This window comes from Erythranthe guttata, chromosome 14 (assembly GCF_056151865.1).
Source record: "Erythranthe guttata isolate IM_541 chromosome 14, IM_541, whole genome shotgun sequence".
NCBI lineage: Eukaryota > Viridiplantae > Streptophyta > Magnoliopsida > Lamiales > Phrymaceae > Erythranthe > Erythranthe guttata.
Genome location: NC_142546.1, coordinates 17395660 through 17467748, shown reverse-complemented (window position 1 = coordinate 17467748; position 72089 = coordinate 17395660). Strand labels below are relative to the sequence as shown.

The 72089-nt window shown below is 33.1% G+C and overlaps 7 protein-coding genes across 7 annotated transcripts; 4 read left to right on the top strand and 3 right to left on the bottom strand.

The window, feature by feature from the left end:
* Window positions 1–6662: 6662 nt before the first annotated feature.
* LOC105960787 (putative F-box protein PP2-B12) lies at window positions 6663–8639 on the bottom strand. The gene is made up of 3 exons (XM_012984996.2): window positions 8232–8639; window positions 7518–7636; window positions 6663–7425 (listed from the first exon to the last, which is right to left on the bottom strand). The coding sequence occupies exons 1-3, from the start codon at window positions 8520–8522 to the stop codon at window positions 6921–6923; spliced, it is 915 nt and encodes a 304-aa protein (XP_012840450.2). The 5' UTR covers window positions 8523–8639; the 3' UTR covers window positions 6663–6920.
* Window positions 8640–23627: 14988 nt separating this feature from the next.
* On the top strand, window positions 23628–26431 carry LOC105960786 (basic endochitinase). Its single transcript, XM_012984995.2, has 2 exons — window positions 23628–24108; window positions 25781–26431. The coding sequence occupies exons 1-2, from the start codon at window positions 23682–23684 to the stop codon at window positions 26236–26238; spliced, it is 885 nt and encodes a 294-aa protein (XP_012840449.2). The 5' UTR covers window positions 23628–23681; the 3' UTR covers window positions 26239–26431.
* A 1078-nt stretch (window positions 26432–27509) lies between these two features.
* MK (mevalonate kinase) lies at window positions 27510–50010 on the bottom strand. Its single transcript, XM_088814602.1, has 6 exons — window positions 49967–50010; window positions 30534–30727; window positions 29164–29407; window positions 28833–29086; window positions 27948–28361; window positions 27510–27819 (listed from the first exon to the last, which is right to left on the bottom strand). Exons 2-6 carry the CDS (start codon window positions 30664–30666, stop codon window positions 27701–27703), a joined length of 1164 nt encoding a protein of 387 aa, XP_088670728.1. The 5' UTR covers window positions 30667–30727; window positions 49967–50010; the 3' UTR covers window positions 27510–27700.
* Window positions 43195–48377, top strand: LOC105960763 (aspartyl protease family protein 1). Its single transcript, XM_088814601.1, has 10 exons — window positions 43195–43558; window positions 45853–45988; window positions 46074–46312; window positions 46424–46648; window positions 46893–47028; window positions 47111–47184; window positions 47297–47396; window positions 47488–47545; window positions 47648–47719; window positions 47976–48377. The coding sequence occupies exons 1-10, from the start codon at window positions 43245–43247 to the stop codon at window positions 48182–48184; spliced, it is 1563 nt and encodes a 520-aa protein (XP_088670727.1). The 5' UTR covers window positions 43195–43244; the 3' UTR covers window positions 48185–48377.
* Window positions 49731–50957, bottom strand: LOC148765330 (uncharacterized). The gene is made up of 3 exons (XM_088812754.1): window positions 50772–50957; window positions 50467–50725; window positions 49731–49789 (listed from the first exon to the last, which is right to left on the bottom strand). Exons 1-3 carry the CDS (start codon window positions 50955–50957, stop codon window positions 49731–49733), a joined length of 504 nt encoding a protein of 167 aa, XP_088668880.1.
* A 1570-nt stretch (window positions 50958–52527) lies between these two features.
* On the top strand, window positions 52528–55602 carry LOC105952335 (uncharacterized). Its single transcript, XM_088814089.1, has 3 exons — window positions 52528–52869; window positions 53227–54325; window positions 54419–55602. The coding sequence occupies exons 2-3, from the start codon at window positions 53227–53229 to the stop codon at window positions 55444–55446; spliced, it is 2127 nt and encodes a 708-aa protein (XP_088670215.1). The 5' UTR covers window positions 52528–52869; the 3' UTR covers window positions 55447–55602.
* A 9824-nt stretch (window positions 55603–65426) lies between these two features.
* On the top strand, window positions 65427–66950 carry LOC148765329 (uncharacterized). The gene is made up of 2 exons (XM_088812753.1): window positions 65427–66014; window positions 66117–66950. The coding sequence occupies exons 1-2, from the start codon at window positions 65427–65429 to the stop codon at window positions 66948–66950; spliced, it is 1422 nt and encodes a 473-aa protein (XP_088668879.1).
* The last annotated feature ends 5139 nt before the right edge of the window (window positions 66951–72089 follow it).

Here is a 72089-nt window from a genome sequence, read left to right as displayed (position 1 = left end):
GGGGCTCACAATTAAACATTATTTAGATCTAGAAGCCAAAATAAATTATAACCAACAAATCTAATCTTATATGGATTTGAACCAAATTAATATCTCGATTTAGACTTAAAACAAAAGTTTTAAGTCAAACACCGAATGAGTCAAATCTTATTTGGTTAATAATAACCATTATCCATATTTTGACTCATTAACGATTAAATGATAATACATCATAAGCTTATTGAATTAAAAATTAATTTGTATCCTTAATTTGACCAATTAATCAAAAACTTTAAGCCTAATAAGGCATGAACTTTAAAAAATCTGAAAATTCCCCAAATAAGCCTTAAAACCCCGAATTTGAAATTCAAAATGAATTCACTTTATTGACCAAACAAAACCTTAAATGAATGTAAAAGAATTCACATATTAGTTTGGCCCCTTAAAATAATTGAAATTTTTAAACGGCCCTAAAACCTTAAATCAACTTTTTATTCCTTAAATGCCCTTGCCGGAACCGGATGGCAAGGGAAGCGAAACTGAAAAGAAAAAAAAAAAAAAAAAAAAAAAAACAAGGATGGCGGTGTTGGGAGAAGTTGAACTTAATGGCGGACATGACATTGATGGAGTGGTGATACCGTAGGGGTGGCTCGGCCGGAATTACCAAATCAGCCGCCACCCATTCACCACATCCTATGGTAAACTTAATCCTTCAACCCAAGGGGAATATAAGATTAATGAATACCTTTATGCTCTGTTTGGTTGCTAAGATAAGCCATAATTAACTAAATAATTGGACTTAATTTGATGTATGGTATCCTCAATAAATTGCTGGGAAAATAATAAGGTTTATTAGATTATTTAATCTTATCTTGCCAACCAAACGGGCCTTACTCTTAGTCAGAATTTCACTTTTATTGAAAACCTAAATTTGATGATTAGATTGCACATGAAACTAATTCAAAAAATGAAATTAATTGCAATTCAACACACTTAATTTCACTAAGCTGAATTTAGATTCACATACTTCAAATCCATATTTTACATAATTTTTAGATTCACCCAAACAGCCAATTTCCAGCTTTGCAATTCATAATTAAAATCGAACTAGTACATTACCCGTGCGTTGCACGGGGTATTCATCGTAAAAATAAATATTTGATTTAAAAAAAGTTCTCGAAATAGTAAGATCAATGATATGCAATACAAATTAGTAGAAAAGTAAAAGAAAATAAAAAATATATTTTGTATTGTGTAAGTAATGAATACCAGTACCAGTACCAATACCAGTACCACCAATATGAATACAAATATCAATACCATTACCGTTACCATTACCATCACCAATATCAATACCATTACCATTGCAGTTACCGTCACCAATACCAATACCTTTACCATTGCCGTTATCATTATCAATACCAATCATTACCATTACCATTACTAATGCTAATACTAATACTAATATGATAATAATATCATTACTATTAGTGTTAGTAATCGTAATGTTATTGCTAATCCTAATCCTGGTATTAACTATAATCTCAATTCTAATACTAATCTCAATCATTGTTTTAATCCAAATTGTAATCCTAACCGTAATGCTAATCTCAATCTTCATACTAATTCTAATTATAATTTTAATCCTAAAAATAATACGAATCATAATTCCATTCCCTATAGAAATGCAAATATGCTAATGTTAACGGTAATCTTAATACCAATCTTTATATGCTAATGCTAATGGTAATGCAAATCCTATTCTAATTATAATTCTAATCATAATGATGATATTAATACTAATTCTAATTATAATGCTAATCTGAATACTAATATTCATACTAATATCGAATCTTAATCATAATACTAATACTAATACTAATACTAATATTAATACTAATACTAATAGTAATACTAATACGAATATTAATACTAATACTTGTATGCTAATGCTAATACTAATCCTAATATACTAATACTATTACTAATATTAATTCGCTAATGTTAATATTAATATACAAATGTTAATACTAATATTAATACTAATACTAAGATATTAATACTAATACTAATGTACTAATACTAATATACTAATACTAATATACTAATATACTAATACTAATACTAATATTAATATACTTAATATCAATACTAATATACCAATACCAATACGTACCAATACCAATACCAATACCAATACCAATACCAATACCCCAATACCAATACCAATACCAATACCAATACCAATACCAATACCAATATCAATACCAATACCAATACCAATATCAAGATAATTATCAATACCAATATATACCAATACCAATATCAATACAATTACCAATTCCATAACATTACCAATACTAATACCAATATCAAAACAAATACTAATATCAATACCAATACCATTATCAATACCATTACCATTACCTTTACCATTACCATTACCATGACAATTATCGTTATCATTATTGTTACCATTGCCATTACCATCACGAGTCCTAATATCATTAGCATTAGCATTACCATTATCATTATCAATACTAACATCAATACCAGGATCAATATTAATAGGGTAAATTACACACACCCCCCTGAGGTAAGCTTAAATAACTGTAAGGTCCCTGTGGTATCGATAATTACACTTAGCCCCCTGAAACGTAGTCAGAAACTCTAATGGGATAATGAATTGGATACGTTATTCCGATAGGGTTCTAACGGACTATTGGTTTCAGAAAGTAGTGAAGACAACAAAGAGCTATGGGGTGACATGGCTCCCCGAACATTCCCGTACATTTCTTAAATCACACATAGCTCTTTGTTGTCCCCACCACTTTCTGAAACCAATAGCCCGTTAGAACCCTATCGGAATAACGTATCCAATTCACTATCCCATTAGAGTTTCTGACTACGTTTCAGGGGGCTGAGTGTAATTATCAATACCACATGGACTTTACAGTTATTTAAGCTTACCTCAGGGGGGTGTGTGTAATTTACCCATATTAATATTATAGGACCAATATCAATATTGATATCAATATCATACCATTACCAATACCTTTACACTTACCATTACCATTACCATTACTAATACTAATAATAATATACTAATATTAAGACTAATCTGATGATAATACTATAACTATTAGTAATTCTAATGATAATCATAGTACTAACATTAATCATAATTCTGACAATAATACTAATACCAACCCTAATTGTAATCCTAATACTAATTTCAATCATAATCATAATCCTAATGGTAATGCAAATCTTAATTCTAATATTAATTCTAATTATAATCCTAATTCTAGTAATAATACGAATCATAATTCTAATCATTAAAAAAATGAAAATACGTTAATGCTAACACTAATTTTAATACTATTCCTAATATGCTAAAGCTAAGGGCAATGCTAATGCTAATGCTAATGCTAATGCTAATGTTAATGCTAATTTTCAATAATAATTCTAATCATAATGTTAATTCTAATATGCACCATAATCATAATGCTAATATTCATACTAATATGCATACTGATATTCATACTAATATTAATTGTTATATGCTAGCGGTAATGCTAATGCTAATCATAATCTTAATCCTAATGTTAATACAAATATGTATATTAATAATAATACTAAGCTAATACTTATTTACTAATACTAATACTAATCCCAATATACTAATGTTAATCCTAATATACTAATTATAATCGTAATATACTAATGCTAGTTATAATTCTAATTCTATTGCTACTGCTAATGGTAATGCTACTACTAATACTGATGCAACTCAAATAATGATACTAATATAATTATGACCGAAAATGAAGGGTAAATAAAAAGTAATTATATGGAAATTATTAAACAAAAAATCATTACAAAAAAAATAATAAACCATCTACCAATTATTACCAATAATAGAATTTTCTACCCCTTTAGATTTTGGAATAATCTAAGAAACTATAATGTTAAAAAACATTATTGGTTTAGTTTGATGGGAGTAATTTGAATGAAGATTATGAGGAGTAATTAAAATTTAGGCATAAAGCTATCCAAAATTTTAGTAATTAATTTCATATATAAAAACGAATTGCATAAAATTAGGGGATATATATCCAACTAATAAAAATTTATAGCGATGAAACATACGTAGTGCCAAAAGTGGAAAAATGCGTACTAAAAAGAGTTTTACTTGGTGTTTTAATATTTTATTAAAATTAAGCTTGAAAGGTGATCTAATTTTACAAAATATCGGATCCTACAACTATAAATCCCATTTCAATAAAAAAACACTAAAATTTAAAAGAAACGTGAGGAATATTAATGATATGTATTTGGATCGAGTGCATGTTGAGGAAGAAAATTTGGAACAAAAGAAGGTGAAGGATCGAGTGCTGAAAATTACATATAATTATTAACACTGAAAGACAATTACATATGATAATATGAAGTAGTTGGATCAAGTGCTGCAAATTATATATAAATATTAAAACGGAAACATAATTGGATATGATAATATGAAGTAGTTGGATCGAGTGTTGAAAATCACATTGGTGTGGGAGATTATATAGCATGGATTATTACGTAATTTTGAAAATATTTTAAAATTTCAAAATTTGAATTTTAAAATGAGCGGCAATCAAAATTTTGAAATCATTGATTATATATTGAAATGATTTGATTTGAATTGAATTGATTTGGAAATAGTTATGTATTAAGTTAATTTGGAAATAATTAATTTTGATTGACAACTAATTGAGCCACCTAATCCGAGAAAAGTTAAGCCACAATAAAAGACATAATTTATCTTATTTTATGATGCATATAATATGAGGAAAAAATATAGTTATGAACAAATGTAAAAATTGTCATTATTTGATACACACATAATCCAGAACAGAAATAAAAAAATAAAGTTAATTTGAATCAATCATAATTGAATGTATCATTAGCTCAAGACTTTGTCCTAGCTCAAATTCAATTAGCTAGATCTCATTATCTTCGTCTTGCATTTGTACAAGGTTTTACTATAGATCTTTAGAATAGATGCAGAGATTCTATTGCATTTGTATAAGGTTTTACTATAGATATTTATAATAGATGTAGAGATTCTAAGGTATTCCTACAATACTTTAGGATATTTTTCAGAGTGCATAAGTTTTCTAGAGATTGGTTGTATATAATCTTACGATTAAAATGTATGTAATCTTACGATTAAAACAATCTTGACCGTAGGAACGCATCAAAAACTTGCACTTGATTGCATATGAGCTCAACTATTTATAGCAAAACATGTTCTTAGGTGGTCAAGTGAATTGGGACGGCAGTTCATGTGATTCATGGTTTAGCATGGCGAAAATAAAAAATATACATATACCATAAAAACATAACAGGATAAGATATTATATCAGAATATTCAAGTGTTAGTTGTGTTTTTATTTTTGCAGAAAATATTTCGAGCATTAAAACATCTCTTTTTTAGTTCCATTTATAGTCACTATTTTCTATTAGTTTAGTATGTTGTTGAGTGTAGATTTTACACTTGAAGTACACCCTTACAACATTTTTGTAGATTTTTACTTATTCTATGTATTTTAACTGTAAGTTGAGAAATTTGACATTTGGAAAACGTGTTTATATATGGAAGAAGTTTTTTTCACGTCTTCTTTGAGAGAAAAATACTTTTTATATTCTTATTTTGTGCTATTCTCGTATGAGAATTTTATAAGACAAGTTCAAGTTGAAGCTTTGCTGCTTTCAGGAAAAAAGAAGATCGATTCTTCATGAGGAGGCTTAGAAGATCTGAGAAGAGGTCGGTCAGTCAACTAAAGGTTTTCATCGTTAGTATTGTATTCCTAAAACTGAAGTTATTGAATTTTATTTGCAAGTCTCCCATGGATTATAATACATTTGTATGTGAACCACATTAAAATTTGTATTTTTTTAGTTCTAATTGTACTTCTAAAGAATTAAATAATTTCTACAATGCTCATTCTAAAATTAAATCGCTACGAATTTGTCAATTTTAATTAATCTAGATACTAAATTATCTATAACATCTACATTGTATCATAGTTATCCAACATAATTATCAACAATACATTGATATGTACTAATCATATATTAGATTGACATATACTACTATATAGATTGATATGTAACTACTATATATTATACTATAGATAATGTAAATTGAAATATATAGATTGATATATGCTACTATTGACTATATACTACTATTGATATTACATATTAGACCACAACAGATTATATACTACTATTCGTATTGATATATACTAATATTATATATATTAGTTAATGTATGAATATTTACTTATTTGTGTTTCTCTTTATGCATGAATATCCTAAAAAAATCGGGGGTCCTAAAAATATTAAACCGGATCAAGCTCTCAAAACGACATTGAAACCCAAGGCATAAACCGAAACAAACGCATTCCAAAGAATGGTACATCCTGCACTATAATTCATCCCCTGCAACCCCACAATTTAAGTCCAGCACAAATCATTTGAAAAAGGAAAAAACAAACACGTACTGACAGAAACTCCCCGAAACGAATATCATATGTTACGAAAGAAGCAACGACCAACATTCGCATCCTTTGCGAACAATAACAAAAACATAGATGAAAAAAAAATACATCCATAGTACAAAACTGGTGTCATGCTAGAATAAAACTATATACCAAGATTTGAAGTCCACAAGTACTACAAGAGCAATCAGCTCAAAATCTTAACGAGAAAACGGAAACAATCTGCACAACGCCCGTCTTTGCATTACCGGCAAAGATAAGGAAAAAAAAAACGAAAATGATAAATTACATACTATTACTAATATAACTCAAAGGAAGCACAACTACACGCCAAAGTAAAGCTTCTTCGACCAGTAGAGATTCGAAACCTCTTAAAAGACGACATACTTAATTATCTTCACACTCTTTAGGTCTAATCTCGAACCCCTGAATTATAAGACCACTCTTCCAATTTCCGCCATTAACTTCCATCAAACTCACCTTCAAATCACAATCTTGCCCTTCCTTCACAAAATACTCGCCCAACTCAACTTCCATCCATCCATCGCTCCTCTGTTTAGGGTACTCTGTTTTCCGCTCCGTAGGCACATCATCTTGCTGTCTTCTTGCGCCAAGAAAACGACGATACATCGACCCAATATGCCTCGGTACTATCTGATACCTCTGCCTCTGTTCACCTTCTGGATCCAAACAAATAGTGCGTTTTTCACTCTCGTACCCACCTGCAGCAATAGAAGCTTCTGCGGGTTGGTGCTCGAATCCGTAGGTTCTTGATTTGCAGCTGAACACGAGGTACGCTGCGTAGTTCGTGCGTGGAGATAGCATTTTGGTGCTAATTTTTCCGTGCATTTCGAACCAGCATACGTTAAGAAGCTCTGCCACCTCAGCAAACCTAAGTTATAACAACAAGTCAGAATCACCAAATACATAATATAATAAAAAAATTTAAAAAAAAAAGAAAGATAAGTTGATGGGTTTAACTACCTAGACTCGGGAAGAGAGATCCATCGCCAATACTCGGGGGAATCACCCCACACAATGGAGAGCTCTTTTGCAGCTAGCATGAAGCATTTCCTTCCACTCAATTTCTCCAACGAGAAGCTCTGTTTAGCGACAAAAATAGCAGATTAGACGCCTAGTATAATAATAATAATTAAAACCATAACCATGGCAACATTTAGAATGCTTTATCGATATCGGCTTTCATAGGCATGTACGATTTCAGCATTGTGTTAAAACAATGCCACATCAACCAGCAAGAACAAAAATCGCATTTCACTTGCGAGAGAAACCGAGAGTCAATGATTATTTATAAAACGTATAGCCAGTAAAAATAGATATGCTTTGTTGTCTTCACAAAATCGAAACGAAATAGTCCGCGATCTCGGATGTGCGGATATCAATGGTGACTCATTATTTCGATCGAACCGACCGAACCTGGTTAAGCACAACACAAATTATGCGCAGGGTCGATCGTGCTCGGTTTCTTCTCTAAATTATTTTTTTTTTCTCAAATTTAATCTATTGATATTTGTGAACCCCAAAAATCTGACTTAGTTTCGTAATTATAAAAAAAAAAAAAATTGATTGACATTTGAAGCAAAATCGGACTCAATTTCGCGATTAAAAAAGGGGAAGAACAGAAATCAGAATCCAGAAAATAATCAATTTGATAATCAGAGCAAAAAAAAAAATTACCTTGCCGCCACCGTCGATTAGAAGGGGATGATCGCAGAGGTGGATGTAAAGGTCCTTCTTCGAATGAATATTAGCGAGCAGCGAATCGGGGCCGTCGACTGCGCGGGAGATGATGTCACGATAATCGGACGGCAGGAATCGATCCCAAACGGTGTCGGATTCGCAGGCGGAGCGGAAAGTGGAAGCGACGGCCGATAGCCGGCAGGCATCCTTAGGGCTTGTTAGCGACAGCGCGTTGGCTATGCAATCCTCGGGGAGCGCGTAGATTTCACCGCAACTCTCAACCGCCATTTTCTCTCTCTTGTCTTTGAAACGTTTGACAAATAAATATCTTGTTTGTATATCCAGTTCCGAGATATATATATAGGCGGTGGGGGAGTTTTTCTTCCATCCAAAGTAATTATCTTCTTAATTAATTGTTTTAGAAGAAACAAATAAATATAAATATAATATTTAATGATAATTTCATTTTTAGTAACGAATGGGAGGAATTGAAGTCGGCAAATATTTATATTATTTGGATAATAACACACACACTTGCATAATTTACTATTAGCACGAAAACTTTAACTTTGTTAACGTTTTTGTATTTCGAACGATCGAGGATACCTGCCGATCACATTATGGGTCATTTTGCAATTTCTAAAAAGTTAGACATGTTTGAAATAATATTTTTTTAAATATTTTTGTTTCTTTCCCTAACTATTTACACGATTTAATGACCAATTACAAATTGATAGTTGATAGTAAAATTTTATTTTGAATATGTTTGTATGAAAACACTATAAAAAAATTATATATAGATAAAAAGTTAAAAACTTATATATATTTATATAGCATATTTATAAATAATAAATATACCCCCTACAATTTTAAAATTTATATGTTTTCCCCAAATTCCCATATCCCCATTTGTGGAATGTAACATTTCTTCGTGTCCGTTTCCCCATATCACCGTTATGTGTCCGTGCTACATAGTTGTACATCTATTCATTATGTATGTGTACATAATTATATTTTTTACTTACAAAGGAACTACAATTATACATGTGCATTCGATAATTTCCGTTTTCATACAATAGATTATAAAATTATTATACGAGAGGTGTAAATTTTACTGGGTAGTGCTTGTTCAACGATCCTGATGTAGAAAGTATTTAATGAATTCTCCTTACTCTATCAACTAGGATAATTACATATTCAGTTTGTTATATATAATGCACCATAAATTTCATTAGATAAATTACTTTACACAAAAAATGTAAATATCAAAAGATAGTTGACGATGGCTATGGTGGAAATTTGAAGGATCAGATGTAAAAAAAAAAAAAAAAATGTGACAGATTGGATGGAATTAATACTTTTGAAAAAAAAAATAGTTACCTTTTCATAAATTAAAAAAAAAAAAACGATTCTAATCATGCTAAAAAGGAATTGAAAACGAAAAATCAGAAATCATTTTTTTCAAAAAATTGGACTCAAAAAATTTGTTCCATACTAAAAAATGTTTTTGTTTGGATCGAAAGTTGAAACCGGCAGAAATCGGAAGTTCTAGGGTTCTATTCAATCATAACATAATAATGATATCACAGAGTGTAATTTTTGGAAAAAATGAATAATTGAAGATTATTAAAATTAACCCACCTTCATTGGAAGAGTTGGAATCTAGTCTTTACCAACTGCAGTAAAGGTTTAGGATTCGAGTCCTCATCCTCTACTTCCCCTTGTTAAGTAGTTGAATTTATTCAAAAAAAAAAAAGTTTTTGAAAATTAAAATTAAAATTGAAATGAAAATCAGATTTTTAGTATTAATTCTTAATGGGGTTTCATAAAAAAGATTGGGAATAAATCTGAGTTCCGAAATATTCAATACTTGTTTTGTTTCCTAAATGAAACTGACAGCTGGATAGATGGCCAAGGATAAATATGGCGTTTTATATTATTCTGAGCCACGTTAAGAAAACATGGTACACGATTCCAACGTGACAAAAAATGAATAAGAAGAAATCTAAAAGGATTGTATAAATTGCATTAGAAAAAGGTCAGGAATTTTGAGTAATGTTGAATTTCTTTAAAAATAACAACGTCAATAAGGGTTTATATGTTTAAAATTAATTAATACGTAATATATGTACTTATATATATATATATATATATATATATATATAATTTATATACAACTTGAACAATGTGATGTTCTTTAATATTGACTTGGAAATGAATTATCCTCCCCTCGAACAGAGTACCACATAGGTCGAACCATAAAGGATTACGGAGCTTCCCCTTACAATTTGTGTCTTGGGCTCGTACCATCTTTCTTTATTTGGCGTACTGGGCCTCGAATAAAGAAACACTAAACCTCTCATCTAGAGTTATTCGAGTTGCCTGCTATTTGCGCACCGGCAGCTCACCATATTTGTTCGGCACTAATGACTTCCGAAATTCCCACAACATGGTTAAGTCTGGGCCGTGAATTTAATATCGATGTTGGGGTCCACAGGTTAGCACAAACTCCATATTGGTATGATATTGTCTAATTTGGATCAAACTCAATTGGTTTCTCTCTTGAATTTCCCCAAAATATCTCATATCAACAGAGTTGCTTTCCCCTACTTATAAAGAAGTGTTCTTTCTCGGGATAGTTACAGGTTTTGTTCATATACTTTACCACTAAATTGATTTTTGTCCTCAAACTTTCGCTGCTACAAAATTAGTGCTCAAAATTACAATTTTTTGACATTTTTGGTCCGGCCGTCACGTTTCCAAGTTAACCTGGATTGAATTGTCACGTGTTGCACACATGATGTCCATTTGGCAGTCAAATTCGAGCTGGAAGACATCCCCAATCTACCTCAAACTCTGAGCGAATTTCTCTAATCCAAATTCCCATTTTTTCTTTCACTCTCTCAATTTTTTAAACCCTAGCAAACCTAATCCCAAATTATTCCAACCAGATTTCTCTCTGAAACAATAAGCCACCAAGTTCGTAATCTCTTAAAGCTATAAACCCATGCGAAAACTTTGGAGAAACTTACCAAAATCGAAGTTCAAACATAGCAATTTTGGAGAAATTTACTAAAATCGAAGATCATGTACGATTGTGATATTTCAATTCCACAAATGTTAAAATACTTGCGAAATTATGGTTGGGCGATTCTGTTGTTGCCAATTTTCACCTCAATTGGATGATTCGTTAAAGGGAATTTAGGAGTAGGGTTTATTAGGAATTGTGGGAAATTAGGGAATTCGGAATAAAAATAGGGGGATATAATGACGAGTCACTCCATCTCATATCTAATCTGCCAAATAGACTCGGGGTATGTTCCAACGCGACTTTTAACTGCCAAACAGACGTCACGTGCGCCGCACATGACAATTTCGTCTAACTTAAGAGAAATTTCGTGGCGGCAAAAGTCTGAGAACTAAAATTATTATAATTGTAAAGTATAAGGTCACAAACTGTAATTATCTCATTTTTTTCTATATTAAATCAATATGAGACCATATTTGCACCTCAATAAAATACTATATGGTTGTTACTATAAGAGATAACTTAGTGGTGTTGAAATAGAAATTTATAATAAGCAAGAGTTTTTTGGAATATTGAAATATTCATCATGTGTGGATATATGAAAGCTTAACGATGAAGAATGTGCTTTAATGCCAATAGGCAATAGAAACATTCAATGAGAGCAAGACAATAGAATTAATTAAAGAGGGAAGATTTATATGAAATAAAATAAATAAATAAAAGATCAAACTTTTGTGAATAAAGTCATATTAAAGAATAAAGAGAGAAGATAAAGAACCGTGTTCCCCAGCTCACCCGCACATATATAACGCATTATAAATGTTGTGACTTGTTTTAGTTTGCTAGTAAAAATAATATAAGTATTTTTGTTAATATAATAGTCTTTCCGTTTTACAATATCCGTCACTTTTAAGAAGAATATTATTTTTCCATATTATCTGTCAATTTAGAATTCCAACACTATATTAAAAATTATTTAAATGCATAAAAATAAAAATTATAATTAAGAATATATTATATAATATTAAAGTAGTTAATGGTGAAATTTAAATTTTAGTAAAAGTAAGGATAGTAATTGGGGAAAAACTGTTTTCTTAAGATGTGGTTTTGTTTTTTATCTTGCAAAACAATTAAAGCCGCCATGGAAAATAGAGATTAAATTATGAGCGGATGAGCCGATATTTAATATAAATCGGATTTCACTAATTTGTTGACATGTGGCATTTTTAAGTCTTAACAGGGGTTATGGGTTCTGCTGGAGTTTTCTTTTTCCTTTTCTTTTTTCCAATTATTAGAATCCTAATTATATTTTTATTTAAACTATCCACGTGTCAATCATTCTATGGCATCCGATTTTCCTATTAAAACAGACCATCCAATCTAAATTTGCAGCCTGGAAAATAACCAACAAAATAAAAATAAGAAGAAATTTTTATAATCAACCGATAATACATAAGGATTGTTTTAAAAATAACTGAATATATGTCAGCAATTATTTGTTTTAAACGATTATTAATTTACAGAAATTTACAAATTTAACCATCTTATGTTGGCATGTATATATAAGAGCAACTCCAACGGGGTTATTAAATGGGTTATCAAACACATTAACCTCCATTTAACTCCCTAAATTAAAAAATTCTCTCCTCCAATGGGGTTATTAAAATAGAGTTCTATTTTGATAACTCATTTATCGGGAAGTAAAAATACATCCCAAATAAATAATTATCAAATATTCTCCTAAAAAATAGGAGCACGTGAAAAAAGAAAAACCTCAACAAAATGGAGTTTTCTTTTCTTTACTTAAAAATCTCAACGGAATAAAATTAAATTATCTACCATATTCAACAAATTTCCTCTAGAAAAAAAATCTCAAAAAAATCTCAACACAATTTTTTTTTTCTCTAGAGCTTCAATGAAGTTCCGAAGAAAAAAAAAAGAATCTCTATTTATATATAATTTTTTTTTCTATTTTCAAAAGGTAAAAACGTGATATTGATTTTGAGGATAATTTACCAGAAAAATCGATTTTATATAATTATTTAAAATGGATTAAAAAATAAATAATATATAAACAATCATAAATTTGTTTGATAATTGTTTTTTGATACTTGTGATTGGAGTTCACTAGTTGTATAGAGATATCAAAGTATAATCATTGTTATCAAATGAGTATTATATAACCTCATTTGATAACAATGGGTTGGAGTTGCTCTAATTAATTAACATTAGTTGTCCTTTTGTTTTGAATCACTAAAGTCGTATATATTAAAGTCTAGGAAAATTACAGTTTTTCATCCTTTAATTTCTATTGATTTCACATTTGGTCCCCTATGTTCATAAAAAATATTTTTGGTCCCTCATGTTTCAACAATTTAACATTTTTTGTTAGTTTCGTCAATTTATCGTTACTTTGTCAGTTAAGGAAGTGATGGACATACTCTTGATTCCATTATTACTAACATAAAATTGACGAAAAATGACTAAAAATATTGAATTTTTGAAACATGAGGGACTAAATGTATTGTTTATAAATATGAAGGACCAAATGTGAAATCGGTGCAAACTTGAGGAACCAAAACTGTATTTTTTCCATTAAAGACTAATCACTGTAATTTTAAAGATGAAAGCTTAGCAGTTAAGGCTTTTTATTTAGCTATACTTAATATAGTAGCTTAAAGCTTCTTTTTTACTCGGATATTGCTAAACAAAGAAAAAGGTCAAACAATTATGAAAAAAAAAATAGAAATTTTGAGTAAGTAAACAAGATAAAAGAAAAGCGATTATTTAAGCAGAAAAGCCGATGGAAAAGCAGAAGCTGCTGCATGCGATCCGAGAAGAGGTTATAGATAAAAGCTGATACATAAACTTTTCGATGCCCAAAAGTTGAATTTGCATGGGAGACACGTCAACCCATATGGATTGTTTTACCGCTTTTCCATGTTGGGTTTAAAATTGCATATACAAAAAAGAAAGTTAATTAATTTATGAGAAGGTTGAAATACAAAATCTATAAATAAAGTGCAAAAAGAGAAAAATAAATTGCTTTAATCCCCAAGCTTTTTTATAGTTCTTAAACTTTTGATTGTATACTTTTTGTTTAAATAGGATATACACTAGAACCTCGATAAATTAATAATCTCGCTTAAATAATAGTATCTCTCGATCCAGACTCGGTGAGAACGTGTTAAATTATTAGCTCGATAATTTTATAATTCGCTAAATTGATAGAATTTCTCTAGTCCCGATTGTATTAATTTATATAGAGATTTTTTTTTTTTTTTGAGTAAATTTAAGTCCATTACAAGGGGAAGTAGGGGAGGGGGGACTCGAACCCTAAACCATTACCCTACTGGTAAATGCTATGTACCAACTCTCCTAATAAGAGTTGGTTTATTAATTTATAGAGATTTAACTGCAATATTTTGTGATATTCAATTAATAAGTATTGATCAACAATCAAAAAATTATAGTTAATGGGCCTTTGGTAAAAATATGATGGGCTTAATTTCCAAATTAAAATCCAAAATAACTCCGACCTCCACCAAATATTACAATGAGGGACTAATATATGATTTTTTGGGCTTTGAACCCATAATTAAATGGGTCTATTAGATATAACCCCCTTAAACATTCAAATAATAGGGGTAGACCCAAATTTATATTTGCCATTTTGATAACAACCCAAACTTTTCCTAATTACATAATAACCCTCAATCAAATCCCACAAAACCCGTTACTTTATCTTTTGAAATAAAATCAAATTCCTTCCTATTTTCCCGTTAAATCACTATCATCCCAACCCCTAGTATCGAATAAACTGCAAAACCTCCCAGCACAACTTCCTGGTACGGCCGATTGAAAGGGGAAGACGTTTGCACTGCCGTGAACGACGATTTTCGTGCACTTCGAGCAAGTTGCCGTAGGTACGTCGTCGCCACTCGCTGAATCGCTATCATCCATCGATTTGTTGATATGTTTTGGCTAAATCGACTATCACGTTTGTGTATTTGCAGATCTGTTATAATCGCATACCGCATTCGAGCACTAAATCAGTGATATTTCAACAATTGATGGGCAGGACATCCACGAGAAGTGATATCGTCGTTGGCCGCCGCCGTCGCCGTCACTGCTCCAATCTTGGGTTACTCAAATATAGGATTACTCAAATCTAGGGTTTTGATAATTCTTCGGCCCATAGTTGATTAACGAGATGCATAGTCGAATTACATCTGTATTAATATACTATCCCATATCATTTAATAGACTATCCCACTGGTATAATTTTACTATGGATCTCGTTAATCGACTATGGGCCGAAGAATCATCAAAACCCTAGATTTGAGAAGTGACGGCGGCGGATTTGTGTTTTAAAATTAATAGACTATCTCATATCTTTTAATAGACTATCCCATGTATCTAATTCGACTATGGGATTAGTTAATTGACTATTGGAAAAATAATAATATATATGGAAACTGAATAATATGTTTGTTTGAAATACTAATCAATTAGGGTAATTTTCCTTATTATATGAAAACGAATAGGGTAAATAATGATATATATATGAAAAAATAATAATATATATGGAAACTGAATAATATGTTTGTTTGAAATACTAATCAATTAGGGTAATTTTCCTTATATCATGTATTAGACTATCTTATTCATCTAATTCGACTATGGATCCCGTATTATTCAACCACATAGTATATTAATAATTTCAATATAGTACATTGATCTTCTATGATAGTATATTACGGTTATAGTAGTGATATGAATTGTGTTACAGACAATATACCACTGAAATGACAAGAACATTGAGAAAACACCAACGTAAAGTATTCCAACATAACCAATAAAATAGTACATTAATAATCTTATAATTTCAATCTAGGGTTTTGATAAAATACATAAAACACATCAGAACACAATCAAACCAATATGTCGAGTTAAAAAGCTCTAGTACATTAATAATCTCATAATAGTATAATAAAATGATATTGGTAGTATCATACGATATTCATAATAGTATACTACTGTATTACAACGGTTTAAAACACCTCTTTATAGCAACCAACCGAAGTTACCGAGCCATTACATCGTAAACACCTCTTTATAGCAACCAACCCACCAAACCTCAACAAAATCCTTACGAAATTCGCCATCGAAAAAACCTAAAATCATGAAACAAAATTAAAAATGCAGAATACTAAAAAATGATTAAATAGACTGCAAATACATTTGAATGACAATACATTAATATCATCAAAAATAAACTTAACATGCAAAATCCATACGCTAATTTAAAAAAAGACTACGAACTATATTTTAATGTACTACCCAACACACTTAAATCGGCTGTTATAAACAAATAAACCAACTATCGATCGGGATAAAAAACATGAACTCGACCACAGCGGACAATTATTCCGATTATTGCATAAACCAACTACGAAGCTCATATAAAACAACTCTGGTCCGATCTGCGTAAACCATCCTCTTCTAACTCTGTCAATCCTCTTCCAAACAAACATCATCCGCCAAAAATAACGATGTATATATGAAGACGTAATTTTGTTAAAAAACGTCCTACTTCATAGAATCAAGTATCAACACAACTCTTAAAATTTCTAACCACCGTAATCGACAATCCTAGACATTGAGCGAAAAATAAAAACGAATAACGCATTCATACCCGGTTAACAACGTCCAACAACGAACGCTCAATTCAATCCTATTTCAACGACGGTGCAGAAATCTTCAAAGACGATAAAGAACCGCTGGAACGCTGAAGAGAACCTTCGAAAAATATTGTACAGGATTTGATATAACGGCCAATGATCTCACGTAATTTTATTCCGTGATTTTAGGCAACGTATCAGCAAATCTCAAATCACGTAGTAAAGGAAATAAATGCCGTTTAAAAATAAACAAGGGGTATTAAAGGAAATTATATAATATATTTTGCCAAGTTGGCAAAATTGGATCTATCTCAAAAAGGGGAAAAAATTTTGGATCTACCTCATAAGAAAATATGAACAAGGGGGTTATCCCTAATAAACCCTAATTAAATTAACTTACATATAAGTAGCATAATTATCATTAGAGTAATTAATTCATTCCTAATTAACGTATGTTTGTGATGCAGGTAACACCACCCTTTACCCAATTGGAGAAGGTTTTTTGAGGAACAAGAATTTATTTAAACTTAAGACTCCAAATCGTTAGGAAGCAAAACGCCTTCCGTACAAAGAGAGAAGTGCATGCCTCGTGGCAAGCAAATGGGCTAAAACATTACTCTTACGTCTAATAAATGAAAAAGTGCAACTAGAGAAAGATCGAGTGGAACAGAAACAATCGTCCATAAGAAGCATATGACGCCCTCACCTAGCTTAAGATCAGCGTTGATCGCATCTAAGCAATCACCTTCAATGACAACGGAAATCCATCCTTTTTGAAACCGCAAATTTCATCGCCTCTAGGCACCGCTTGTGCTTCGCACTCCATTGGAGATGGGTGACCTGGAAACTTCTGTACTGCCCAAAGCGAGACACGAACCGCATCCGAGCATTCTGATTGGTAGCTCCAACTCGACAGATCGTTGAGTTTGGCACTATTCCAAAAATGGCAAGTTCTCAGTTCATTCATGCTACCACGCAATGTACGACCTCTATTCCAGGAGAAGTAATAATCCGCAAAATGGGGATATATATGACTGGTGGTGAATCTTCTCAAGACTGGAATTTCATTTGGGACCAAGATTCGGAACTTCATCTGGAGAGCATGCTCGGAATCTCTTCCCACGGAAAATGATTCCGTCCCGTCTGTGTTTCCGTTGTGGAGTCTCTGAAGTATCCCTTGTGCAAGCTGCATGTTCAACACCTCATTTTTCCTTCGATCCGTTTGATCGAAAAATGTCCTTATGGGGTTGGCTATCGTTGATTCACAGTACCCTATCTACGACTACTTTCAATTTGGCTATGGTGATGGCATAGAAAATCTGGGGCTGAGGAACTGTTTGCTGCATGATGGAAACGCTAACATAGATGGCATCTTGGTGAGTTGGTGTGCAGTTTTCTTAGCGGACTATAAGCAACACATGGCACGGTTCACCGCCACTCATAAGGCGCGTCTCTCCTTGCTGCGGGCTGCGCCAAACGTATGATGTATTAAGCTTAATGTTGACGAATGACGCAACTCTGCCACAAGGTAAGCCAACTGGAGAAGGTTATTGGAGTGTTATCGTCGATTCGGAGAATACATGGCGATTTGTGTTCAATTATTATTGTCCGCACATAAACTTTTGACTCCGTTATGCGACATCCGGCGTTACCATCTTAATGAAATACAACTCGTGTGGGCTACATGATCCACCTTGAGATACAGAAAATCAAGGACCACCACCTCAAAACCTCGTCTTAAAATTTATGAATTATTTTAGAGACCCCCTCATATGGAAATTATATATAATTAACCATCAAACTAATTACATCCTTGTGCATACTTCCTTCATTTGAAATTAATTTGGCAGACCCCCCTCGTCCACCCTGAAGTACACTGTACATATAATGCCCTTTTAATATCAGTTTTAAACCCTAGCCCTCACAGTCGTCTCTCTTTTCCTTTCTCAAATATCACCTCTATAGATCTCAAACCGACGAAATTGCTTCCCGGAGTCACAACTCTCTCTTCGGTGGTCGGAATTCGATGGATTAACTACCGTTGGATTCTTCTCGTCTAACTCTATTTTTTTGTGGTAATTTCATTCAATTTAGAGCGCTGGATCTGTTTCTGCAATATTATTTTCAGTCGACGCATATTTCGACGACGGTGGGTCTTGCCGGAGATGTATTTTCTGTTCCGCCAGTACGAATTTGACGGGCTACCCACCGTTGGATTCCTCTCGTCGAGATCTATATTTTGATGTTAATGTCGTTCATTTTTATACTGTCAGATTTATTTCTATGAACTTTTTTCATTTGTGAGCGTGGAACCTTGGGTGGTTAATGGCGGCTAGGGTTTTGGTAGGAGGCGATTGGAGTGAGTCATTGGTGATTTGGTTTAAAATTCGTAGTATGGCCTCTCTCTCTCTCTCTCTCTCTCTCTCTCTCTCTCTCTCTCTCTCTCTCTCTCTCTCTCTCTCTCTCTCTCTCTCTCGATCTCTTAGTGTTTGTTTATTTTTGAGTGTTTTCATGTTTCTTCATTTTTTGTTGATTTGCGCTAAAATATTTTTTTTTGTTTTGATTTTACAATTGCAGCTTAATGAAAGCCATTGATCCTCTCCTTTAAGGTGTCAAAAATTTAGTTGAAGTTATATCTGCTTCAAGTTACAATGTTCAACAGACTATATACATTACTATACATTACTAGTAACACGTAGTTACATATGCATATATTTGTGTATTTTCGACTTGTATTTTATTGGTTTTGAGGTGATTTATAATATAAACATTGAAATTTGTAAAATTTTTGTTGTTGGGGTTTATGAATTTCTTTTGCATAAGTCAGTATTCGTGTGTATACATAATTGATCAACTAAAAATGTGGGATAAAAAAAAAGAACATAACTACGAATTACTATAGTTTAGTACAGTTACATGTAGTTATGTTCAGTACAATAAACATATTGATTTAAAAAAAATTAAATAAAAAAATTAATAAAAATATATATAAATTAAGCAAAAAGGTTTATAAAAAAATAAAAAAAAAAGAGAAAAATAATAATAAATAAATCAGCGAAAATGCTAAAAATGCAGGACCAAAAATGTTGCATGCAGTTTTGGCCGAAAATTGCATATAAGGGTAGTATAGTACTTTCGCCTTTCTAGGGAGTATGTCAAATGATAATTTTAACTTGGGTTTATCTCTAGTATATTTGGTAGCTAGAAGTATATAAAATAACCCCTAAAATTTATTATTGTAATTTGTTTGATTAAACTTAGTAATTAGAAGTGAACGTTCATTTTTTGTTAATAATATCAAATATATATAAAAAATCATGCATACAAAAAAAAGGTTTTCATGTCATGTCAAAACTAAACCAATCACAATTTAAGTATACATATATTTCAACAATTATCATAGTCCTATATTAAAAGTAATACACTATAGGGACAATTTACTATAAGTCCTTCTATGTTACATTTTATGTGAATAAATTCAATCAATATTTATTAAGTCCATTATTTTTATTGTTGCAAAAGTACCCTTAATCAATTCAAATCAAACCCCTCAAATGTCTGAACCAAATCAGATCCCTCAAAATTTCTGTACCAAATCAAATTTCCTTAAACCTCTCTTCTTCTAATTTTAATAAAAAAAACAATACAAATCCGTATATAAATATTGTTTTTCTCTATAAGATCTCTTTCACCTTTTGCTCCGAGTATACATCAATGCAAACGGTCACCGACTCGGGTTCGAAATGTCTAGTTCCGTGTTTTCAATGTCTCGAATTGTCTAGTTCCGCGTTTTAATGGACCACTAAAATTCTTTAACGGGTCGTCTACTTCGTTGGATCTATTTGTGGAAAATTTGAATTGGCTTAATAATTTCCACTATGTTGGATCTACTTGTGGAAAATTTGAACTACGAATTTTAATAATTTCCACTATATTGGATCTATTTGTCACTCGGCAATTTCTACTTTAAGGGAAAGGACAAAAAACATACCACTTTATATAATTCAATAAAATTTGGTTGTACATGGATGTAGTAAAAATAGTAATCACTAATCAATATAATTTTACAAGAGGTGAAATAATTTTGTAACACCTTTTTGAGCTAATAGTGTAAATAAAAAAAAGAAAGTTGTTTTGAACTTGGTTGCAAGTCAAGGGGAACTCAATACATCATCAATTAACGCGCCAAATCCCTATACTAGCTAGCTGCTAGGGGTGAGACTCGATTGGATGTGTCGATTATTGACTTCAAAATAGATCGATAAATCAATTTTGCTCAAATTTGAAAATCATTAACCGATCCACTATAGATGGATTAGTTGAATTTTTCAATCTGATCCAATAAATTGGTTAAAATTTTATTATCTACCAGAAAAATATGATCAGTAATTGATCGATTGCTGGATAAAAATCATTCCAGTCCCAGCGCTACTAGCTGCTACAACGCTAATTCAAGTCCATTAATTAATTGAAGATTTTAACAAGGAATTTAAGATCTCGAAAAAAAATTATGCTATATAACTTGAGTAGGTCGGCCAAAACAGTTGAATAACAACAGAAAAAAAAAATTATTTCTTATAATTGAAACCCTCTATGCTATTTGGCTCATTTGATAAAAAATGATGTAATTAAATATGATATGGTTGTATTAAATATATGTTCATATATTACAAGTGATGGTTATTACTTATTACTATTTTATATTTATATTTTAATAACATTTTTAGAATTTGTGATTTCCCAAAAACTTTCATGTATAATAATTAATGTTACCAAATAAATAGCTATATTTGTCATACCATTTGTAATGTTGGAACATTGTTGTGGCGGACAAATTACGAGTTCAACGATATTATCAACATATAAATTAGTCGTAATTAGTAAATGTCAAAATTAATCTAATATACCAAATTCGGCCATTAGATACTACCAATTTACCAAATCTTAAATATTGGCCTAAAGCGTAGGACCATGGGTGCAAGTTGGAACGGAATTTCCAATTTTCGCCGGTTCCGATTCGAAAAGTTCCGATTTTGTAACATTTTTTTCATTCCGACTTCCGATATTCCGATTTCCGATTTTTTTCGATTTTTTTGGATTGGAATTGTAATTATATAAAATAAATTTGGAATTTCCGATTTCCGATCGGATTTAATTCCGAAATATATTCCAAAAAAAACCGATTCTTTTACGAAAAATACACCTATAAATAATATATATTATATAGTATTTATTTTCCAAAAAATGCACCTATAAGTTTTGTTTTAGGATTTTGACGTAATGAATTGTTGTTAGAAGTTTTATTGGATATTATGTTGTGTTTATTTTTTTTTTATTTTTTTTTTAACTGAAATTTAGTAGTTATTAGTTTTACTTTTATCGACGTGCATGTTCTTATTTTTGAAAAATTATGAATATTTTAGAAAATTTCGGCTAAATTTTTGAATTTTAAAGCTTATGTGATTTCCGTTTTTTTTTTGCGAAATTCGAAATTTCCGGGCCTTTTGGAATTGGAATGAATTTTTAGATTCCGAAAATTTTGGAATTGGAATTGGAATTGATTTTGTATAACTTCCAAATTTTTTTGGAAATTTTTCGAAAAGGCTAATTTCGATCCGATCCATCCGATTTTCACTCCTACGTAGGACGATAACTTAATAGTTAATACTCGATAAATTAATAATCTTAATTAAATAATATTTCTTTTCGATCTTGACTAGATAAAAACGTACTAAATTATTAGTTCGGTAATTAAATATTTCGCTAAATTAATAGAGTTTTGTTACGCCTGACTGTATTAGTTTACAGACATGCTATTTTGACCGTCAAAATATCTTATTTCACAACCAAAATAAATATATTTCATATTTTACCCATTTCTTCTTCTTTCACACACTCTGTACAAATTAAAAAATCTCCATCACCAAACTAATTAGTATTCACAAAAAAACTCAACCATTTTCCACTAGAATCTTTACCACAAAATCGCCTCTCCACTTTAAGTTAACGATACCTTCCTCAGAGAAAAACATCCGAACGTCAAAAAGAACAAGTATTCACGTTCTTGGAAAAAATAAATTAAGAGCACTTGTATAGAGGAAAAAAATAATATTTTTTTTTTCTTCAGTGGATTAAAATTTGAAAAATGGATTACTTTTCATTCAGCTCAATCCACCCAAAAACAAATTCAAATTGGACAATTATTATAATCTTGTTTTACCCTTTCATTTTTAATTTTGGGAAGAACGAACCATCGACTAATGATATAAAACTTAAAGTTCACAATTTTGTTGTGCGAAATCGGATAAAATTGCTCTATTACATTAACAAAAGTTACATAATCTGCAAGTCATATGTAAAATAAAAAAGAAATAACTTAGAACATATGAGGATCACTGTATAAAGAATCTTGACGGATGAATGATTATCTCAATCAAAAGATTCGAAGCAGACTTACACTTGAAATATTTGAAATGAGCGGCGATGGGATTCGAACTCATAACCTTTCATGTAGTCTGCCTCTGATACAATGTTAAATGACCATCTCAACCTAAAATTTACGCAGCTACTAAAATATTCATTAATATACTAATATCTCCAATATTAAGCCATTTAATTTCATTTTAATTATTTATGCTTCGACTATGTTTCTTACCTTCATCTATAAATATCACAAAAAACCACCATACATTATTACACATTCCACCAAAAAAAAAAGAAAAAAAAAAAAGAATTATGGGCAGTAATATTTTACTATTTGTTGCAACATTATTCCTCTTTGAACTGATATCAAATACCCAGGGAGGAATAGTAGTGTACTGGGGGCAAGACGAGAGAGAAGGTCTACTGAGAGACACGTGTTCAACTGGTTTGTACAAGATCGTAAACATAGGATTTCTGTCCACTTTCGGCAATGGCCAAAACCCTCAGCTCAACTTGGCCGGACACTGTGACCCCGCCGGCGGCGGCTGCCAGAAGCTGACGAACAGTATCAGGCAGTGCCAGAGCCAAGGTATTAAAGTCCTCCTCTCCATCGGCGGCGGCGATGGAAGCTACTCTCTGACGTCGCCGGAAGATGCCAGACACGTGGCGGACTACCTGTGGAACAATTTTCTTGGAGGAAATTCTAATTCCAGACCACTTGGTGATGCTGTTTTGGATGGTAATACTAATATACTAAATTACTAATATTATTATTATTTTTTAGGAGCCCTTTTTGTTATCTATAATTAATTATTTCCTTTTACTATTTCAAACACTAAGAGGCGTACCGGGATGAGTTAGATGCTGCATCTGATTATTTACAGTTGGTGGATTTGAAAAGTATATTTGATTCACTAGTTATTCAGTAAGCGCGCGCGCGCGCACACACACACATATATATATATATATATATATATATATATATATATATATATATATATATATATATATATATATATATATGTGTGTGAATGTGTGTGTGGTTATGTTTAGATTTGTCGTTCAAATCCACCCAATTAGTGTAATAACCAGGTGTAGCGTCTAATTTATCATTGGGTGGATTAGATGATAGACTATTATTTCTTAGTAAAAACTTATGGACAAGTCTGGTTTAGAAAATTTATGGTAGAAAACTTTAGGCGTCTTTGTAAAAGTTTTTAAAAATAGATTATAAGTTATTTTTTTTTTCTTTTTTTTTTGCAAATAATCTTTGTTTAGGTGTTTGCAATACAAGCTTTTGTTTTGTACTTCTCTTAAAATTAGTTGTTTCAAGCTATAATTTTATAACATCCATGTACCAGTTTTTTTCTAATTTAGAGTGATTTTACTGATTGTTTGTGAAGACCCCTAATTTTTAGAAACTTTTAGAAATAAACATTTAACCCCAACTTAACTTACAATCATAAACTTCTACCTTTTAAATATTTTTTTGTAAATACCACCTTAATCGAGAAAATTGCCTCCTCTAATGTATTTTATAAACAACAAATTATAAGTTGTTCGATTCAATTTTCTTTTTAAATTAATAAAATTACACGTACTGAATCGGCCAATTGTACGACAAATAGTTATATAAGATTTTTGTTTTTCACAAAGTGATATTGTTTTGATGATGATATAAAATTGTTGCAACTTGTCCATCGAGAAAAATAAGAAATTTATGTGTGTGATTCGTTGTATATAGAAGGATAATTTTTAAATAAAAGCAAAGTTCATCAATATCTCTAATAATAAATACAGTAGAACTTCGATAAATTAATACTCGATAAATTAATAACCCCGCTTAAATAATAGTTTTTCTCTGTTCCGACTCGGTGAAAATATGTCAAATTATTAACTCGATAACTTAATAATTCGCTAAATTAATAGAAGTTTTCTAGTTTATACTGAATTAATTTATAGAGGTTCAACTGTCGCCCATATAACCTCCCTGATATTTCAAATGTAATTAATGCTTCTACCGAACCATGTCATAAATATTTATAATTTATTGGTTTTACCCACCATGTTTTAAATATTAATACAATGCATTATTATCTTAAAGAAAATATCGTGTATCATTTTTCTCTATATATTGCACCGTATCATTTATCATATCGTATTGTAAGATATTTAACTACTAAAAATAGTACAAAATATATATCATATAATAAAAATACAATAAACATGTAAAACATAATGTTTTAAAGTCATACCATTCATTTAAAATAGATATAAATTAATTTTCAGAATTAAATTATTAACTAGGACAAAAGTGATAGTTTTTAGAAATACTATTGTCGGTTATATTACCTTTGCTAATATATATTGCATTTTGTTTTATGTGACGTTGAACAAATTTGTCACTGCAGGCATAGACTTCGACATTGAAAAAGGGGAAGACCACTACTCCGACCTCGCAGGAAAGCTTTACGAATACGGCCTAAGTGGTAAAAAAGTGTATCTAACGGCAGCCCCACAATGCATATTCCCCGATCAATGGCTAGGAAATGCCCTAAAAACGGGTCTATTCGATTTCGTATGGGTCCAATTTTACAACAATCCACCATGCGAGTACACCACTAGCGATCCGAGCAAGTTCAGGAACTCGTGGAATCAATGGACCTCTCAAATTCCGGCGAGAAAAATCTACATCGGGCTTCCGGCATCCAAGGCGGCCGCCGGAGATGGATACGTTCCTAAGCAAGTACTTATATCGCAAGTTCTTCCGTTTGCAAAGGAGTCCTCCAAGTATGGGGGAATTATGCTTTGGGATAGGTACAATGATATACAAAGTGGATATAGTCTTGCGGTTAAGGACAGTGTGTGAGTATTGGGAGCTTTGGATATTTTTAGTTTGGAGTGGTTTGATAATTAAATAAAAGGTTGCTTTGTTTCGGGCTTGCATGATTTGAGCAAGTGCCCTTTTGTTGTAATAAACAATAATTCTACTTCGTCGATGACTGTTTGCAAAAGCTTATTTAAAAGTAGAAGTTATAGATTGTGACTTAAGTTGGTTTTAAGGTGGTGTTTGTAAATGTTTATTTAAAAGTAGAAGTTAGTGATTGTGAATTAAGTTGGTTTTAAGTGATTATTTCTAAAAGTTGTGGGAATTTGCAAATATTCTGGAAAATGAACTTAAATATAAAAAGCAGGTCTAGGGATGCTTTTAAAAATATAATTTAAAGTAGCTTAATTTAAGAGAACCAAAAGCTAAAGCTAATCTTAAAAACACATAAGAACAAATATAAGCAAAAAGAAAACTCATAATCACTTTCAAAAAGCTTTTGCAAAAGTGTTTATTTCTAAAAGTCGGGGTGGTTGTAAATTTGCTGAAAAATAAACTTAAACAGTAAAAGCAGAGTCATCGTTGCTTAATAAATTATAGCTTAAAGTTGCTTATTTTAAGAGAAGCAAAAACAAATTTTCATTTTGCAAACACTTAAAAATAGACTATGAGCAAAAGAAAGAGTTTATAATCTATTTGTAAAAGCTATTGCAAACCCCATTCTAAGTTTGGTTTATCACATAAGTGTTCTTAAATTTTCTGAAGTAGAATTCAGGTTTTGTAGAACCCTACTTTGGGCCTTACGCGAAAAACGTGTGCTATAGTATATGATTTTGCTGATGATTCAAAAAGTAGTGCAACAATTTTTTAATCATCTGTTTCTTGACTAAATAACGGGTAAACATCTTCTATACTACATATTTGAATGTACAAAAAAATGTTAAACTGAAAATTTCAGCTAATTTTGGCAAAACACGTGTGTTAATACTCGATTTTTTAAGATCTTACGAACGATTCAACGAGTAGTGAAAACAAACGCAAACAAGAGGTGCGTTAAGTATGTGCAATAATAGGAGGCAAGTAAAATTAACTCAAAAGACGAACTTGTCTGGAGAAAACTCGATCTGACACTATATAAACAACGAATAAAGATCTGATTTCATTCAATTTGGACCAGTTTAGTAACTCTTTCAGGCAGGTTTTTTTTAATTCCTACTCTTATATCAAAAATTTCATCAAAAAACAAACGCAAACAAGCGATCACGACCAAAATATGATACTAAACCAAGTACCTAACAAGGATGCACGTACCATTTCATACAACTGAAAATCAATTAGCACAACTAATACAAACGTACATCGGTACAGACATTTAAAAAAAACAAGAAAAAAAAAAAAAAAAAACTAAAGAGGGCTGGCTTACCTCTGCAAATTATTATTTGAATTTTTTTCAGATAAAAAAGGTTCAAATCTTACACTTTCGATTGTTACTTCTTCGCTCCGATTACGAAGAACCGCTAAAGCTAATCTCCATTCCTCTTCCACCAATACCCGCAATAAAACATTGAAACCCACAAGATTCCAGCTCGGCAATTACTTTATCAACCACTGTCCCTGATAATACTGATCCAAGAAGTCAAGAAAAATGCAATCTTTTTTCTTTTCTTTTTTCCTTTCAAATAAAATAAAATAATTAAGCCAAAAATATAAAAAAAAACACTATAGAAGCGAAAAAACGAAAAAAAGGATACAAGTTGGCAGAAGGGTCAAAACGCAGCCTCCTCCACCAGCTCCAGTTAGCTTAGTAGATAACTTATATTTCTGCGTAGTTCTAATCACAGTTTCGATTGAAGCATGGCTCACACCCATGCACTGGAGCAAACCCTGACTCATCTCCATCAATTCTCCGAGCTTCTCCTCTTTCTCCGTTATGGCAAGATCATCAGAAACAGGCGACTGAATTATAGCGGCAAATTCGTTGCTTATGGAATCAACGGCGTTGAATACGGAAGACATAGTACTAGAATGCCTCGTTGTTCTTTCAGACACACCAGCTACTAATGCCTTTGTGTTTCTTCCGACTCTCGTGTTGGTTATGAGCATTTTGAGGGGCATGTTTGTCTTTATGCTAGTCAGTTCGCCGGATTTGAATTTTATCATGTTGCCTGCAAACGGACGTCGTTAGATGAATAGCCGTTAAAAAGTGTTCCCCATCTTTATTTAGTTTCTTTCTTGTGATTTAATAACGGCATTTACCAAGATTCTTGATACTCAACATGCATTGGCCATATAGTCTCTCAAATTCTTTCTTGGGTAAATTACGGCCACCCCCTGAGGTATGGTCAAACTACAAAAAACCCCTCATGTTTGGGTAATTACAACCACTCCCCTCAACTATAAATCTTCTTACACATCCACCATTGTGGTGTTAAATTTAGAGGAATCTTCTAGATTATGTTGAAATCTTGGCTCGGATAATTGTTTCAGGGGTGTGGCTGTAATTATCTATACCACAGGGACCTCAAAGTTATTTCAGCATACCTCAGGGGTGTAGGCGTAATTTACCCTTCTTTTATTTTCCTATTGAAATAATGGCATGTCAAAGAAGATATGTTTAACGGAGAAAGCTGACGTACCGTAGGTGCTTACTGTATTGTCAATCCCAGACGGTTTTCCGTGGATTATCTTTTCACCTTCAAAAGCCCATTTATTTACGAGTTCAAGCTCGCTGTCTTCAAACATTTGCCAACCTTGATGGCTAAAATCCAATTTCGTAGAGTCCGACAGAGCAAGGAGTGCAGCAGAGAGCGCAACACACAAAGCAGCAGATGAACCCAATCCAGCGCCCAATGGCAGCTCGGAGTTCACTACAGCTTTAGCTGGCTTAGTACTGATAAGACGAAACTCAATTAGATGCAGAACAATTGTTTCTTAAAATAAATAATAATATATGTTTTATCTAGATACCCGTGAATGGATGTGTACAGCCAAAGAAAAGCTGAAACGCCTGAAGCAAGTCCAGTATTAGCCTCGGGAATATTGAGTACGTCCACTAGGGAAGCAATTGCTTTCGTTATCTCTAACGAACACGATGAAGGAGTCGAAGTATCTTGGCTGCCTAGTTCGGGCAGAACTTCCTTAATTTTTCCAACGGGCCAAGAAAATTCTAAGTCAAGATCCTTTAGGTGGAGTTTTAGAACGTCATCATCATCTAGCAAAACGAGTATTTGGAATTAAGAGAGAAAACGGTGCAGAAATCTATTAGCAATGAATATCAACATAAAGTTTTAAGTATAGCAACAATTGATGAACGGCTATAAATGCTAATTGACCTCTCATTGAGTTTCTATTAACATCTCAATAACATATTTTTTTTTTCTTCTACAAAAGCAATGCCACAGTATGAACAGATTTAAGTGAAATTCTTCATGTTTACAAATTTAACCCACAAATTCATCAACCTCACTTTGCCATACTCGATTAATTAGAAGATAATTAATGTTTGGAGTTTTCAATAATTGCACTTAAATATCATTTCATGTTACACATATAAGAAAAGATTCGGAACCCCATTGCCATCTCTCGTATAATTAGTTAAGAGATGAGCAAAGATTATCCCATGACTTTATCGGGATTAAACTAGCACTCCGATATTATTAGCACTTCCAATTCAAAGCAAAAAATTATCTCCTTACAAAAAAAGGCGGAAATTTCATCCGTAAACAAAATCGAAAAAGCGAAAAACAATTTCAGAGAAACACAAACACGAACTTCGAAATTGTCATGTTGAAAACAATACCACAACGCAACAATGTATTTTCTTGCCGAGCCATTTAGCTACTAAGAAATCCCCTTAGGCCTCATTTAGTTGCAAAGATAAGATTAGCCAAGATAAGATTAAATAATCTAATAAAACCCAATTATATTATTGGACCTTCAATCATCCAATAAAAGACATGCCTACAAGGCAAGATAAGCCATGATAACATAATATTTGCGGGTCGACCCGGCAAGTTATTGGCGATACTAAACATCAAACAAAGTCCTATTATTTAGTTAATCATGACTAATCTCTCCAACCAAACGAGGCCTTAGTATCTTCTCAAATCTCATCGAAAACCGTTATTTGACATAAATTCTTCCAAAAGATATCAACCCTAATCATATATCAATATCAAAATTGAAAACTGTTGCACAAACCTAATGAAGCCAAAACGTATGAGACCCGATTCACAGCATCAATATTTTTCCATTCAATCGCTAAATCCAAATTGAAATACGAAAAATATTGCGAAAACAGGAAAAAAAATTAGAAGGGGGTGGTGTTGATTAAGTACCATCGGGAGTAGGGAAGCGAAGAGAAACGTAGGTGTAGAGATCGATTGCGGCGGCGACGGCGGTGGATCCGTGGACGACGGCGTGTTCGCCGGCGAGGATGATTTTGCCGGGAGCTCTGGCTCTGACCTCCATGGTGGTGCTCTGCTGTAATTCGTTCAGGATGGATCTCTCCGCCCCGATTGGTTGAGGGGTAGTGTGTGTGTGTGTGTGTGTGTGTAATTTGTATAATGTATTTATAATTTATGTGTGTGTGAGTGTGTGAATGGCGGGCTGACTGTGGCGGAGAAATTCATGAGCAGAGGTTTCCAACTTTGAATGATGCCTCCTTTTTGGTTGGTCTGTTGATTTGCTTTTTGTTGGTTTTCTTACTCGCATGATTCTTGCGTGGATGCCACGCGCTGTCTCCAACGTATGCCATTGCCAAAATGTATCAAAATAAAATTTTATCTTTTGAATTTTGTAATTAATTTTTTTTCTTTGCTATTAATCAATTGTGCAAGGCTGTTAATGTTTGAAGTTGCTATCAATTGCCCGCAATAGTGGTTTAGTTGTTGGAGTAATAAGAGTGTAATGTTTAATATTACGAGTTAAAATCTCTTTTATATACATCTTTTTAAATTGAGTTTGTCCATTGCAGTTTATATTTTATATTGAGAAACAACATGTTCTAAAAATAGAGATACAGCAAAATGGGGAGACGTGTAAACATTAGAAGTATAAGATGTATTTACAAATATGTCATCAGGTGTTAGGTAGGGGTGGTAAACGAGCCGAGGCGACTTGTTAGCTCGATAAGTCGGCTTGAAAAAAGCTCGAACTCGGACTCGAGTTTTTCGAGCTCGAGCTTTCTAACGAGTCGAGCTCGAGCCAATTTTTAGTTGTTCGTGAACTTAGGGAGCCAGCTCGCGAGCCTTATTTATTATTATTATTTTTTATATATATATTATTTTTGATTTAAATAATGTATAATAATATAAAATATTATAGAAATAAATAAATATAAAACATAAATATTAAAAAATATATATAATTACAATTTATTGTTTATTTTGTAATTTTTTAAATAATTTTTAATAATATTAAAATAATAATTAAAAAATAAGAAAAATAACAGAATGAGCTCGAGCTCGACAAAATGGATATGAGCTCGATCTCGAGCCAAAAAAGAAGGAACTCGACGAGCTCGAACTCAACAAAATAGTCTTGAACTCGAGCTCGAGCCTGACAAAAAAGGCGAGCTCGACTCGTCCACACCCCTAGTGTTCGACATGTGTCATTAAGTGTCAGATACAAAACGTGTCCGAAACGCGAATACATTAAGAAGTTGAAGTTTTCGTGTTACATAAATGATATTAAACGAGTTTCATTTACCCTAGCGTGGATTCCTTAAAAGTTGTCCACATCTCATCTACTAAATGGCGTTCGATTTTTCTATTTTAAATGTACTCTGCATCGAAAAACTCTTGCCCACTTTGTGAGTTAGGTGGAGGAGAAAAATATTAATTAAATAAATCATTTTTTTATTTTTTATTTATTTTCGTGGACAAGTGCCATGAACACAGTAGACCAAAGTGGGCTGAAGTTTGTTGTTCCTTTTTATTTTTTATTTTGTTTTTCTTATTGAACATTTGAATTCCCTATATTATTTATTTAATTAAAGAAATATTGGCTTTACCGAACTTCTCTCGTGAATTATGGTCGCCAATTCCAAGTATTTTACTGATAAATTCAACAAAAAGCACCTTGTTTATTTTTTTTATCAGTCAAATCAAATTATCGTCAAAAATCCAATTTTTTTTCACATCAATTTGTCAAACTAATTGTCCACTCTAACATAATTTCTCACGAGTAACTGATAGTCCTATCTCTTTTTTCTTTTCTTTATTCGAAAAATAAATTTTATAATACCGTTTTACCTCATCTTGTTATATCATTGTGTTATACTTATGCATGTAATAATAAGTTTTCTAATTACAGGCCCGTTCCTAGGATTTTCGGGACACTTTTGCACATGTAGTTGAAATGGGGCTTCTAGCAAAGGCATCAATCTTTTTTTTTTTTTTTTTAAATAATATAACGGTGGGTAGGTTAAAAATTTAGGGGTCGAGGTTTGGGGACAAAAAAAATAATGTCTAAATTCTAAAATTAAAATATTAGAGGGCAAAAGCTCATATATGCAAAATATCATTGGAAAAGCACATATTTTCCAATATTTTTTATGCCTCTTAGAGCATCTCTAGTACTCACCCAACAACACTCCCTAAATAATGGGGTGTATATGCTACCCCGATCAATTTACCGTCTTCTTAAAAGTGGGACCCACATTTAGCACTCCCTAAAAAAAGTGTTCTAGTACTATATACTTATACTCCCTAAAAATTTTCTATATATTTTAAACAATAATAAAATATTGAGGAATTAAATAGAATATTTGAAGTTCTGAATTTTATATTTCATTACATTAAATTTTGTATAAAATGCCTTATTAATTTAATTAAATATTATATTATCTTAATATTTTTATTACATTGTAAACTGTATTATTTTATTTTATTCGTATCGATATTTATATTAATAAAGTAATTAAAAGCATTCGACAAACATGAAGTTATTAAAAAATATAAGTGTTTTCATCGATAAATCTAAATGTAACATTTCTTTTACTATTAATATTAAAGCCAATGAAATTTAATATTGTAATCCCTGAAAAACGTATAATATAATTAAATAATAAAATAGAATTAAACATTACTTAATTAATATATATATATATATATATAATAAAAAAATAAAATTGAATTAAACATTATTAAACAAAACATAAAAAAAGGACAAAAGTAACACGGTTACACGGCACACACTTCAATGGATGACAATTAAAATAATACATATAGTCCACATTCACCTCCCAAACATGTCTTAACTGATCAGAATAAATTAAGGAGTCCCAACCTACGTAGCATTTTTTAAAAAGGAGACAAATCCACTAAAGCACATGTAAATCCCTATATTTTTTGAAGTCTGACAAAAAAAGTAAATTGGTGCTCCACTATAGATGCTCTTAACCCGACCAAATTGTTGGGCAATCGTTTGAACATACAACTACAAATGTCGTATACATATTTGGGTTAGTACTCAAAACGGACAATCCGTTTTTCTATAAAAAGGGATCCCACTAATGTTGTGACTAGTGTCCAAATATGCGACTTATCATTTTAGGTTATTATTAGTGTAAATAGCACCCAACCTCTTGTAGTTTGCATATTTACAAATATGCCCTTATTTTCTAATTTAAGCACATAATTACTATTAAAAATAAATTACTAAGCAAAATTAAGTATAAAAAAAACTGAAATTATTTTAAACTCAGACGACAAGTATTATTTGAAGAAAGAACGACGATTAAAATAGAAGAATACTTTAAATTTCTATTTACTTTTCAAACCTATGAAAAAATTATTAATATTACTTTTGATTTTAAATTAAAATTTGATTTTAAAAAATATATTTGTGTAAAATTAAAGAATATGCCAAGTTAGATATTTATATGTAAGTTTTATTTTTAAATTAAAATTTTATATCATAATTAAAATGAATTACAATTATAATCAATAATAAAAATTACATAATTCTGAAATAAAATTTATAACTTTTTAGTTTCGAAACGGATATACTACAAGGGCTTAAGTGATAATTAATTAATTACCTTAACTTTATACTATTAGTACTGGCTTAACTTATTATTCAATATAGACACATGTCTTTTAATTGTTGGTAGTAAAGACACATGGCACTCTGTGAATGGAGTCCGAATTAAATTGAATTAATAGGCAATACGTTCAGAATTAACACCCTGTATATTTAGCTACTACAAAAATCATCAATGAGAACTAGGATTAGAGTTTTCAGAACTTCTAAAATAATGAACAAAGAAGGAGAAGAAAAATGATCAAATCTGACTAGACCGGTAAACCTTAATAACTCCAACACATCGAGCTGTAAGATATGCAACAACTTAGTCTCCCTTAGCCACTCTTTGTCCAGAATCACGGGCAATAGCACCAACTAAACCCATCACACAGTCACAGAAACCCAAAAACCCTAAAAGCAAAACGACCTTCAGTGGGGAAACTGCTTTTGGTACAACCAAATAGACGAACATAGTTAAACGATGGAGATAAACGGTCCAGATCAAAGTTCTAGACAGGTGAAGACACAGACTAGCTTAAGTGTGCAATTGGGTCAAAAACATCAGCTGGGCTAATATCAATTGGGCTGCCTCAGGAAGAATTATTAATTAATCCACTCGAACTATTAGTATTACCAAGTCTCCACACGATTATTTACAGCTCACTCAATCATTCGTCGAATAAATTAAATATATTTTAATTTTAACGTACGGAGACTATGAAAGAAATTGATCGACAAAAATAGGAACAATTGTATGAAACAAAGTATTTTATAGGGTAAAATTCATTTTGCACCCCTATACTATGAGAAAGGTATCGTTTACCTCCCTGATGTATGAAAAACATCAAATACCCCCTGCCGTTAACTTTTTTCTTGAATCCGTTAGTCAAATCCTTTGACCAACCGTTATAAAGACCTGTTGATTTTTTTTTGACGAAATTACCCCTAATAATCTCTATATATAGATTGTCTAACTTTAGCCATTTTTTACAAGATTTTCCCACTTATTCGGCCTTTTTTTTTTACTCATTTCAACATTTCCTTTTTTATTCTTTTCAATATTTTTTTTCACTATTCTTGAATTCTTCATTTCCTTTAATTTTTGTTCCCTAAATTTGTCCATTTATAATGTGTGGCAAAAGAGAAACCACCCTTCCGACATACTCTTCACCACCATTTGTGAATCTCCATTTATGATTGATCCTAATAGTAAACAATTGGTCACTCATTATTCCTGCATAAAAAAGAAAAAATCAAATCGATAAAAATAAAGTTTTGCAAATTATGATCGCAATACCCAAAAAAAAGAGTGAAAATCCCTAAAATCTAAAAGAAATCCTAAATCAAAATAAAACTCTAATGAACCGCAATCTAAAAACAATGATTTACAGACTTTGCATAATATTTATTTTTAATCTGAGTTGGAGAAAATATACACTCTGCAAAAGAAAAAAAAACACTACAGGTTCATTAAAAAAAAAAATTCATTTTAAGTCCAAGCCTAAAATGTCATACAGGTTGAGAAATCTGTTACTATGGAAAAACTAAAAAAATCAATAAAGTTGAGAATTCAAATGAGGTATTACGCCTGCTATTTATATAGCAATGCAAAAAATTAGATCTGCTATTTGAAATTAAACATAAACCCCTAAAATCAAACAACACTAAGATCGACAAAATTCTCTACTTTGAACGAATCCTGAAAATTGTCACTAATCCATAAAATACACCTTATTTTTAGTTAAAACCATGCCCTTAATCCTCTAAGTTCATCGTGTTTAAGAACCCCCAAAAAATCAGTTCACCCAAATGTTAATCACGTAATTGGGAAAGAAAAAGAAAAAAACCTAAAACGAAAATCCGTACCATCTTCTAGGGTAAGCGTCCTTCGAATATGCTAATACAATGTTTCTTCAACAAATTTCACAGAAACCTTGAGAATTATTTGAATCTTTCAGGTGTTGTTTTCTTGCAAAATCGAAAAGAGGGAGAAGACCAAGAGAGAGAGAAAGTTGTACAAAGAGTAAATGACGTGAAAAACTTTAGGAATTCTCTAAGGAATTCTCTAAGGCGTGTAAAACAGGGTAAAATTGTAATTGCACACTCAAATTTAACACTGTTAAAAATTTGACCATTGACTGTCAAATGTATGGGGCTATTTGATGTTTCTCATACATCAGGGGGTAAACGATACCTTTCTCATAGTACATGGGTGCAAAATGAATTTCACCCTATTTTATACACAATGGATAATAATATTAAAATTAGGCAAGTGATTAAGTAGTGAGACGCGTCTTTGAAGAAATCAAATGGATAATATTAACATGCATTCATTATTTCGAATTTATAATTAGTCAACTAGAATTATTTAACTGACTAACTAACATTTGTTTCCAAGTAAAGTAGTAAACCATCACGATTCCTAACTTGGCTGATTACTTAGATCACACCCCAAAGACAAGAAGAAAACTAATAATAACATAAAATAAAATAAAAGACGTGCAGATAGGTACTTTACTTACAATATTATTATATTAATATTAATAATAATAATAATAATAATAATAATAATAATAATAATAATAATAATAATAATAATAATAATAATAATAATAATAATAATAATAATAATAATAATAATAAATTAAAAACAAACTACGGTTATTTATCTTTTATTATTATTATTATTATTATTATTATTATTATTATTATTATTATTATTATTATTATTATTATTATTATTATTATCTTACATATAATTTACAATTTATATATATAAAAGTTTCAGGGACGTTTCTTATAACAATGAAAAACTGGAAAAGCGTTTCCAAAGAATATAAATCTAAATTTCATTTTAAATAAATACTCCGAATTGCATAGGCCCTTTTTTTTTTTTTATAAATATTATGTCTCATTTTCACTTCTTGCGGTGTTTTAATGTTTTTTGTAGAGGTTAATTCCATTTTAAAATAAATTTATATTCCTCGAATGTAATTTGTGGAATGATATTAAACATTATACGTTTTTTTTATAGAAATTATGAATATACCCCTTTATTTTTATTTATTTATGCGTTTCCCCATATTCCCGTTTCCAACTTTTTAGAAAACAGAGTTTCTAGCTCCATATCCGCATTCCTGTTTCAGCCTGTCGATCCTTCTGTTGTTCAGACAGTCCCTCGTGCGAAGAAGGCTCCAATTGTCTCTGTCTCTATTCCGCCGCCAGTTGATGTGGTCACCAAGGATGAGCTCACTCGTTTTCAGGAGTCTATCCAGGCTCAGCTAGCTCAAGGGTTTGCATCTATTCAGGATCAGCTGCTTAGGACTTTGGCACATTCTGGTCAGAAAGGGGGAGTAGCAACAACTCCAACTCCTGCAGCTTCCACCAAGACCAAAGATAAAGGCAAAAAGCAGGCATCCCTCCTTACTCCTCAAAAACCCAGCTCTCGTGATGATGATGATTTGTTCTCTGGCTTTAGTTACTAAAGCAGAGATTTATGTTTTTGCATTTTTATGTCTTTTATCTTAAAACTATCTACTATTACTTTTGGTCTGTAATAGCTAGTATTGCTTTCTTTTTTTCTGCATCTTAGACTCTATTTGTTATCTCTTTATCTGCATTGATAACTATTTTTGAGTTAATATTGGAGTGATTCTATATCTCTCTCTTATTCGTCTCACTGCAGGAAATACTTAAGTAGCACTGCTATTGTGCTAACAGTATGTCATGTTATGTGCTAACAGTCTGTGATGCAGGGGGAGTGCTAACAGTCTGTGATGCAGGGGGAGTCTTTTCTCTTTTCGTCTTATCTGCAGGGGGAGTTCTTGTTAAACATGGGTTCTGACCAAATCTATGCCAAATGGGGAGATTGTTGGCGCCAGATTTCCACCAAGGAAGAAATCCGCCTCACTTGGGAAGTAAAGATTGGCTAAAGATTTGTTCCCATGTTTATTTTGGAAATTTAGAGTCCTACCTTTGTAATACTTAAGGACTTAGATTTATTTCCTTGTACTTTACTCTTGTTAAGAATCTTTTATAGTTATCTAGATTAGAACTAGATATTGACTAGGATTCTGTTTCCTAGTTATTCGGTTCCTTTGGAAGACAGGTCTTTGGAGGCCGATCTCACGCCTATATAAGGCTCCTCACCTCACAAAGACTGCGACACTTTTTGTTGGGAGAAAAATCACTCCATTGCTTTGAAGAATCGCTGAAACGTTCTGTTGAACAGAACTGTGCCATCGTTGGATGTGTCAACATATACAGATTGGCTGTATAGATCTCTCGAGAGATCAACCGCGTCACTGAAGGGAGTGTTCAGGCCAGAAAGGAGTTCTAGGCACGCGGTGTGGAGCTGCTGTTGGAAGAAACACGAAGTTCGAGTTGTGTGCAAGAACGGCGTATTACATAAAGAGGGAGTCTTTAGTGTTTTTATTAAGTCCTATTAATGTACACTATAAATCTGAACTAGTGAAATCGTGTTTGCAGGTCCACGTGGATGTAGGGCACAATTGTGTCTGAACCACATTAATTCTTGTGTTCTGTTTATTTACTTTAAGTAGAGTATAACTGTGCCAACACAAGATTTACAGTTGTAACTGAATACTGTTTCCACAACTTAACTGTTACAACTTAGATCAACTGATTTCTATAGGCATATAAATCAACATGTTCAATTTTAAGTACTTTACATAATCATAATTTGGGATATTGCTTTATATGATTTAAGGGTTAATTTCAAAAAGGCTCATGACAAGGGTACTTAATTAAAAAAGGGACATCTAACATTTAAATATTTTCATTTCATTCAAACTTATTTGCAAATAAGGAAAACCCTTTTATATATACCAAAATTACTCTCAATTCCTTGTAACTCAATTCAACTTCAATTTCATGATTTACACTCCAATTTAGCCAAATTTCACCAATTTATTAATTTTGACCCCAATTTTAATCCGCCACCACCAGAGACCGCCGGTCAGCCGCCGTTGACTTTTTTTAATATCTTTTTCTGGTAGGTCAACTGCCGTTGACTGCTGAATCTCCGGCGTTGATTTTTTTTTTTAAAAATATTTTTTAAATTTGTTTTTTCTTAAAAAAATATTTTACTTAATATTATTGTCTTGGCTGCTAAATTACTGTCTTCAGCTGTTATTTAACTGTCGGAGACAGTAATTTAACTACCAATTGACTTTTTAAAAAAAAAATTAATTAATATTACTGTCTTGGCTGCTAAATTACTGTCTCCAGCATTTATTTAACTGTTGGAGACAGTAATTTACCTGTTAATTGACTTTTTTTTTTGAAATTCGGTTTTTCTCTTAAAAAAATTGTTTTAATTAATATTACTGTCTTGACTGCTAAATAACTGTCTCTAACAGTAATTTACCTGTCAGAGAGATTAATATTACTGTATTAATTAATTTTATCGTCTTGGCATTCATTTTTGCTATCTTCGACTGTAATATTACTGTCACTGACCGTAATATTACTGTCTCATGCAAAAATATTACTATTTGGGAAAGTAATATTAGTAAAATTATTGTTCGAAAAAATAATATTCATAGTATTACTGTCCCAAACAGTAATATTACTGTCTGAGACAGTAATTTAGGAGCCAAGAGAGTAATATTAATTAAAATATTATTTTCTAAGAAAACACAAAATTTCAAAAAAAAATAAAAGTCAACGGTGGAGACCGGCGGCGGTCAACGGTGGTTGACCGGCTGGAAACAAATTTCTGGAAAAAAAAAGGTCAACACCGGAAAAAAAAATTCAGAAAAAAAATTATTTTCTGAAAAAATAAATATTTTTTCAAAAAATTATTAAAATGAGGGTTAATGTTATATATTTGTTTAAATCCGGGGTCAACGTGTAATATTAAGGAAGTTAGAGTATAATGAATGAAATTGATAAAAAATATATTATTGAAGGTATTTTAGACTAAAGACGTTGGGATGAGTTTATTTAAAAGACTATTTTTTTTTATGAACCAATATACATTTAAGTTTCTAGTCATGTCTCTTTTTGTCATTTGCCCTTAATGTAACTATTTCAATCATTGTTATATATGTATTTATGTTATGCTAAAACCTAAAAACAATTGAGGACGCTTCATACTTCTAGTCCACCTGAAAATACTGGCGACCACTAATTATAAATATAATAATTTTTATAATTAAATTATTTAAAAATTGATGTCTGGCAGTAATAAGAGCATTTCAACGGTAAATATCAAAATTGAATTATCAAATATTCATTTGATATTTGAGATAATATTTTAATATTGATTAAAATTCATCTTTTCCTATCATAGTTATCAAATTAATTATTAATTGAGAGTTTATGAGTGATTTTATTTATAATTGTCACATGTCAATTTGTGATTGAATATTTACATACTTACATTTTATATAACTCAATTTCCAGCAAGTATATTTAAATGCCAAGAGGTGAATTATCAAAATATAACCCTCATTTGATAACCCATTGGAGTTAAAAAAAATTCTATTTTTTTGTATGTAATGGTGATGAGTGGTTTGAATATCATATTTCATAACGCCATTGGAGTTGCTCTTAGGGAATATATAATTTCCTCAAAGCACAAAATATCATTTGGCTTGCTTTTTATTTTAATCGAAACCAATAGATGAAAGGACAACTATGTAGCACTCACACGGAACGGACGACAAGGAAATACTGCTTATTCCAAAAATGGGGATACAGGAGATTGAGGGAAATATGTAAATATTAAAGTTATAGGGATATATTTATATATGCTATATAAATATATATAAGTTTTTATTTATATAACTTTTTTTTATGATACAGACATATATTCAAAATAAATTTCACTATCAACTATCAATTTACAATTGATCATTAAATTGTGTAAATTATTTGAAATTACTTTTCAAACAGATTCCTAACTTTTTAGAAATTCCAAAATGACCCATAAAGTGTCCGGCATGTGTCCTCAAATGTCCGACGCAAAATGATTCGAAATACAAAAACCTTAAGAAGTTGAAGTTTTCGTGGCACATAGAACAACAGTGATTGGCGAGTTTACTTTGTTAAAAGAATTCTCTTGTTTTTAGTTTTTGAAAGAATTATTGATTAGTAATATAAGTGGCAAACTGTTTATATTCTTTATTTAGTACATTTAACACAACAACCATGAACGAAGATATAGTAAACTCTATTTTATAGATCGAGATTGTAACAGCTCGAGTGGGGTCTAATGACCCACTAAACCGTGAAAATACATATTATAAATAAATAAATAATGCGTACATATTAAGAAAAAGGATATACATTTATTCGAAATCGAATTATTCAAATACAGGTATTTGAATAATTCGATTTGTAATGAATAAATTAAACGTGCATCAACTATATAGGTGAACTAAATAAACTTTCATTGTACTGTAGTTATTTGTAAACCACAAGATTGCATATCACATCAAATTCGTATGTCATGACTCAATCGAATTTAATCAATCTTTTCTCGTTAAGGTGGAGAACTAAACAAGGAATTATTTTTCTCCATCATCAATCAATCAATCACCATTTGCCACTTATGATTGTATTTCATCGTCAAATTTTATCATTTAATATTAATATCTCCAATACGTCCCATCAAATACAAATGAATTATATTTGAAGCATTGCACTTTTTTTTTTGTTAACAGAAGCATAGTATTAGGCTACATTAGCCAAGACCAGGGGAAGAGTAGTCCCTTCCAAATATTCGGTACAATCAAGCTTCACTATAGCATGGGCAAGACAATTACCCGAATGTTTCACAAAATGAAAGAAACAAGAATGAAAACATTTAGCTATGTTAATCCCATCTTCAATAAGAGCTCCAAAAGACGCGTATTTCGCTTCTCCTCGGTAGAAAGCTTGGATAGTTGGAAGACAATCTCTTTCGAAAATGACATCACCCCAAATATTTGAAATATTTTTAATATTTGAAATGGGTGGCAGTGAGATTCGGACTCAGTATATTTCATTTGATTTACCTCTGATTCCATGTTGAATGACCACTTCTACTATAAGTTTAAGTTGTTAGTCAAATGTATCATTTAATACTATTGGACGGTAAATATGTATCAGAACACGAAGCATGAATTAGAACGATAATAATGAGATATTGATGCAAATTCTTCCCTTCTGAATCAGAGGTGGACAATATGTTATTTCCTAGGCTTTTGAGATCCTACGCCTGGTGAAATACACCATGTGGTTTTAAGCCGTAGAGCAATATAAGTAATTAATCACTAAGCACAATACACATGGGTGTATGTTATCATGTGTAGATCTACGATTTAAAACCACATGATGTATTACACCAGGTTTAGGTTGTACAAAGCCTTATTTCCTATACAACAAAAAGTATTTATTGTGACACTTATTTGGGATACTATTCATTAAATGTCTCATAAAAAAATTGTTACAACACTTTTATGATGCATCCCATAAAATCAAATTTTGCAGGGACACTAAGAATAAAATATATTCACACAATTTTCTCTACTTTTTAGTTTTCTTTTCTTTATTATTTGTTTTGTTTTATTTATTTTTTGTATATTAAATGAAATTGGATAAAAAAAATTATTTAAAAAAAAAGGTAACTTAAATGCAAATAATTTAATAAAATCAAACACTTCATAATCTGGTTTTATGGGCTAGCTGCTGCCGGCTGAATAAATATATAGACTCGGATTTACAAATGGAAGGATTAAATTGAAATTCTTGACCTCCACAAACAATTTAATGTACGATGATGATGATGATGACGACAATGATTGCGTCATCTTCTCTTCCTCTCTCTCTCTCTACTCTCCCCCCTCCATGTATTTGACTTGACTAAGTCGACAGGTACAACTCTTTAATTCTCTTTTTTTTTTTTTTTTTTTTGCCATTTCCTTGCATTATCTTCATTTACATATAATATATATGTAAAAGAGATATTCTCTGTCTTTTTGTTTGGATTCATTTAGTCCGTATAGTAATTAATGATGATGTGTTTTAAGGAATCGGTATTTGGGAGTTGTTTGATTCTAATAGCGTTTGCGTGTTGGTTTAATGCGAAGAGCGGCGAAGCATTTGGGACGACTTTCGGATTCGATATCCACCACAGATATTCCGACACCGTTAAGGAATTCTTGAACCTGGATGGGTTACCGGAGAAGGGTACGGTTGACTACTACACTGCCATGGCCCACCGCGATCACTTCTTGAAGGGCCGCCGCCTTGCCACCACCACCACCAACCCACCCATCACTTTCTTTGGTGGCAACGAAACTTTGCAGATACCCTCTCTCGGATTGTAAGTTTGTTCATTATCTTTACTAGTTGTTTTAATCTTGAGTATTAAAGAGAGATCAACCTATGTTCCACCATGGTCAACCGACCTACTTTCGACTCATTTTTTATGGCATGACCAATAATCAATAATTAACCGGCCATATAGTCGCCCGATAATTTTAACGAACCCAATGTATCGGTTGGTGGTTTTTAGTTTTACTCAAAAGTCGGTTGGCTGATTATTACCGATCAACCGACTTTTTTAATAACAGAAATTTATTAAAAATATTTAATTGTAATTACTTCAACAAAATTATGACAATAAATTTTAGGAAATAAGCAAAAACTAAAAGTTCAAATAATATATAAAGGAAATCAAAACTAAAAAAATCAAAACACAAATTTATAGACCTTTAAGTGCTCATTTTTATTTTATAATTCCTATTTCATGTTCTTTTACTTATATAATTAGATGGCGATAATACGAAGCAACTAACCCATTTTTTAGCAACTAACCCATTTTTTAGCCGGCAAAGTCGGTTACCAACTATTATCCGACTCACACTGGTCGAACCGATAATGATTTTCAGTATTTAGTAAAGTCGGTTGGTCAGGTCAAGTATGTAACTGGTCGATAATTATAACCAACCCGACTCTTGCTCAGCCCTAATTCTGACTTCAAAATACAAGCATGGAGTGTAAATTTGATGATTCAATGAATATTGTATGTTTGTTTGATTATTGGACAAATCTGCGATATAACCCTGTCCCGATTACTATAGAGTATGATAAGGGTAAATTACAACCACCCTCTGAGGTATGGTTAATTTACAAAAAAATTCCTCTTGTTTGGATAATTATATCTACGCCCCTCAACTATAATTTTTTCTTACACCTCCACCCTTATTGTGTCAAATTCAACATAATCATCTAGATTTCGTGGAATGTGCTCTAGTTTGTACTCGTTTTGTGTAAAAATACAGTTTCTGATGCACCAATCTGGTATATACAAACTAAAAAACACATATTATGATCATCTTGCTTCAAAATGTGGAGTTCGAATGGGATAAAACGGGTACAAAAGTGATAATATTCCATATAATCTCGAAAATTCCACTAATTTGAAACCGTAAAGGTGGACGTGTAAGAAGATTATAGTTGAGAGGGGTGGTTGTAATTACTCAAACAAGAGAGAGTTTTCGTAATTTGACCATACCTCAGGGGTGGTTGTAATTTACCCTAGTGATAATAAGTGTAATCGAATAGCTTTTGCAACATTCATACTTACACACGATAAGAGAGTAAAAGCAAGTACACACGTGTAATCTCCAATAGCGAAACACTCTCATCTCTCTTCTCCCGAATGATAAATAAACTTGCAAGAATCCTCCAAAGAAATTATTTATATAGCACACTTGATCCATTATTCATTTGAGTGTTGACCTAACATAAAAAGACACAAATGTCCCAGGGGTTTTGCAATTAATATATTCTTATATTTTATAAATATTTTAACTATTTTAGTTTTATTATGTCTTAATTCAAAAAGTACAATATGGTCTTTTAATTCTATTTTTATTATCAAATAATTTATATATATATTTTAAATTATTCTTAGTTTCCTACAAGAAAATTTAAATTCCATTATTATGTATTTCTTTATTTTGTATTTAAAAAAAATCTATTCTTAATCTAATTACCAAATTTTTAATAATATTTTGTTTTAATTATTTACTAATTTTTTTAATAATATTTTAATTTCTAAACAATCAAATTAAAAAGAAAATATATATAATATAATATATATACATATTACAAAAAAAAAGTTGATAAACAAAAGTCTTGCATCAAGCTCCACCACCACCATTAATTTCATTTTATCCAGATCCCAAAAATAAAAAGAAGGGGGAAATATTTGAGCTTCAAGCTCGTTTTGATTCAACAGAACCCAGGAACAACCCCAAAAAAATTCCATATTAATACATTTTGAGATTGAAGGTGGGAATCGATGGGGATTAGGGTTCGCCCAAGAATTTATGAGAAATTAATCAAATTACATATAAATACATTTTGAGGGACAATTTCATCATTTCATATCTAAAAACCAGTTACCAGTCGCACATCCAATGAGTGAGCCACACGAAAGTCAACCAAGCGGGTTTCCGCCTTTTACTAAATTTCACAGGGTTTTTTTTACTAATTTATTTATCACAAAGGGGTTTTCGCTATTTGGAGATTACACATGCAATGGTACTTTTTGCAGTTTACTCCACAATTAGACACCATATATACTATGCCTCTCTTGCTTATTTGCAGCTTGCACTATTCAGTTGTTACCGTGGGTACCCCTCCTGTGGAATATCTTGTGGCACTCGACACCGGCAGTGACCTATTCTGGTTACCATGCGACTGTACTAACTGCGCACGTAGCTTCAACGTTACCCGGGGAAAGGTATTAAGTTTAAATAGTAATAATTCTTCTACAATATTATCGATCTCTTATCTATATCATTCTTAATTGAATTTCAATGCAACAGTCGGTGAAGCTAAACATATACAGTCCTAGTACATCGACAACTAGTGCGCCAGTTCCATGCAATAGCACTATTTGTGTACGACCACAAAGAAGATGCTCTATTCGGCTAAATGCTTGTGCTTACCAAGAAGTGTACCTCTCCGCCAACACCTCAACCACTGGAATATTAGTCGATGATGTTTTGCATTTGGGTACAGATACCGATCCACAAGACCCTGTCGATGCTCCTATTACATTAGGGTGAGGGTGCTTTCTTTTTCCACACCGGAACTTTTTCGACAATTAGAGTAAATATAGGGGTGCTAAATGCAATAAACCCTTGCTTGATTTTTTTTTTTTTTCGGGTTTCAGATGTGGAATAATTCAAACGGGTGATTTTTTGGAAGGTGCTGCCATAAATGGTCTATTTGGACTTGGTATGGACAATATATCTGTGCCTAGCATTTTAGCTAGCAAAGGTTTTACGTCTAATTCGTTCTCCATGTGTTTTGATCCCGAGGGAGTTGGAAGAATTGAATTTGGAGATAAAGGGAGTGCAGACCAACAAGTAACTCCGTTTAATCTTCGACAATCATAGTAAGCGTCAAAGCTAGTGTGTATATATATATATATATATATATATATATATATATATATATATATATATATATATATATATATATATATATATATATATATATATATATATATATATATATATATATATATATATATATATATATATATATATATATATATATATATATATATATGTATGTACAAACTCCGTAACCTTTTTTGTTTTCATTTTTCATTAATTTTTTACGATTTGTTTTGGCAGTCCAACTTATAATGTCACTGTGAAGCAAATTGCTGTGGAGAAAAATGTGACGGATATAGAGTTCTCAGCAATCTTCGACACCGGCACGTCATTTGCGTACTTGAATGATCCAGCTTACTCGGTTATCGCACAAGGCGTAAGTTAGTTACATAATGTTGTTGTATTGCAAGTTTGTCGTGTAAAAGTCTTGATTCTAATTAACTTTCTTTCTTTTGCAGTTCAATGCTCAAATAACCGAGCCACGTTATGTACCTCCGAGGAAGATTATTTTCGACTATTGCTATACACTCAGGTATGTTTAATTTGGCAACAAATTAAACATTTATTTATTTATTTATTTAAGATTGTATTATTTGTCATGAATTATTGTTTGTCTCATGGTTTATATATATAATTATCTGCAGTGCAACTCAAAAAAGTTACATCATTCCAGATTTGACATTTACGATGAACGGTGGAGGCAAATTTTATGTTACCGCAACAACAATCGTGTTCCGAATAGAGGTCAGAAATTTTTGCATGAATAATGCATGAGAGAATTCCATCTGAAAAATAAAGAAAAATCAAATGCTAACATTTGTTTATTGATATGTAGGGGGGATTGGTATATTGTCTTGCTATCGTCAAAAGCGAGGATATTAACATCATCGGACGTGAGTATTTGAATTATATATCAATTAGTTGCAATTTGCGATTTGCTACATTTTTTTACATGGATTTTCTATATTAGTAAAAGCTTGATTATTTCTTGACAGAAAATTTTATGACGGGGTACCGCCTGGTCTTTGATCGCGAGGAGATGGTTTTGGGTTGGAAAGAAGCTAACTGTGAGTTGGTTTCGATCTCTTTAATTTTATTTTTTAGTTTTGAGTGAATTGTATTTACTACCTCCGTGAAATCCGCAACTGCACGAAATCCGCAACTGCACGATTCATTATATAGTGGGGTGTTTGCTATTTATTTTATGACAGGGGGAATCGTGCAGTTGCAAATTTCACAGGGATAGTAAATGCAATTCACTCTTTAATTTTTATTAATGGAAAGTCAATTTGAAGTTGCACAAAACTCTTTAATCAATCTCAGGCTATGATTCGATCCCGTCCAATACCTTGCCTGTATTTGATCCGGTCGGAAATAGAACTCGTATCTCGGTTTCACCTCCACCATCACCACCATCCGAAACTGCGAAGCCATTTCCAGGAAGTGGTGCCGCCCGTTCGAGCTCCATGACTAGCGGACTTGTGGCGGTGGTACTTGCCTTTTTCTTCCACCACTTCATCATTCTTTCTTGATCATGAGATTCTTATGTTATATACCTCAGAAAACTTGGAATGTTGTGTCAATTCTTTTACGTGAGATGACCTATTTATGTACATACACATGGTGATTTAAAATTAAATTATTTATTTATGTTAATATATACTAGCATTTTTTCTCGTGAGATGCACGGGATAGTATTTCAAATAAAATTGATAATTAGTTTAATACATGATAATAACAATTAGGATTAAATACACTTTGCATCGGTGAAGTATAACATATGTAACACTTACCCCCTCAACATCAATTATTCTATATTTTAAAATTTAATACATAATAAACATAACATTCTAATATTTATTGGATCACATAAAAATAAAAGTAACTAAAATTAAATTATTAGAAAATAATTAGAAAGTAATATATATTGTATAATAATGAATGAAAAATATATTTTAAGAAATTAATGAACCAATAAATATAAATATAGGAAGAATAGAATAGGAGAAAGAGAGAAATAATAATACGTAATATAATAGAAACCCCCATTATGTTATGGGTTGATTACATGGAATATATATAGAGAAATATTGCAAGATAATAGAGTTTGACTAGGTAACTAAATTCTAACTAATCTAGGTAACCGAATCATAATAGAATCCTAATATCCTATAATATCTAATAATATAATATACTCTAATATGCTCCCGCAGTCGAAACGTGACGAACGTGAAGACTGGACAACCCCTTGCTAACACGCTCCCGCAGTCGGAACGAATAAACTTCAAACGTGAAGACTGGACAAAAAACCCCCGAAATCGAAGAAGAAGATGTCGGATAATAAGAAGAACTGATAAAGATAGAGATGATGTACCACCGGGGAGGGAGAAAATACGGGTGGTGTTTATGGAAGAAAAGAAAAAAATAGAAAAAGAAAAATATTAGAGTACCACCACCGGGGGAGGGAGAAAATTGGGTGCGCCGCCATGGAGAAGAAAGGCGACTAGTTTAAAAAACTTGGTGCTCTGATACCAGATAGGAAGAATATAATAGGAGAAGGAGAGAAATAATAATACGTAATAGAAACCCCCATTATGTTATGGGTTGATTACATGGAATATATATAGAGAAATATTGCAAGATAATAGAGTTCGACTAGATAACTAAATTCTAACTAATCTAGGTAACCGAATCATAATAGAATCCTAATATCCTATAATATCTAATAATATAATATACTCTAATAATAAATACTTAAAATTACTATTAATTATGTATTGATTTCTTAAAATTTATCGATATGAATATATTCGATTAATTGGTCCTACAACAATTAGATGTTATTTATTAAACTAGTAACTCACCCGTGCGATGCACGGGGATGAATTAAAAACATCAAAATGACTTAATGTATAAAACCAACGAAAAAAATATGTCGAGAATGTTAAGAATACAATCGAACAAAAAAATAAAAATTCGTATCTTAATCAATCAATAAAAAAACTGCATAAAAAAGAAATTGACAACGTTCTAAAAACCATTCACGTTGAAATGTAGCAAATAACTCCCATACTGAAATCAAAGCAATGCACCGGTCTTGCACATGAATCTGAATGTTGTTATAGGAGACAACGAAACTACAATCAGATATATGATAAGAGGACAAATAACTCGTTATTTTTCATCATTTTCAATATATAAGTTGAAGACATTACGTAGATAAAGAATACTGATATATATATATATATATATATATATATATATATATATATATATATATATATATATATATATATATATATATATATATATATATGTGTGTGTGTGTGTGTGTGTGTGTGTGTGTGTGTGTGTGAGCGTATTGAGAAAAAACAACGTTAAACATAAAGAAAACCGATATATATGTTTGCCAATGTGTACCTTTATGTTCTTTCGAATACTTCTTTGTACACAACGTTGCTAGTAACACTGAACAACTCACCGAATTCGCCCTTGATTAAAATCTTTATTCCATATCTACTCTCCACTCGACGCAACGCTACGTACAATTGACCGTGACTGAAAACAGGCATTGGAAGGTACAATCCAACGTGCGAGAGAGTTTTGCTTTGACTTTTGTTGATTGTCATGGAAAATGATATAATCACCGGATATTATAGTCTTTAAAATTTAACTGGTAATGTGGAATTCGAAGGCATCAAAGTCATCCGAGGAATAAATACCATGTCGCCAACATTCTTACCGGACAATACCTTGCAAGTAATTACATGCATGCCCAGTCTTTCAACTTGGAGACGAGTTCTATTGCACAAACCTCTTGCTTGATCGATATTCCTAATGAGCATGACATGAACGCCTTTCTTTAGTTTCAGCTCATGCGAGAGCAGACCGGAGCACAATATTGTATTGAGAAACTTGGTGAAATAAATTTCTGCATTAATCTCAGAACCTGCTTCGTCCACACAGAGACTATCAGAGCTCAGGTAAACATTTTCATCTTCTTCAATTAGTGACGACAGATAATCGTTTACACATATAACACTCTCATTTGTAGGCCCCAGAATGGCCCAACCCTGAAAGAAATCAGGCTTGACAATGTTATTTAATAAACCCGGATACACGAACTGCAGTAGCTCTGAAAAAAGCATCCTCCGAATCTCGAATCAGCATGTCCTCAGGAATTTCAATCGAGGCTTCACCATCGTTGTAGTCTCCAGCTTCTCCGTTTTCAATTCTCAGAATCCATTCGGAAAATTCCCTTATTTCATCTTCATTAGATGAAGATGCATCCGACTGAAGCCTCATGTTCTTGTGCAACCTCATGACACGACATTCTCTCTACAATTGTGATGAATTGATCGTAGCATATACGATGTCTTGCCTCGATGCTTTAAATCGTCTACGTCGAAATGCCACAACCAACTCCAAAACTGCAATTAAAGCAATGCACCACTCTTGCACATTGATCTGAATGTTGGTACAATAGAACATGAAGCCACAGTCAAATCTACCGTTATAGGATGAATAACTTGTTATTCTTAATAATTTTCAATGTATAAGTTCAAACACTACTTAAATAAAAATAAATAAATAAACAATAAACGAAGAATGTCTGCATAGAATTACCTTGCAAAACAAACATACTCGATTATCGTTTGCAAAATTCTACTCGTTGCAATTAAAACTCGACATACCTAAAGTGTATATAAAGTATTGTGACGTATAATTGTCAATGTCACTTCTAATAATTGATACTAATATTGATATTGATATTAAAACTAATATTAATATACTAATACTAATACTAACATTGATACTACTATTTAAACTAATATTGTTATACATACTAATACTAACACGAACACGAAGACTAACACTAACACTAACACTAACACTAACACTAACACTAATACTAATACTAATACTAATACTAATACTAATACTAATACTAATACTAACTAATAGTAATACTAATTCTAATGTTAATGTTAATGCTAATGCTAATATTAATATTAATAGTAATACTAACTAATAATAATAGTAATACTAACTAATACTAAAACTAATACTAATATTAATGCGAATGCTAATAATATTAATGCTAATACTTCAAGAATACATAAGACATATTACAATCACATTAATTAATTACCTCTAGCCTGAAAAAGGATATTTATGGAATTTTGGCCTTGCCTTTAATTGTTTGAATTTTTTTAGTGCGATATTCAATTATTATTGTGTTATTGAGTAAGAAAACTTTGATGCCGTTTTTTTCAACATGGAATAAATAATATTACTGACGTAATTTTAGATTATCATAGATTTCTTATATAATTAAAAACTAAATGTCACTAATAACCATAGCTCGAAGTGATTAAAAACCTATTATATTTTATTGTATTGAAGAATTTAATTGTATTAACTTGAAAAGAGGTATTTAGGAATAATAAGATATGCATATATGATTTGATATGCATGCACATATCTATATAGTAAACTTATGTACCCATTAAAATGAAACATGCGTTTAAAATTTATAAAATAATAAATTATTTCCACAATATCTGTAAAAATATAAATATAATATATATTTAACATAATTTTAAAGATTTTATCGCACCTCTTCGTTGTCGATTTTACACAAAGAATGTGTTATATACAAAAAGTTACACCGAATAAAAAATCATGTGAACCAACAAAAGATAATTGATATAAATATAAATTTAGAATATCTTCCAAGAATTGTGAAGATGGTAATCGTTTCCTTATATAAGCTTTTTGTTTAACAATAATATTATGTAGTGCTCATCATAGTCATCTAATTCAAATAATAAGCACTAATTTTGCGATTATAGTGGTTCAACTATTAAAAAAAGGGATAATTAGCAAGACCCCCCCCATCTAGGAAAATGAGTTAAGAAAACACCCCCTCTTAAAAATAATTAGAGAAACCCCCTAGATAATTTTTAACCCAATTTATATTTTCTTAATTCCAAAAACACCCTCACTTTTATAAAAGCCTGTTTTGGTCACGTTTCACGCCTCTGTGTCAAACCCCTGTTTTTTTTTGTGCTTTGGTTATCACTGTGTCAACGGCGACTGACGTGGAGACGTGGAACGGGGACTGAGGTGGCGACGTGGCGGCGGCGACGGCGACGGAGATTGAAACAGACGAGGAAGTTAATTGCACATACGGCGACGAACATTCAAACATACGGTTCGTTTTTTTGCTACTGATTTTCGAAAATAGTTTTTTGTCGATTCTGTAATGTGTTTTAGTGTTAAAATGATCACGTTCGTTTCGATTTTTCAATTTGTTGTTGTTTTTGCTTGTTACGTATATGTTTTCGCCCGTAGTGTGGTTTTGATGATCCGATCCTAATTTCCAGTCGTTTTTGTGCTAAAAGTCGATGTAAACAGAGCCTCTGTTTGTTCATATGTGTAATTATGTTAAATTGGTCCGTTTTTTGTAGCTTCTATGTGTAAACAGAGAGAGCTTGATTTGTTTGCTATGTAATTGCATAGTCGTTTTAATATGCGCACAGTCGATTTACTGTGTTTCTTTACTGTACAGATGTATGTCTCACACATAATTTTGTTGAGGTTTGGATGCTTAATTGCAATTAAAAGGTGTTCGGAATCTTTGAATTTAGAAGAGCTGGTGGAATTTGTCATTCTTAAATGGAAACAGCTGAAAAAATGTAATATTACGTTAACGTATATCCTTGCGGATTACGGTGAGTGTATTCTGTCGGACGATGATGACATGTTTTCGATGTTTGATATGATGAAATTGTTGTCATTAGAGTGTATCGAGGTTATTGTGAAAGAGAATAATCGGTTTCTGGTGGGTGCAAATCCTTCATGTGTTGACCATGTTCAATTACCCGTAACACAGTACAATAGGAGTGTGGTTGTGAATGAGATGAATGTTGAGGGAGTCGTTGACACTTCGGTTGGTAAGAAATTGTTGAGTGCTGAGTGGGTTCATTTGATTAAAGAGGTAGGACAAGTTTTTTTGGGTGGAGTTGATGAATTTAGAAAATGCTTGATTAAGTTTTCGGTTGAGATGGGATTTGAGTTTGCGTATGTGAAGAACGAGTCGTACAGAGTGACTGCTGAATGTAGATTTAAACATGAGGCTCAGTGTTCGTGGAGGATTCATGCTTCTATTTCTAAATCGAATGGTTCTTGTTACATTCGTAAGTACAACAAAGAGCATCAATGTGGCATGTTTTTTGGTACTGTAAGTAGAAGGAGAATGACGTCGCGTGTCATAATTGATTTGATAGAAGGTGATATCAGGGCAATGCCAGGTATTACGCCCCGTGAGGTTCAAAAACAGGTGAAGGAAAAATTTGGCGTTGAGATTAGTTATTTTGTTGCGTGGAAATCTACTGATGCGGGTCGAAATAGGATTTTCGGGGACCACAGCAGCTCGTATGCATACCTGCCGTCATATTTTGCTGAAGCTGAGAGGACGAACCCCGGAAGCATATTCAATTTGGATATTGATGAGTCCAAGCGAATTTTCCGCCGATGTTTTTTTGCCTTTGCAGCTTGCTTGGTAGGATTCAAGTCATGCCGCCCCGTGGTGATGCTTGATGGGACTTTTTTGAAGGGTAAGCACAAGGGGATCCTGTTGAGTGCTATTGGGAAAGACGGTGATGAAGGTAAACTGTGAACATGCAATATTAATGCACAGTCGAATAGTATATGCATAGTCGATTAATGTTTTCTGTTTTTTTTTTTTTTTTTTTTGGTAGGTCTGTTTCCTATTGCTTTTGGAATTGTAAGTGAAGAAACTGATTGTAACTGGTCTTGGTTTTTGAACCAATTTCGAGATGCTGTTGGGACTGACCGGTCGTTTATTTTTGTTTCTGATCGTAACCATGGGATTCTTGAAGGAGTTAGGCAAATTTTTCCAGATGCTTTACACGGCTACTGTTACAAACATTTGACTCGCAATTTGCAGCACAGGTTCAGGGGTGTTGCTCCAAACTTTCGTGACGCGGTACTGGCACAGTTTGCAAATTGTGCTTATGCGGTTACGAAGGAAGATTTTGCCCGCTGTATTCAGAAGTTGAGAGCTACTGGTGGCAAGAAAGTGTGCAATTTTTTAGATGGTATTCCAAAGGAGAAGTGGGCAAATGCACATTTTGAGGGTCTGAGGTATGGTCAAATGACATCGAATGGGTGTGAGTCGTGGAATTCTCAGGTAGGCGATGAACGGTACCTGCCTATTACTAGCTTGATTGACGGGATTAGAATGTTGTTGATGGAGCAACTTAGTGATCGATTGGGGGATGGAAATAGGTGGACAACTGTGCTGACCGAGTCCGTTGACAAAAAAATGAGACAGCTAGTTGATAAAGGGAGGACATGGGAACGTAAAAAGTCGTCGGAAACTGTGTATGAAGTTTTATCGACGCCGAATGCTGTTGTGGATCTGCGAGAGAGAGTGTGTTCGTGTAAGCTTTGGCAAATCAACGGGCTTCCATGTGCACACGCTGCTGTTGTGATTTTCTTAGAAATAGGTGGTGGTTACGAATATATTGATAAATGGTTTCATAGATCAACTTTTGTCCAAAGTTATTCTGGTTCAGTTGTGCCGTTTGTTAGACTGGATAATGACATTGCAGATAGTGACATTGGGCCACCTGAGTATCATCCATCACGTGGCAGGCCTAAACGGAAGAGGATCCCTTCTAATGGGGAGTTTACATCTCGGAAAATGAGATGCAGCCATTGCAAAGAAGTTGGGAATCATAACAAGAAAACATGCCGGAAATGATTTTATTATTCTTCAACTTTACGATTTTTTCACAATTTTTATGCTGTTTTTCCACAAAATACAGTGGGGTTTTATTCTGTTATTGAACTGCATAGTCGATTAGTGAAACAATAATAGTCGATTAATGAAACAATATATGGGTTCATAGTTTTAAGATTTTTTTTTAGCAGTTTGTGTTCTTTTTGAACTTGTGTTTTTATTGTGGTTTTATACAGTGGGACAAAATGTTTTTTTATTGTGGTTTTAGATTTTTTTCACAAGGGATCAAAATTGTGTCAGCAGGGGACAATTTTTATTCTGTTTTTTTGTACTACGTAGTCGATTAGTGAAACCTGATAGTCGAATAGTGAAACATTATATGTGGTTCACAGCTTTAAACATTATATGGGTTTTATGATTGTGTTTTTGTGAACTTGTGTGTATTGTTTTTTTAGTGTTATAAATGGGGACAAAATGTTTTCAGTGATACATAAATTTCAATACATAAATTCATGAATCACAAGTTCACAAAAACATGTTTCTGAATAGTTAAACAAGAATAGTCGAATAGTCGAATAGTTAAACAAGGATAGTCGATTAATAAATCCTACATGTTCTGAAATCAAGAAAGAATATTAGACATTACTAGTTTTTTTTCAACAAATCATAATTTTCAATAAGCTCTCAAGCATTCCTTGCTGGTTTGGTGTAGTATTTGTCTCCACCATACTTTAAGAATGTGTCCACGATGCCCCCACGCAGCTTTGGTATTTCTTTCTTCATGTCCTTGGGGGTGTCGAGTGGATGTTGTAAGAAAAGTTGCTTGATCAGGTACAAGACAAATAGGCCACAGTCTCTTCCATTATTTTGCTGCGGGGAGGATATCACGTCAACAACAGGCATGTCAAAGTTGACGTCTATGTTGTACTTTGCAGCTGACAACTTCATTGCTTCCTTCTGTTATAAGCAACATGAAATTTAGAGTTAATTGTAAAGTATCAATCAAATTTTTTTCTTTTTAAAATATTATGTTTTGTTTTGCTAACCATGTCTAATGCGTCGATAAAATATTTGTCGGAAGTGGAATCCATGTCATCATTCTTCCTTCTCGGACGCAACGAGTTGTAGTAACTCCATGTTTCTTGCAGTCTGTCGAAAACAAGCAGAGTGAAGTGGTTGGCCACCTTGTTTGGATTTGTACCTGAATGCAACGGGAATATAATGTATCTGTGATCGTCCAAGTTCGGGGGTAGCTCAAACGTTCTGTCCGGTCTGTTTGGGTGCCTAATGTCATTCTGTGAAACAATATTTATATATATATATATATATATATATATATATATATATATATATATATATATATATATATATATATATATATATATATATATATATATATATATATATATATATATATATATTAGTGTTTTGCGAACAAACATAATGTGATTTTTTTTGATTAGTTTGCAATTCAACTGTCTTACCAGAAGCAAACATGGGAAAACATAGCTTTCCCCACTGAAGTCAGGATGGGCTCCACGTTTGAATTTGCCGTTTGCTTGCTCAATCATCAAAATCTCACAGAAGGAGTCTAACGGCTTTTTTTTCATGAAAAGATAACAGAGCAATTAATATTATATTGCATTTATTAGAATAATTCTTTATAATTTAACTTACTGCGCTGTAGATCATTTCATTCCTTATGATGGTGAACAAGTCTTCAATCTGCACAAATTTTTTGCCATCTGCACTCCTCCAGTACAGCCGTCTGTACAAAAAACAAGTAGATTTTTAATTGACTATGGCTTATAAGTGATAGTCGATTAATATTCATATAACACAGTCGATTAATACAAAGAGTTACTTACCCCATTTTATCCCCAGCTGTGGTTGCTATGAAATTGAGCAGTTGCTGGCCAGTCTCTGACATCTGCTTGTAGGCTGTGTAATTCTTGTATGTTTTTGCAACTTTCGAAACTGTTCTAGGTGAGACGGTGGATTTTTTTGATCGTGTGCGCCCAGCGACAACGGATTTGGGTTCAATTTCTTCCATAAACTCGTTCACGGCATCATCAAACTGATCGTCATCTTCTTCAGCGGGGTTTTGCTGCGGCGGTCTAGATTGTAAGGCAGTTGTGAGTTCTTTTATTATTTGTTCTTGGTCTTGAACTTTGCTCCGGAGTTTAGCCTCGTTCTGCTTGTACAATTCCACTGCCGTCATTAGATCAATCATCCCGAGGTCCTTTTCATCCATGGCAGTTAGTGGCAACTGCGAGAATTCTTCTCCATGGGTTGATTCTGGTCCCGTCTGAGTGGGAGAAAGGAGCATGAACGATGGACAGTCATCCATTCGGGGGCTGCCATCTGGTGTATGGATGGTGTCGGTTCGGCTCTGTTTTTCTTTCTCTTCAATTTGAGCACGGAGATCGTTGTTAGCCTGTTGTAACTCTTGATGCTGCTCTGTGAGAGTCTTCATATTGGCCTTGAGTTCATCCATTTGTTCGTTCAGCACCGCATTTGTTGCACCAAGAAGATCATTGTCAGTTTTCAATTGGTAGTTCTCTGCCAATAAATCAATGGTTTTTACGATCTCATCCGTGAGTTGATCTTGCGTCTGTTGCAGCGTTGCTGCCGATGATGTTGGACTAAGTTTTTCCACCTCTGTTTTTCTTGCTAGCTGCTCATTGAGTATGTTGTTTTGTGCTTCCAAGTCTTCCGTCATTTTCTGGAACTGTAGCGCGGTCACAGTCATTGCAGCAAGGTCCGCGGACAGCTTGACGTTTTGCGCCTCCTTCTCTTTCAACTTTTTCATGAAGTTATCTGGAATCCTGTTTATCAATGCAGCAAGTGGTGTGTCTTCATCTAACATTTGATCCGATTCTGCATCCCTCTTGCGTTTGCCAATACGACTGTCAGCATTGCCCGCATTGTCTTCTGTGTCTTCTTCCAAATCATAATCGACGTGCTCTTGATCCTGCATTGTATAGATTTGTGACTCTCTTTCCCTTATGACGAGCTCATGGTCGTCAATATCGGCGTCAAGTATGTCCCTGATAGCTAAGTTCTCAAGTTTATTGCCGAGGGTTGGGAGATGCCATTTTCGGAACCTTGGGAATGCATTTGGTTGTAAAGGCTCAATCAGTTTAATCCTCTCACAGATCCAGAACTACAAAAAGAAAGATTATATTAGTAAATATCTTAATCAGCTATTTTATAAACAATTTACATAGTCGGCTAAATGCAAGCGTGTAATTTTTCGTACCTGTAACAGTGTGGTGCATCCCTTAACTTGCGTTACTTTTTCTTTAGTTTGGACATAGTCAATAAGGAAATCAACTATGCACTCCCCCCAATTGTAAGCCGCCATTGCATCGATGTCTTCGCATAAATGGAAGATCCACCAATTAACGAGCTCGCCAGCTGTCGCAAAGAAGCATGTTGCGAGGACGTGCAGGATGACCATGCGTACAACATCTTCAATGTCTTCCTGTTCGGTGCTCCGAAGATACTTGAGGAGTTCAATCTTCACGTTGTACAATTTTAGCCTGTCGTGATCATGGAATTTACGCACAGCAAGCCCAAAATCTGGTTTTGCGGCTCGTTTGGTAATGATGTTTGTTGCGCCGGATTTGATTCCGAATATTAAATCGCATTCATTTGGCGTAATAATCAACTTTTTACCCCCAATTACGAATGCTTTTTTTGCCTTGTCGTACAACAGCAGTAGTTTTGCAACCCCCTTCTGCGTGCCTGTGACTTGGTGTAACGGTACCTTCTTGAGGGCAAATGGCAAGATGAGGCGGTAGAAAGGGGTGCGCTTAAGGCAATCGAGATGCTCCTTTCGGAGATCGATACCTTTGAAGAAGTCTACCGTTGATTGCAGACTTGAACGGTACTGTCTCGTCCAAGAGCCCTCCTTGAGTAAACGGTCTACCAATAAATTTGCTTCATCTGCAAACAAAAAATGGTGTTGTTAGAATATCAGATAACAGAAGAGTTGTCAATATAAAATTTAAGTCATCTATCAAATTACACTAATCTACTATGATATAGGTGTAGTCTGCTCAGCACATATACATCAATATGTCTTCTAGCAGGCTAGTTAATCGACTATACAAATAACACACTAATCGACTATGATATAATCATAGTTTTATCAGCACACATACTTCAATCGTAGCTTATGACTAGACGGCTAGTAAATCAACTATACACAGCACACACCAATCGACTATTATATAACCTCATTATTATCAGCATACAGCAAGGCAAATCACACACTAATCGACTATCAACATTTTCAAATTTTTAAGGGGGTTTCTTACCAGCATCAAGTTCCCGTATATCTCTTTTAGCTTTCTTCTTACTTTCACCTGTATAAAAAGAGAAAAAATGGCGTCATTGACAGCAAATTTAGGTTAAATAGGTGAATAAAATGTAGAAGCCTGATAATCACTTACGGCTTGTTTTTGCTTTAGTCGTCATTCTCTTTTTTTGTTTCAATTTTTTGTTTCGCGTTGATGCAGATGCGGGAGCCGGAACCCTAATCGACTCCAGAGACGTCGTTTCAAGGAAATGGTGATCGGAGAAAGCGACTACGACGGAGGGAGAAAGCGTGGGCAGGGCGGTTCCTGGGGGAGAGGAGACGGGGGTTCTTCGCAGTACTATGGTTGCAGAACCCTGGGTAGTCGACAGCGGCGGCGTTGTTCCTGGTTATATCGAAGCCGGAACTCTAATCGGTTGCAGAGACGTCATTTTCCTTGAAATGGCGGTGGGAGAAGACGATTACGGCGGAGGTAGGTAGCGTACGGTGGGGCAGTTTCTGGGGGAGGAAGACAAGGGAGGGTTTGTTTTTGCAGTTTTCTGATTTTTGATTTTTTCACGTTTTTGCAGGAGCGGGAGATAGGGTAATGAGGTTCCAGGGGCAAAATTGGATAATAGGTGGCTAAAACTGGGACATGGGCTTTTCTCAAATGGTCTAAAATATTTTGGGCCTACCTCTATTAAAAAAAGTAATGGGGGGGTTATGTCAAAGAGCCCCTTAAAAAAATCATTGTTAGCGGAAATAAAAAAATGTAGATATGACCAGTACTTTTAATTTTGTTAGGAAAATAATCAATCACCATCGATATTTACAGCTTTTAGCTAATTAAACATTAAAAATAACAATAATGATCAACTTATCTCGAGAAATTTTATTATCTTATCTTGCAAAGTGGGATTTAATTTGCTCTTCATTTGATGTAGAGTATTTAAACAAAATAAAAAAGTTAATAAGAATTAATAAATTAAAGAATGATAATTTTTAGAATTTAGTTGTATATTATTAAAATAAAATCTATGAAAAATTAAATTAATAATATTTTTTTTCCATTTTGTTATATAGTTATTATATATTAATGAAAAGAACAATTTTATAAAATTAATTTAAGTGAATAATTCAAAAATGAGTTCTTATAAATAAAAAAGATTGGGCGATATTATTCTTTATTGTAGTTCGACATTGTCCCGTGTTATTACAAACATCTTGATTTGCTTCAGTTTGATTAAATATATACGAAAACGGGAAAGTAGATTCTTTAAAGTGCAGACATTTAAAAGATCAAAATGCATTGGAATAGATTAAAAAATAAAATGAATATTGTTTTGATTCTATATTGAGGAAGCAGAAAAAAGATGACACCGAATATTTTTATGGGGATTTTTTTTTTAAATTCAATCATGTTATTACATCAGTGTGGAAAAATATTTTTGGGGAATGATTAAGGAAAACCAATCAAACGTGTTAAATGATATTGATATACCTAATTGGGCCGACCCAATGGGCCCCCTAATTTGTCTAATAATTGGACCCACTACACGAAAGCCCAGCCACCTTCAAAATAAGGTTTGGGCCCAATTAAGTAAATCCAACCCAATCGACGACATATAAATAGATGTTTTTACTCATTTGTTAAGGTACGTTCTATTATTCACAAGCAAGCTAGAATTTTATTCTCTCTACCATCTCCAGGATCCGTACATCTGACTTGAGTGTCGGAGGGGTTTCCACCGGATCAACCCCCGGCTTAGTTCACGTGTGTTTATTTCGGAGGGACCTCAGGATCATCAAGTTGTCAAGCTACTGATCCGCTTTGCTCTCCCTATTCGTTTTTTACACTACCCCAAGTGATCTAAGTAATTAGCATCATCATTTTGGCGCCGTCTGTGGGAACGATGCAAACCAGATTACGTAGCCAGCAAGATCCTCCTGAGGCATCCGCTCGGAGAGAGAATGACATAGCTAACAACCTCCCAATTCGTGGAGGCTCTGGCTTGCCACCTCCTCCACGTGCTTCGGATCCGCCTCGCAAGGTTCAGGTGATCCCCCCTCGGGACCCACCACTTGCCGATCCGCCACTTCTGCTCCTCGAACGGTTCAAATAACCGATGATGCGCTCCAATGCATGATAGCAGAAGCCTCAACTCGTGCCGCCACAGAGACCGTGACCCAATATATCGCCACGATGGGAGCAAATGCTCCCAATGCGATACCAACACCAACTCCACCTGTGGTGCAACCATGGCACCACCGCCGATCCAAAACCAAATATGTGTCTCCTCATCCACCTCGAACCCACGGTCCCGAGTTCAGCTATCCACCAATCACAAGGGGGCACAGCCCAGACAGCAAGAATGCCCGCCCCAGTAAGACGCAGTCCTTTCACCATGGACATCCTCAACGAGGTATTACCTCAAGGATTGAAGATCTCGGGGTTACCTCAGTTTGAAGGGACCACCGGCCCACAAGAGCACATAGAGAAATTTAACGCCATGGCAGATTTGTATGGCTCAACGGACGCTGCAATGTGCAAAATGTTCCGCACCACTCTCTCCAAGAGAGCTATGAATTGGTTCAACTCTCTACCCACAGGATCGATCGACACCTTCGCTCGATTGTCAACACGTTTCACCAATCAATTCGCCATCAACAAACAGTATGCCAAGACCTCAGCCCACATTTTCTCTGTAGTACAGAGAGATAACGAAGCGCTCCGCAACTACATCAAGCGTTGTGTAGAAGCCGTCCACGAAGTCCCAAGCGTAGGACAAGACATGCTCTCCGGGATCATGCAACAAAACTTGAAGCCGGGTAGGTTCAAAGAATCTATTGCAAGAAGGCCACCAGACAACCTAGAGGAATTGCTGAACCGAGCCGAGAAATACGTACAAATAGAGGAAGCCTCTACCCATGCTCATCCCAAGAGGAAGAGGGAAGATGACCGTCAGGACGTTAGGAGGCGGGATGATCGACGTCCACCACTCCCACCTCAAGGACAATCATCTTCCTCTTACAATCGGTTCACTCCGCTAAACACTCGCCTCACCGAAATCCTTCATGTGATAGAACAAAGAGGTTTAGCAGAACCTCCACGCCCAATGCAGCCAAATGTGAAACGAGAAAAATCGGATCGCTACTGTTGATTCCATAAGGATAGAGGACATACTACTGAGGAATGTGCACAACTCAAAGTAGCCATTGAGAGGTTGATCAAACAGGGCCACTTAGGCGAATACATCGATAAGCCTCGAAACAAGCGTCGTGATGATCTCCAACGCCGAGATAACATTCGAGATCAACCGAAACGACGAGAGGAGGGAGGTCATCGGCGAGAACAAGATAACAATGATAATCAACCCACCCGGGGAGTCATTGCCTTTATCTCTGGAGGACCGGCGGGTGGCGACTCACAAAATGCGAGACGCTCCCTCGCTCGATCAGCACGTATGAATCAAGAGCATTTTTCTCCATCCGCATCTATCTATCAGATACGAAGATATGATCATATCATAGTCTTCAACTCTTCGGACCTTAAAGGTCCAGATGAAGATCATATCGATGCATTGGTAATCACAGCATCGGTGGCCAACTTCTTGGTTAAGAAGATATTAGTGGACGGTGGAAGCTCAGCCAACATCATGTATCTCCACGCTTTCAAGCAGCTGGGCATAGATAATGCCCAGTTTAGCCCCATCTCCACGCCCCTAAAAGGATTCACGGGAGATGGCGTTTTATCCATGAGAGAAGTGGAGTTGCCCATTTCCTTAGGGGACAACCCTTGTCAAATTACCAAGATAATCAAATTCCTCATCGTCGACAAGCCGCCCCCCTACAACATCATCCTAGAGAGGCCAGCAATCCATACATTCAAGTCAGTACCTTCATCCTACCATCAAAAGTGGAAATTCCCCACTCCTTAGAGCAACTCCTGTGGAGGAATTAAATGGGGAATTACATGGAATAACTTCTATTTTGATGCTCCAAAACATAAATTTCCATCTCCAATGGGGGAATTAAATTGGTAGTTATTTTGATATTCAACTTCTCGAGATGCAAAAATGCATCTTGGAAAAAGAGGTATCAAAACATTAACTACTCAACAAACCAATTAAAAATTGACACGTGTCAATATTAAATATATTTATGCTTATATTTAAAATTAGATGATTCATTTAATGCTTGCGGTTGGAGTAAATGAGTATCAAAATAATAAAACTAGTATCAAATTAATATTTGATGATCGATTTTGATACTTTACCATTGGAGTTGCTCTTATGGAATGGGGGAAGTACTTGGAGATAGACTTCTCGCCCGAGAATGCTATGCAAGAGCCCTACGAGAACCATCCAAGAAGCCTAAACCGTCCGGAAGGGGAGACGACACCCAAAAACCCGACAAACGGAAATGGGTCAACGCGATCATTGAGGACGATAAAGCAATCCTCATCAGTGTACCCGACGATAGCATCAAGCTAGCGGCCGTCGAAGAGCTTAAGCTCATAGAGCTCACACCTGGAGATGATTCCAAGCTCCTACGCATCGGATCCGATTTACATCCAGAGATGGAGAATCAAATAGCCAAATTTCTGCGACACAATGGAGATGTATTCGCTTGAAAAAGCTCAAGATTTGTCGGGCATTCCCCCTCAGGTAGCTCTACATCGGCTCAACGTCGACAAAAGGTTGAAACCGATCAAACAAAGGAAGCGAACATTTGGTCCCGAACGCAACAAGCACATCAAGGCGGAAGTGGCAAAACTTCTAGAGGCATGTCATATACGACCAGTTCAGTATCCTAAATGGTTGTCGAACGTAGTACTCATTCCCAAGCCCGGGGGCAAGTGGAGGTTATGCGTGGACTTTACTGACCTTAACAAAGCTTGTCCGAAGGACCCCTTTCCTTTACCGAGAATCGACCAACTCATCGATTCGACCTCGGGATGCGAGCTCCTCAGTTTCCTTGACGCATATCAAGGATACAATCAAATCTTACTCGCCCCAGAAGATCAAGAGAGGGCCAGCTTCGTCACACACCAAGGCATCTACTGCTATCAAGTCATGCCTTTCGGGTTAAAAAATGCGGGAGCCACTTACCAACGTCTAGTGAACGCAATGTTCGCAGATCAAATCGGCAAGAATATGGAGGTGTACATCGACGACATGCTCGTCAAAAGTGTCAAGGTCTCGGACCATTTAACCGATTTGGATCAGTGTTTCACCACCATGCAAAAATATAAGATGAAACTCAACCCCCTCAAATGTTCGTTCGGAGTTCGGGGAGGCAACTTTTTTGGATATATGATTTCGCAGCGGGGAATCGAAGCTAATCCCGCGAAAATCGAAGCCATCACCTCCATGGCTCCACCAACATCTATCAAGAAAGTCCAACAGCTTAACGGCTGTTTGGCGTCTTTGAATAGATTCATTTCAAGATCAGCAGACAGAGCTCTCCCCTTCTTCAAGATTTTAAGGGGAGAACAAAAGTTTGAATGGGATGAAACATGTCAAAAGGCATTCATCGAGCTGAAGTCATATCTTGCATCACCACTCTTGCTTACAAAACCTCAGCTACCTCAGCTGATGCCATCAGCGCAATCCTCATCCGAGATGGAGGAAAAGGTCACCAACCCATATATTACATAACTCGTGCCCTCCAAGGAGCCAAACAACGCTATACTAATATGGAGAAGCTCGCTCTCACCCTCATTAATGTAGCTCGGAAGCTCCGACCTTACATCCAATCACATCAAGTGGTGGTTCTCACCAATAACCCCCTGAAGCAGATACTAAGGAGTCCCGAGACATCCGGGTGGTTAGCCAAATGGGCAGTAGAGCTGAGTGAATATGGGGTAAAATTCAAACCCCGCCCCGCTATCAAAGCGCAAGTATTGGCTGACTTCTTAGTAGAAATGACCTCAGTAGAAGAGAGCACCTCCCTCCCTGCTTGGTCTGTCAGCGTTGATGGATCTTCCACAGCCACAAGAGGTGGCGCGGGTATCGTACTAACGAACCCCAACGGAGATGAATTCGAATATGCTCAACGATTTGAATTCACAGCCTCAAACAATGTCGCTGAATATGAAGCATTGATAGCCGGAATCCGCCTCGCCTTAGCAGCCGGAGCGCGTAAGCTCATAATCCAAAGCGATTCTCAGCTCGTCGTTAACCAAGTACTCGGATCTTACGAGGCCAAAGAAGACACCATGGCCAAATATTTGGCTCTCACCCACACTCTGTTATCCAAGTTTGAGAACTACGAGATAAGACAAGTACCTCGCTCCAATAACATTCATGCGGACAAATTAGCTAGGCTTGGAAGCTCCATGACAAGCATTGGAAGTCGGAAGGTGACGCTTCTCACCTCGCCTTAGCCAGAGATAACTTCAACTGATGAAGTGCATTACAACGAGGAGGACGAACCGTGTTGGTTCACTCCGATCATCAAGTATCTCAATAAAGGAGAACTCCCAACTGACCTTACCGAAACACGGAAGTTAAAAACGAGAGCCGCTCGCTTCGTAATAGTGGGAGAAGAACTTTACAAACGAGGATTCTCATTCCCCTATCTCAAGTGCCTCGACCCAACTACAGCAAATTACGTACTTCGAGAAGTACATGAAGGCATATGCGGAAATCATTTGAGCGGTAGAACCTTGGCTCTCAAATTATTGAGGCAAGGTTACTATTGGCCAACAATGCACGAAGACGCAAAGAAATTAGTCCAGGGGTGTAAGCCCTGCCAAGAGCATGCCAACATGCCTCACCTGCCAGCGGCACTAATGCAACCGATTGACAGCCCCATCCCTTTCGCCCAATGGGGAATGGACTTAGTCGGACCATTCCCGCCCGCCACGGGAGGGCGCAAGTTCCTCATTGTAGCCGTGGATTACTTCACCAAATGGGTAGAGGTCGAGCCCTTAGCACGCATCCAAGAAGAAGAAGTCATCCAATTCTTGTGGAAGAATATTGTGTGCTGCTTTGGAATCCCACGTTCCATTTTTTCAGATAATGGAACCCAATTTTGTGGCGGCAAAGTGAAGAATTGGTGCCTCGGCTTAGACATCAAACAGTTCTTCACATCCGTAGCCAATCCACAGGCTAACGGCCAGACGGAGGTCACGAGTCGCACCATACTCCAACACCTTAAGACAAGGCTTGGAAGTGCCAAAGGGAAGTGGGTGGACGAATTGCCTAGCGCCCTATGATCTTATCGAACAACTCCACGAGCAGCAACCGGAGAATCACTTTTTAGTCTGGCTTTTGGCACAGAGGCTATCGCACCCGTGGAAATCGGCGAACCATCTTGACGAATCACCAACTATACTACAACATAATTAAAATGAAAAATCTGAATAAAAGTATAATCACATTAAAACGCATCTATTGAATAAAAAATATATGTATGATAAATAACGTACCAATTTGTGCATATCATAACGCGTAAATATTTTTGTAAAATAACATATCCATCGCTTCAGCATCATCAATATTGAGATTCTCTTGAATTGCAAAGGGTTGGTACATACACATATTAAATAACCAATCACATGAATCACACCTCCATGTGGATCCATTGGTCCAACAATGATTTATAGAAATACACCATTTATGTATAAAAGCCTCATCGCATAAACCACAACAAAAAAATATTTGAAATCTTCCATTTCAGTCATCCCACATACAATACAAGATCCAGAGCGTTGAACGACTTTGATTGATTCCCTACATGCGACGCACATACATGGATCGAAATTAGGGTCAAAATACGCGTTGCAAAGAACACATTGTTTGGACTGAGCGCAAACAATTTTTTTGATCTTCATAAAGTACGAACGACTTTGTTTAATAAACTGCATGAAAACAATTAAAAAAGTATATTAAAATTAAAAACCCAAAAGAAAGAAGTACAAATAGTAGTCATATGTATATATAAAAATAATTATGAATATAAAACTATGCATATATACTTATAATAATCTATAAGAAAGAATTAAAAAAATGTAATATGAAACTGTATAATATGAACATTGTGCACTTTGTAATGCAATGGTGGTAGATAAAAATGAACAACGTAGAGGGGTTTAAATAGTATTGAGCATGAATTTAATTTTATGGAAAATTTAAAAATTCAAAAGATTTATATATTAGTAAATGAAATCAAATTAAACAAATAAAGGAAACAACCCAAAAAATAAAATAATAACTTGTAGAAAAAAATCTTGCAATATAAAAAATTAAATATAAAGATACGATTTTTATTTTTTACCATTAAATTTTGAATTAAAGAGTAAACGAAATCAATCAAACATGATATGCAGGAATCTTGGGATATTAAAGACTTTTCTTTATTGGTGATTTGACATTTTAAATATGTAATACATGACATGTGTGTAATTTGAAACAATCATTGACAAATATACCGTAATTATATATACAATCTTTGTCATTTACTTTATGTATACCTTATTTAAAATATATTGTATAATGTATTTATAATATACTGTATTTACAATTCGAAATATGGTATATTAGAAATTGTTAAGATTTAAAAAAAGGTATTCGAAATATAGTGTATAATCTATATATAATATACGCTATTTACAATTCGAAATCTATATAATATATAAATTGAAACCCTCATAGTCTAGAATTACGACATGTGTCATCCATGTAGGCATCCTAATCACCAGCCATGTGTCACTACATATTACATATATAATCAAATTTGATTGGCAAGAATTCGTTATTTATGGAATCCTACTCATTTCACATATGTAATAATTTATTTCTTTTTTTAATCACTCCATTAATGATCCAAAATTAGTTTTTAATTTAGTGCAAAATTGCATAACTATTGCTCGGATTCTTAACCACTATTTTAATAAGGAAAGGAATATGTTGTCTTAACAGCTTACCAATTATATTTTTTTAGTATACCACTAAAATAAGCTAAATTAAGGAATCATTTATTATTTTAATCTAATATTTTTTTAATAATTTCTTTAAGGTTGCAATATAATTGTTATTAATCATTATATATTTACGTTTACATTATAATCCAAGATAATAATTAACCGACATTTCATATAGATAGAGTAATTTAAATATTAACTGTCTTTTTTATTAATAAATTACAGTGATCATATATCTTTTAATATTAGTTATTATATATAAAAAAAATGGATTACCAAAATTTACGCAACCAATAAACGGATTGCCAATCAATTAAAAGAGAATTTCAAATTTTATACGTTTTTAATTCCAAATGTTTGTCATCCAATTTGCACCAACTACAATCAGTGACCGGATTTTTTGTCAATCATTTCTATTTTTAATCTTATCAAATTAATTTGAATTTATTTTAATTATCTTCAATTATGGTAAAAATATATATTTTGTAGGTACATATATCCGATTTTATTTATTTTACACACGTTTTTTTATACCATCAATGTACTTTGACCGTATTTAGACACCATTAGAATATTTTTTAAGGAAAATTGTTTAAATATTGCCGCCAATTGAAAATTTTGAAATTAGAATTCTTAAATTTTCCAACATGTGTGCTTCATTGTGAAAACTATATAAACCCCTATATCCATATAATTTTTACTATCATTTACATCTACTCCACACTTTATAATAATGTATGGTAGTTCGTTTTTTTTCACTTGATTTTTTTTTTTTGTTTTTTTGTGGTCAATATTGTCTTTCAATATTCACAATTGCAACATGTTTTACCGCTATTTACCTGTTGCGATTTCTATATTTATTGTGGTTTCATATTTTATTCTTTGTTTTTGTTCTGTTTGTAGCTTTGCATCACAATTGTTTGCACAATAAAGCATTTCGGTATACCCTACATTATAATTACACAATAATGATTCAATATTATATATTATTATATTTTTTTAATATAGTTTTTAACGAGTATTTGAGCATTCCTTATCAGCCTTGACTTATCGTAAGTTTGTATTTCGTGATCGAACCAATTTTTGGCACATTGGTGTATTTCGTCTCTATCGGAATCATCGATATATTCTTTACCGTTTTAACTGTTGGAGCTGAATGTTTCATGTATTGGCACATTGCATTACCAAAAATGTTAAATGTTAATATACTTGGTTATTTACAGGCATTATCACTTACTTTCGAGCATTTCGGGTTCTTCCTCATCATCTTCATTCCATTGCACCCCTAGCGCTTCACTGAATTCTTTATCAGAGTTACATTAAGCCTTAATCGTCATCAATGTATGTCGATTAAAGTAATGTATTAAAAAGTCATGAATGTCAATTAAAGTATTATAAATTTTATTTATATTTAGTAGTTCTATTTATTTAAGTTTCCATATCTTTATGAAGTATTAATAATAAAAATAATTTTATCATTTGCGTACTATAACCTATAATTTGTGGTGTTGTTTATATCATTTTTTATATTATTATGTAATGTTATTAATTTGTTGATACAATTGTTTAAATTAGTAATCTTCACATATTAATCAACCTTTTATATTCAATATAAATTCAGTATATAATCGTTTGATGTTATAGAACTATAAATTCTCAACATTCCTATTTATTTATTTATGATATTAAATGTAATTACAAATTTTTTTATTCATAATTCGACTACATGATTTGTCATTATGTTTTTAGAACTAATTCAATTTGAAATATTATGACTCCAGTAAATTCAGTTATTTTATGTTCCCGTGTTTGTTAATACATTTCATAATTTCTAATATTTGATATTATCCTTTAAAATTAAACAGATATGTTCTGTTTTATTGTATGTAAACACATTGCAATTTTATATATTGAATATTACCTTATCTATAATTACAGTTCCAATTTAAGTTGCCATATTAACTTATGTAGTTTTTGTTAGATTATTTTTTGAGATCGTTTTTTTAGTTGATTTATGGTCCTTTTTATCACGATTAAAACTTAAATTGTTCAGTCCGAGTATTTGACAAAAGACATTTATTTTGTCATTATCGAATATTTCTTTATATCAAATCCTGTGAGTGAACTTATATGCTTTCTATTGTGTAATCCTTACTTTTTATTCAACAATCAATTTGCATTTTATTTCTTTGAAAATCATTTTTTTTTACTTTTTTTGTTGTCTTAATAAAGATTATGGATGAAGATATGAACAATTATAGAATTGGATGATTTCATAAATACCAAAGTCCACCACCTTCATACCACGTCTCCACAATAAAGATTAGTATTACTGATTATGATTAACATTAGCATTGGCATAAGCATATTAAAATTATGATTAACGTTAGCAGTAGTAGGAATAATAATACGATTATCTTTAGAATTAGGATTAGAAATATATACCATTAGCATTAGAATTTGGATCATCATCATCATCATATGATTATGATTAACATTACCACGAGCATTAACATTACCATGAGTGTTAACATTAGCATGAGCATAAGCATGTATGATTATGATTAGCATTAACATTAGTCTTAGCATTAGTCTTGGCATTAGCATTAGCATATTACTATCAGTACGTAGATTATGATTAACAATAGCATTAGCATTAGCAAATTATGATTATGATTAGCATTAGCATTAGCATTAGTGTTTGGATTATGATTAACATTAATATGAACATATTAGTATTAGTATATTGGTAAAAGAATATTAGTATTAATATTACCATTAGCATTATCATTATCGTTAGTGTTAGTTTTAGTGTATTAGTATTAGTAATAGTTTTTGTAATAATGTTATGATTAGGATTATGATTAAGATTAGGATTATGTTTTGATTATGATTAGTATTAGTATAAGGATTAGGTTAAGGATTATGATTACTATGAAAATTAGGAATAGCATATTAGTATTAGCAGATTAGGATTAACATTAGCATTAACATTAGAATATTATAATTAATATTAGCATTAGTATTAGGATTAGGATGAGCATTAAAATTAGCATATTAGTGTTAGCATTATCATTATCATTATTATTATCATTAGCGCATTATTATTAGTAATAGTATTAGTAATATAGTTATGATTAGGATTACGATTAGAATTACAATTAGGATTAGTATTAAAATTAAGCTAAGGATTGTGATTAGTATTAAGATTATGATTATGATTAGTATCATGATCATGATAGACATTAGCATACTATAGTTTCATTAGCATTAACATTAGTATTAACATTAGGGTATTAGGATTTAATTAACATTATCATTAGCATTAGCATTACGATTAGGATTAACAAGAGCGTTAGAATTATGATTGGTATTAGCTAGGATTAAGATTATGGTTAGGATTTTCATTAGCATTAGTACTAGCATATTAGA

What these genes read in the sequence shown, in the direction of transcription:
- LOC105960787 (XM_012984996.2), bottom strand. Translation starts at nt 8,522, where the DNA reads ATGGCGGTTGAGAGTTGCGGTGAAATCTACGCGCTCCCCGAGGATTGC. An exon ending in TAATCGACGGTGGCGGCAAG is followed by an intron (nt 7,637 to 8,231) that starts GTAATTTTTTTT and finishes GTCGCTAAACAG; the next exon opens with AGCTTCTCGTTGGAGAAATT. An exon ending in ATCTCTCTTCCCGAGTCTAG is followed by an intron (nt 7,426 to 7,517) that starts GTAGTTAAACCC and finishes GTTATAACTTAG; the next exon opens with GTTTGCTGAGGTGGCAGAGC.
- LOC105960786 (XM_012984995.2), top strand. Translation starts at nt 23,682, where the DNA reads ATGGGCAGTAATATTTTACTATTTGTTGCAACATTATTCCTCTTTGAA. An exon ending in TGGTGATGCTGTTTTGGATG is followed by an intron (nt 24,109 to 25,780) that starts GTAATACTAATA and finishes TTGTCACTGCAG; the next exon opens with GCATAGACTTCGACATTGAA.
- LOC105952335 (XM_088814089.1), top strand. Translation starts at nt 53,227, where the DNA reads ATGTATGTCTCACACATAATTTTGTTGAGGTTTGGATGCTTAATTGCA. An exon ending in TGGGAAAGACGGTGATGAAG is followed by an intron (nt 54,326 to 54,418) that starts GTAAACTGTGAA and finishes TTTTTTTGGTAG; the next exon opens with GTCTGTTTCCTATTGCTTTT.
- LOC105960763 (XM_088814601.1), top strand. Translation starts at nt 43,245, where the DNA reads ATGATGATGTGTTTTAAGGAATCGGTATTTGGGAGTTGTTTGATTCTA. An exon ending in CAGATACCCTCTCTCGGATT is followed by an intron (nt 43,559 to 45,852) that starts GTAAGTTTGTTC and finishes GCTTATTTGCAG; the next exon opens with CTTGCACTATTCAGTTGTTA. An exon ending in GACTATTGCTATACACTCAG is followed by an intron (nt 47,185 to 47,296) that starts GTATGTTTAATT and finishes AATTATCTGCAG; the next exon opens with TGCAACTCAAAAAAGTTACA.
- LOC148765330 (XM_088812754.1), bottom strand. Translation starts at nt 50,957, where the DNA reads ATGAGGCTTCAGTCGGATGCATCTTCATCTAATGAAGATGAAATAAGG. An exon ending in TCAGAGCTACTGCAGTTCGT is followed by an intron (nt 50,726 to 50,771) that starts GTATCCGGGTTT and finishes GATTTCTTTCAG; the next exon opens with GGTTGGGCCATTCTGGGGCC. An exon ending in GAATATCGATCAAGCAAGAG is followed by an intron (nt 49,790 to 50,466) that starts GTTTGTGCAATA and finishes ATCTGATTGTAG; the next exon opens with TTTCGTTGTCTCCTATAACA.
- MK (XM_088814602.1), bottom strand. Translation starts at nt 30,666, where the DNA reads ATGGAGGTCAGAGCCAGAGCTCCCGGCAAAATCATCCTCGCCGGCGAA. An exon ending in TCGCTTCCCTACTCCCGATG is followed by an intron (nt 29,408 to 30,533) that starts GTACTTAATCAA and finishes TCGTTTTGCTAG; the next exon opens with ATGATGATGACGTTCTAAAA. An exon ending in CAATACAGTAAGCACCTACG is followed by an intron (nt 28,362 to 28,832) that starts GTACGTCAGCTT and finishes GTCCGTTTGCAG; the next exon opens with GCAACATGATAAAATTCAAA.
- LOC148765329 (XM_088812753.1), top strand. Translation starts at nt 65,427, where the DNA reads ATGGAGAAGCTCGCTCTCACCCTCATTAATGTAGCTCGGAAGCTCCGA. An exon ending in AGAACTACGAGATAAGACAA is followed by an intron (nt 66,015 to 66,116) that starts GTACCTCGCTCC and finishes ACCTCGCCTTAG; the next exon opens with CCAGAGATAACTTCAACTGA.